At 55.5% G+C, this 70,613-nt stretch overlaps 4 protein-coding genes across 4 annotated transcripts in view; 2 read left to right on the top strand and 2 right to left on the bottom strand.

Annotated features, from left to right (window-relative positions):
- Positions 1 to 6,816: 6,816 nt before the first annotated feature.
- On the top strand, positions 6,817 to 30,537 carry LOC308512465 (putative bifunctional dTTP/UTP pyrophosphatase/methyltransferase protein; the record flags this gene model as incomplete). Its single annotated transcript, XM_081082204.1, has 13 exons — positions 6,817 to 6,909; positions 11,224 to 11,355; positions 14,638 to 14,685; positions 16,144 to 16,208; positions 17,403 to 17,464; positions 18,750 to 18,858; positions 19,222 to 19,576; positions 21,218 to 21,380; positions 24,717 to 24,901; positions 26,066 to 26,198; positions 26,986 to 27,129; positions 28,764 to 28,886; positions 30,240 to 30,537. 13 exons carry the CDS (start codon positions 6,817 to 6,819, stop codon positions 30,458 to 30,460), a joined length of 1,833 nt encoding a protein of 610 aa, XP_080938330.1. The 3' UTR covers positions 30,461 to 30,537.
- A 4,313-nt stretch (positions 30,538 to 34,850) lies between these two features.
- Positions 34,851 to 41,789, top strand: LOC308512464 (ADP/ATP translocase 3). The gene is made up of 4 exons (XM_081082203.1): positions 34,851 to 35,132; positions 38,321 to 38,807; positions 40,304 to 40,444; positions 41,269 to 41,789. Exons 1-4 carry the CDS (start codon positions 35,022 to 35,024, stop codon positions 41,424 to 41,426), a joined length of 897 nt encoding a protein of 298 aa, XP_080938329.1. The 5' UTR covers positions 34,851 to 35,021; the 3' UTR covers positions 41,427 to 41,789.
- A 2,157-nt stretch (positions 41,790 to 43,946) lies between these two features.
- On the bottom strand, positions 43,947 to 60,654 carry LOC308512232 (interleukin-3 receptor subunit alpha-like; the record flags this gene model as incomplete). The annotated part of the gene is made up of 11 exons (XM_081082031.1): positions 43,947 to 44,160; positions 44,343 to 44,424; positions 46,868 to 46,973; positions 48,488 to 48,602; positions 50,156 to 50,182; positions 51,031 to 51,146; positions 52,535 to 52,722; positions 54,194 to 54,326; positions 56,249 to 56,372; positions 57,388 to 57,506; positions 60,585 to 60,654. The coding sequence occupies 11 exons, from the start codon at positions 60,652 to 60,654 to the stop codon at positions 44,086 to 44,088; spliced, it is 1,155 nt and encodes a 384-aa protein (XP_080938157.1). The 3' UTR covers positions 43,947 to 44,085.
- Positions 60,655 to 70,494: 9,840 nt separating this feature from the next.
- Positions 70,495 to 70,613, bottom strand: part of LOC308512231 (granulocyte-macrophage colony-stimulating factor receptor subunit alpha-like) — a gene marked incomplete at both ends in the record, with an annotated part of 12,372 nt that continues 12,253 nt past the window's right edge. Inside the window, one exon of the mRNA XM_081082030.1 lies at positions 70,495 to 70,613. This exon is cut by the window's right edge and continues 55 nt beyond it. Coding sequence (XP_080938156.1) covers positions 70,495 to 70,613 — 119 coding nt within the window.

Here is a 70,613-nt window from a genome sequence, read left to right as displayed (position 1 = left end):
TTTCTTATCTGACCTTTTGCTAAAAATCTTATCTCTGTCTTGCTCTGTGGATCTTCATCTTGTCTAGGTTGATCTGTGTGTGTTTCGTTATAAGAGCTAGTTTGCTGTCTCTGTTCCAAGGTCATTATCCAATTGTTCGACTGTGAAGCTGTCCTATATAATAAAAGCCCACTGACCCAAGGGCAGAGCAACCGGTCGACCGGTCGACCGGTCGCTATGACATTATTTGGCGTTTTCAGAAGAAAGTGCTTTCAAACATTAAAAATTCCTGTTTATCGAGCTCAGAATTTGTGTAGAAAGCCTGTACATGACGAGAATCCTGTTTATATTTACAACTGAGGCTTAATTGGTTGGCGTTTTTTGAATAAAATAGTTTAAATCCTGACAATTCATGTATATACTGCTAAGAAAACTGTCTAATTGGGGTGGTAAAACTCTTGAAATACACAATGATCGTCCCGGGAAAGGATTAGGAATGTGTAAGAAACTCTTGAAATAAAAATAAATAGTCTTACTACATTTACTGCCGTGTTCAAGCACCAAGATTACAGGCAGAAAGCTGTGAAATGACGGGAATACTGATAATATTTACAATTCCGGAGACATTGGGAATTGTAAATATTGTCAGTATTTTGCTACACTCAGTTCAGGAGCTGCCCCCCGCCCCCGGGTTCCAGTGCACTCCCACAGCCGGCTGATCCCCGAAGGCCATGCCCCCCACCCCACTGCACGAATCTGTGCACGGGGCCTCTACTAAGGAAATAACTGAAGGAGATTTTCCTATTTTATGACCTGAGTAAGGATTATGTAGCTTAAGCATGATTGTTTGTGACTAACTACTCACCTAGGTTAAGTGGTTTCACTGAATTATCCCCTTCCCTAGCCCCGTTCATCCCTAACTCCAGGGAGACATCCCCACCTGGGGAAACGACCTTTCTCAGGGAGGTGGCCCTGGTCAGAACCCATAGCGCTAAGAAGGGGAGCAAACATATTAAGAACAAGATGCCATAGACGCCAGGTCCCTTGACACATAGACTGTGCAGATATTTCTTCCCGGCAGCGACTGCGTCAAGCAGCAAGGATGGAGCGGCTTCCTGCATCTCCGCCTTTCTTATTTTTTTAAACGTAGCGCGTGTAAATCGGCGGCCACCTCTCGGATTGGGTTGTTTAGGACTAGGAAGAAGACTGGCAAGCAATGATAGCATTGGCATTTAAATACATAAAATAAACGTCAAAAATATAAATCTTTGTTTTACTGTGGTTGCAAATATCAAGAAATTTCTATACGTCACACAGCACCAGAGTTCAGTTAGGGTTTTTCAAAATGCTGGCACGCCGAGCTCAAAAGGTTGGCCATCACTGTTGTAGAACATGATGCGGAGAGGAATATTTAAACTCATTTTCGTGGCAAGAGATACGACTGCTTTGGAGTTATTAAGTGTTAAATAATTGTTATGATTAGATGAACCATCAATAAAAATTCTTAATATTTCAGGAACAGTTTCGTGTCCAGTGCATTTAAGTTTTCTTGGATATTCATTTATTTCGATGAGCCAATTTAATTTGAAATAAAGCTCATGATTTAACTTTGCGTTGTTAACAGGAACTAGCATTAATTGGATTACGGCTATTGGTCCCTTTACATACTTTGACATAAGCCATTTAACTATGGTTTAGGAGGGAAAATATAAATCATTGACGTTTCATTGTCCTTAGTTTAAGGAAGGCAGGGTTTTCTAGATATAAGAGATTAGAAAAATTCTGGGTCTGTGCATACACTTAATAATAAATTTTAATGACATGGAAGGCATATTATTTCATTTTTTAAAAATATATGTTATTGACTTTTTTACAGAGAGGAAGGGAGAGGGATAGAGAGTTAGAAACATCGATGATGAGAGAGAAACATCGATCGGCCGCCTCCTGCACGCCCCCCACTGGGGATGTGCCCGCAACCCAGGTACATGCCCTTGACCGGAATCGAACCCGGGACCCTTCAGTCTGCAGGCCGACGCTCTATCCACTGAGCCAAACCGGCCACGGCCGAAGGCATATTATTTTAAATAAAGCATTGCTATTAATAAATCAATGAATAAATCATTGCGATTCTCTCTCATCACAATGTTTCTATGTCTGTCTTCCTTTCCCTTCCTCACTGAAATCAATAAAAATCTCTCCATGGTCCTGACCGGTGTGGCTCAATGGATAGAGCGTCGGCCTGCGGACTGAAGGGTCCCGGGTTCGATTCCCGTCAAGGGCATGTACCTGGGTTGCGGGCACATCCCCAGTGGGGGGCTGTGCAGGAGGCAGCTGATCGATGTTTCTCTCTCATCATCGATGTTTCTAACTATCTATCACTCTACCTTCCTCTCCAAAAAAAATCAGTAAAATATATTTTTAAAAATTCTCTCTTTATATAAAAGATTAAGGCACCGTTCGACCGGCAGCTATGACACACACTGACCACCAGGGGGCAGACGCTCAACACACAAGCATGGAAACATGGCACAGACTGACGGATCTCAGAGGGGTGCGTGAAAGGCAGCGGGGTCCCGTGCTGCCCCCCCCCTGCCATTTTTTCTGGGTCCTCACCCCCAAGCAGGTCTGTGGGGGCCACACCTGTGTCACGTAAGGGCTCCTGGACGGATGAACTGAACACCCCCCGTGTTACGTCTGCATGGCCCATGGGGGACCCTAAATACGGAGAAATAGCCCGGCCGGTGTGGCTCAGTGGTTAAGCGTCGACCTTGGAACCAGGTGGTCCAGGGTTCGATTACCGGTCGAGGGCACATGCCTGGGTTGCGGGCTCCATCCCCAGTAGGGGGCGTGCAGGAGGCAGCCGATCCGTGATTCTCTCTCCTCATGGATGTTTCTCTCTCCCTTCCTCTCTGAGATCAACAAACAAATATACTAAAGCCCTAGCTGGTGTTGCTCAGTGGTTAGAGCATCAGCCTGCAGACTGAAGGGTCCCGGGTTCGATTCCTGGTCAGGGGCACCTGCCCGGGTTGCGGGCTCCATCCCCTTGGGGGGGGGGCGTGCAGGAGAGCGGCTGATCCATGATTCCCTCTCATCACGGATGTTTCTCTCTCTCTCTCCCCCTTCCTCTCCCTTCCTCTCTCTGAATTCAACAAAAATATATAAAACAAAAATAAATTTAAGAAATATTTTTAAAAATGTTCTTAGCCCGGCCGGTGTGGCTCAGTGGTTAGTGTCGGCCTTGGAACCAGGAGGTCAGGGTTCGATTCCCGGTCAGGGGCACGTGCCCGGGTTGCGGGCTCCATCCCCAGTGGGGGGCGTGCGGGAGGCGGCCAATCCTTGATTCTCTCTCATCATGGATGTTTCTCTCTCTCTCTCTCCCTCCCTCTCTGAAATCAATCCTCTCTATATAAAAGCCTCATATGCAAAGTGTCCCCACGGGAGTGCGACCAGCCGGGAGCTCGACCGCTCGCTATGATGTGCGCTGGCCACCAGGGCGGCGACGTGGAGCGAAGGAAGGTATTGGCCGGCAGGCGGCAGCTGCGACAGCTCCTATCCGTGCACAAATTTCATGCACTGGGCCTCAGGTAAAAAATATATATATTTAAAAATATGCTTTTATTGATTTTTTTTTTCAGCGAGAGAGAGAAAGGGAGAGGGATAGAGAGTGAAACAGTGAAGAGAGAGAATCGCGGATCGGCTGCCTCCTGCGCGCCCCCTACCGGGGGACGGAGCCCGCAGCCCCAGCCCAACCACTGAGCCACCCCAGCCTGGCATCCCCATGGCAACTTCTGAGTGACACAGCCTGGGCCTCAGCCCAGAACGGGCTTTGGCTTAATGAACGGAGGTTGAGGGGAGAGAGCCTGGGACCCAAACTCTCCACGGAGGTGCGACTTCCTTTGCTCCTCCGATCGCCCCAAAGCCGAACCCTAGAAGGTAACCTCAATTGAGCAAACCGACCCCCCCTTGGCCTCGGAAACCATGAGCCAGCAAGACCCAGACACCCACACCCCCATTCTGGGCATGGGAGTCGCACATCGGGTGAGAAAAAAGAGACGAAAGAAAGAAAGAAAAAAAAAAGGTGTGAATAACCTCAAACCAGCCGGCACACAGGAGTCGGGGCCACAGGGGCTGGGCCGGCAGCCAAGATGCAGAGGGGAGGGTTCGGTTCACCATGGTCCCCCCAACATGGGACACGAGGGTCCCCCGTCCTTGGCTTACACAGACACGCCAGCAGGCACAGGCCGGCATTTCGAAACCGTTATTATGGTTATTATTTTTAATATATTTTTGTTGATTTCAATGATGGGAGAGAATCATGGACCGGCTGCCTCCTGCACGCCCCCTACTGGGGATGGAGCCCGCAACCCCGGGCCTGTGCCCCTGACCGGGAATCGAACCCTGACCTCCTGGCTCCTAGGTCGGCGCTAACCACTGAGCCACACCGGCCGGGCTAAGAACATTTTTTTAAATATTTCTTAAATTTATTTTTGTTTTATATATTTTTGTTGAATTCAGAGAGAGGAAGGGAGAGGAAGAGGGAGAGAAACATCCATGATGAGAGAGAATCATGGACCGGCTGCCTCCTGCACGCCCCCTACTGGGGATGGAGCCCGCAACCCGGGCCTGTGCCCTTGACCGGGAATCGAACCCGGGACCCTGCAGTCCGCAGGCCGATGCTCTATCCACTGGGCCACACCGGCCAGGGCATATTATTATTATTTTAAATTTTTTTTTATTGATTTCAAAGAAGAAGGAGAGAGAGAGAGAGCGAGAGAGAGAAACATCGATGATGAGAGAGAATCATGCATCGGCTGCCTCCTGCACGCCCCCTACTGGGGATCGGGCCCATAACCCGGGCATGTGCCCTTGACCGGGAATTGAACCCGTGACCTCTTGGCTCATAGGCCGACACTAACCACTGAGCCACACCGCCGGGCTAAGAACATTTTTTTAAAGATTTCTTAAATTTATTTTTGTTTCATATATTTTTGTTGAATTCAGAGAGGGGAAGGGAGAGGAAGAGGGAGAGAAACATCCATGATGGGAGAGAATCATGGACCGGCTGCCTCCTGCACGCCCCCCACTGGCCATCGAGCCCGCAACCCGGGCCTGTGGCCTTGACCGGGAATCGAACCCTGACCTCCTGGTTCCTAGGTCGACACTCTCTATATCTATCTATCGATCATCGATCATCGATCAATATCTCTAAACGAGGCTCTGGTTCTGTCCCAGCTACAGGCGGCAAGGTCTGCAGACAGGTTTCCCGGTCACCGCTGGGCGGGCCGGTGCTGCCATCTGGTGGGCAGACTCCGGGGCGGCAGCGAGACACCCTGCCAGTCACCCGGAGGCCCCGCCCCCCGCCCCCTCGGCTCCTCCCCCCCAGGAATGATCATCCCCGATGTCACCCATCATCTGTCCATCCATCCATCCATCCATCCATCCACCTATAGAAATGCTGCCTTCCGTGGCCCCGCCCACCACCGCGCCCCCATGGGGCCCCAACTCCGCGCTCTTGGGGACCCCATCTCGGCGCCCCCGGGATACCCATCGCCACGCCCCTATCGCACCCACGGGGACCCCATCTCCGCGCCCTAAGACCCCCAACTCCACGCCCCCTACCGCGCCCACGGGGACCCCATCTCCGCGGCCCCACCCGCCCTCAGGGACCCCATCTCCGCTCCCCCAACGCGCCCTCAGGGACCCCCATCTCTGCGCCCGATTGCGCCCTCAGGGACCCCATCTCCGCGCCCCCAACGCGCCCTCAGGGACCCCCATCTCCACACCCTATTGCCCCCTCAGGGACCCCTATCTCTGCGCCCGATCCCGCCCTCAGGGACCCCCCACTCCGCGCCCCCACCGCGCCCTTAGGAATCTCCCCATTTCCGTACTCCCATCGGGCCCGCAGGGAACCTCTGCGCATCACAAGGACCCCCATCTCTGCGCCCCGATCGCCCGCGGGGACCCCCCTCTCCGCGCTCCCACCGCGCCCTTAGGGATCCTCCCCCCCATTTCTGTGCCCCCATCGGGTCCGCAGGGAACCTCCCCCGAGTCACAAGGACCCCCCTTCCCTGCGCCCCGACTCATGGCCCACAGGGACCCCGCGATGTGGAAGTCCGGGGGTCGGGGGACCTTTCCCCCGCCCGCGCCCAGCTCGCGTCCAAAGGGCCCCGCGAGGGCGGGGTCAGAGATGAGGGAGGAGCTTCTTTAGAGGCGGGGCCAGGAAGGTATTTGGTTCAGAACAGGGGGCGTGGTCACGGCTGACGTGGGCGGGGCTTTCTGGCCTAGTGCGGTGGGCGGGGTCTGTAAGGGCGGGGCTTCGGCGCGTTCCTGGCCCAGGGTTGCGGAGGGATGGGGTGTGGGCGGGGCCTTGCGTACGTGCCTCTGGTGGGCGGGACCTGCCCAGACGCTGTGCCCCGCAGACCGGCAAGCGGAGATTCGTCAGGGGCGGGGCCTCGGTGGTGTGGGCGTTGCCACGTTCAGAGAGGGCTTTGCGTAGGGGCAGGGCCTGGCGTACGTGCCTCCGGTGGGTGTGGCCGCGTTCAGAGCGGGGGTTTGCGTAGGGGCGGGGCTTGGTGTACGTGCCTCTGGTGGGCGGGGCCTGCCCAGAAGCTGTGCCCCGCAAACCTGCAAGCGGAGATTTGTCAGGGGCGGGGCCTCGGCCGTGTGGGCGTTGCCACGTTCAGAGAGGGGTTTGCGTAGGGGCGGGGCTTGATGTACGTGCCTCCGGTGGGCGGGGCCGCCTTAAAAGCCCCGCGGCGCAGACTCAGAGCCGGCGTTCGGGGCGGCGTCCGGCGTGGGAAGGTGGTGTCCGGGCTGCGCGGCTCGGGGCGGGGCGCCATGGTCCTCTACCCGGTGATCCGGAGGCTGCGCAACAAGCGCGTGGTGCTGGCCAGCGCCTCCCCGCGCCGCCAGGAGATCCTCAGCACCGCGGTGAGCCAAGCGCGGGAGGGGTGGGGCCCGGGGCCCGGGGGCTGCGGCCGGGGACAAGGGACCGGGGACGGGGCCGGGGTCTGTAGGTGAGGCTTGGGGACCGGGAGCCTAGTGCGCGGGGAACCCGGTGACCAAGGAGCCAGGGCGCCAGGGACCAGGGGACTCGGTGACCATGGAACCCAGTGCCCCTGGGGCCTGGTTATGGGAGGGGGTCCAGGGAGCAGGGGGCCCAGGGACCAGGGGGCACAGTGAGCAGGGGGCCCAGGGACCAGGGGGCACAGTGAGCAGGGGGCCCAGGGAGCAGAGGACCCAGTGACCAGGGGACCCAGGGAGCAGGGGACCCAGGGAGCAGGGGGCCCAGGGACCAGGGGACCCAGTGACCAGAGGACCCAGGGAGCAGGGGACCCAGTGACCAGGGGACCCAGGGAGCAGAGGACCCAGTGACCACGGGACCCAGGGAGCAGGCGACCCAGTGACCAGGGGACCCAGGGAGCAGGGGACCCAGTGACCACGGGACCCAGGGAGCAGGCGACCCAGTGACCAGGGGACCCAGGGAGCAGAGGACCCAGTGACCACGGGACCCAGGGAGCAGGGGACCCAGTGACCAGGGGACCCAGGGACCAGGGGACCCAGTGACCAGGGGACCCAGGGAGCAGAGGACCCAGTGACCAGGGGACCCAGGGAGCAGGGGACCCAGTGACCAGGGGACCCAGGGACCAGGGGACCCAGTGACCAGGGGACCCAGGGAGCAGAGGACCCAGTGACCAGGGGACCCAGGGAGCAGAGGACCCAGTGACCACGGGACCCAGTGAGCAGGGGACCCAGGGAGCAGGGGACCCAGGGACCAGGGGACCCAGTGACCAGGGGACCCAGGGAGCAGAGGACCCAGTGACCAGGGGACCCAGGGAGCAGAGGACCCAGTGACCACGGGACCCAGGGAGCAGGCGACCCAGTGACCAGAGGACCCAGTGATCAGGGGGCCCAGGGAGCAGAGGACCCAGGGATCAGGGGGCCCAGGGACCAGGGGACCCAGTGACCAGGGGGCCCAGGGACCAGGGGACCCAGTGACCAGGGGACCCAGGGAGCAGAGGACCCAGTGACCAGGGGACCCAGGGAGCAGGGGACCCAGTGACCAGAGGACCCAGTGACCACGGGACCCAGGGAGCAGGCGACCCAGTGACCAGGGGACCCAGGGAGCAGAGGACCCAGGGAGCAGGGGACCCAGTGACCAGGGGGCCCAGGGAGCAGGGGACCCAGTGACCAGGGGACCCAGGTAGCAGAGGACCCAGGGAGCAGGGGACCCAGTGACCAGGGGGCCCAGGGAGCAGGGGACCCAGTGACCAGGGGACCCAGGGACCAGGGGACCCAGTGACCAGGGGACCCAGGGAGCAGGCGACCCAGGGAGCAGGGGGCCCAGGGAGCAGGGGGATCCAGTGACCAGGGGACCCAGGGAGCAGGCGACCCAGTGACCAGAGGACCCAGGGAGCAGGGGACCCAGGGAGCAGGGGACCCAGGGAGCAGGGGACCCAGGGAGCAGGGGACCCAGGGAGCAGGGGGCCCAGGGAGCAGGGGACCCAGTGACCAGGGGACCCAGGGAGCAGGGGACCCAGGGAGCAGGGGACCCAGGGACCAGGGGGCCCAGGGACCAGGGGACCCAGGGAGCAGGGGACCCAGGGAGCAGGGGACCCAGTGACCAGGGGACCCAGGGAGCAGGGGGCCCAGGGACCAGGGGGTCCAGGGATCAGGGGGCCCAGGGATCAGGGGGCCCAGGGATCAGGGGACCCAGGGATCAGGGGACCCAGTGACCAGGGGGCCCAGGGACCAGGGGACCCAGTGACCAGGGGGCCCAGGGACCAGAGGACCCAGGGATCAGGGGGCCCAGGGACCAGGGGACCCAGGGATCAGGGGACCCAGTGACCAGGGGACCCAGGGATCAGGGGACCCAGTGACCAGGGGACCCAGGGAGCAGGGGGCCCAGGGACCAGGGGACCCAGGGATCAGGGGGCCCAGGGATCAGGGGACCCAGGGACCAGGGGACCCAGTGACCAGGGGGCCCAGGGACCAGAGGACCCAGGGATCAGGGGGCCCAGGGACCAGGGGACCCAGGGATCAGGGGACCCAGTGACCAGGGGGCCCAGGGATCAGGGGACCCAGTGACCAGGGGGCCCAGGGACCACGGGACCCAGGGACCAGGGGACCCATGACCAGGGGACCCAGTGACCAGGAGTCCAGTGACCACGGGACCCAGTGACCAGGGCACCCATGACCAGAGGCCTGGTGACCAGGGGCCTGGTGACGGGCGGGGGCCCAGTGACCAGCACATCTGGTGGCCGGGGCGCCTGGTGACTGGGCCACCTCCTGACCTGGGCCTGGTGCCAGGAGGGGCCAGTGACCCTGTGGCCTAGTGACCGGGAGCCTGTGGGCCGAGCGGCCTGGTGACCGGGGCCCCGTGCCCAGGAGGGTCAGTGACCCCGGAGCCGGTGGCCGGGAGGGAGGGCCAAGGTCTCCGGCCGGGCGACGGGGGTGGGGGGGCGGCTGGAGGCTCCGGGACAGGTGTGAGGTCAGTGTCCCCAGGTGAGTCCTCGGGCCCAGGGCTGCCGTGACCGGGGTTGTGCAGGCCATCCGGCCTCCGGGGTCCCCGTCTGCGGGCGGGGGACGCGGGGGTGTCCATGGCCAGCCTGGAGGTCCGGGGGCCGAGTGCCCACCGGCCGGGGGTGTGGGGGCCGGGTGCCCAGCGGCCGGGGGTGTGGCGGGCGACAGGCCAGGCCGGGTCCCTGTGCCAGGCGGGCGCTCTGCCCGGGGGCTGGCGAGTTTACTTACCCTCGGGGGTCAAGGCCCAGGCTCCCTGCCCTTCTGTGTCCATCGCTGGGGCCCCCCTCCTGCAGGGACCGCCCCCTCGGGGGCAACATTGACAAAGACACATGGGGAGCCCTGGCCGGTGTGGCTCAGTGGGTAGAGCAGTAGACAGAAGGGTCCGGGTTCAATTCCTGCTCAAGGGCACAGGCCCGGGTTGCGGGCTGGATCCCCAGTGTGGGACTTGCAGGGGGCGGCCGATCCAGGATTTTCTCCCATCATGGATGTTTCTCTGTCTCTCCATCTCCCTTCATCTCTGAAATCAATAAAAAAATATATATATTTTTTTAAAAAAAATGTATTTTATTGATTTTTTACAGAGAAGAAGGGAGAGGGACAGAGAGCTAGAAATATCGATGAGAGAAAAACATTGATCGGCTGCCTCCTGCACAGCTCCCACTGGGGATGTGCCCACAATCAAGGCACATGCCCTTGACCGGAATCGAACCTGGGACCCTTGAATCCGCAGGCCGACGCTCTATCCGCTGAGCCAAACCGGTTCGGCTAAAAATATTTTTTTAAAAAATAAAAGACGTAGTTTCCCTTCACACAGCTATTTTTTTGATTTAATTTTATTTATTTAGGTTATTTTTTTTTAATATAATTCTTTATTGTTGAACGTGTTACCTATGTTCCCCCTCTTCCCCCCATTGACTTCTTATTTTATTATTTTACTATTTTTATTTTACGTTATTACTTTTAATTTTTTATTTTATTTTTTTATTCATTTTATAGATTTCATAGAGGAAGGGAGGGGGAGACAGATAGAAACATCCGTGATGAGAGAGAATCATGGACCGGCCGCCTCCTGCACGCCCCCCACTGGGGATCGAGCCCGCCACCCGGGCCTGTGCCCTGGACCGGGAATCGAACCCGGGACCCTTCCGTCCGCAGGCCGGCGCTCTACCCACTGAGCCACACCGGCCAGGGCTCATACAGCCTTTTCGTTTAATTTTTTAATTTATTTGATTATGTTATTTTATTTATTTTATTTATTTTATTTAATGTTCTTATTTTACTTTCTTATTTTATTTGCTTTATTTTATTTTATCTTATTTTATTTGCTTTATTTTACTTTATCTTATTTTATTTTATATCATTTTATTTTATCTTATTTTATATCATTTTATTTTATCTGATTTTATTTTTTTCCTGTTGTATTTTATCTCATTCTGCTGCATTTGTGGCGGGAAGATGTTTCCAGCCGCTCGGCCCCGTGGGGGGGAGGCCGGCCTTGGGGGGCGCCCGGGGCGCCCTTTGACCCCGGTGGCCAGGCTGCCCGGCGGCTGCGTCAGCGCCACCCGTGACGTGACGTCCGTGGGACCGGCCGGACCGGGCCGGACCGGGCAGTGGGTGAAAGTTCAGCCATCGGGCAAAGGCCGCGCGTCTGGGGACCCCCCCCCCCAGCTCTGTCCCAGGCCCTGGCTTCCGCGAACCCCGGCCCCCTCTTCTGCGGTGCAGGGTCTGCGGTTCGAGGTGGTGCCCTCCCGGTTTAAGGAGAAGCTGAACAAAGCCGCCTTCCCCACGCCCTACGCCTACGCCATCGAGACGGCCAAGCAGAAGGCGCTGGACGTGGCCCGGCGGATGCACCAGGCGAGGGGGGAGGGGGATGGGGGAGGGGGATGGGGGGAGGGGGGAGGGGGATGGAGATGGGGGGATGGGGATGGGGGGATGGGGGGGTCTCTGGCCGGGAGGGGGAGGCGGATGCACCAGGCGAGGGGGGAGGGGGATGGGGGGATGGGGGAGGGGGAGGGGGAGGGGGGAGGGAGGGGGAGGAGGATTCAGGCTTTGTTGTATTTGTCATTATTACTGAAATATTTTGGTCAGGAGCATTTTATTTTATTTCTATTAAAAATATATATATATTTTATTTTTTATATATATATATATATATTTTTTTTAACATTTTTTCTCTCTTCAATTGCTTGTTTCATGAGCACTTCCATACCCTTAGCAACATCAGTACTCTTTTTTTTAAAAATATATTCTATTGATTCTTCACAGAGAAGAGAGACGGACAGAGAGTCAGAAACATCGATGAGAGAGAAACATCGATCAGCCGCCTCCTGCACGCCCCCCACTGGGGATGGGCCCGCAACCACGGTCCATGTCCTTGGCCGGAATCGAACCCGGGACCCTTCAGTCCGCAGGCCGACGCTCCATCCACTGAGCCAAACCGGTTCGGCTATTTTTTAATATATTTTATTGATTTTTTACAGAGAGGAAGGGAGAGGGATAGAGAGTTAGAAACATCGATGAGAGAGATCGACCAGCCGCCTCCTGCACATCCCCCACTGGGGATGTGCCCGCAACCCAGGTCCATGCCCTTGGCCAGAATCAAAACAGGGACCCTTCAGTCTGCAGGCCGAAGCTCTATCCACCGAGCCACACCGGTCAGGACTGAAAAAAATATATATATATTTTTTTTATTTTATTTTATTTATTTATTTTTTTAAAATATATTTTATTGATTTTTCACAGAGAGAAAAGGAGAGGGATCGAGAGTCAGAAACATCGATGAGAGAGAAACATTGATCAGCTGCTTCCTGTACACCCCGCACTGGGGATGTGCCCGCAACCCAGGTCCATGCCCTTGACCGGAATCGAACCCGGGACCCTTCAGTCCGCAGGCCGACGCTCTATCCACTGAGCCACACCGGTCAGGGCTAAAAAATATATATATTTTAAATTTATTTTTATTTTTCATAAGATTTTACTTATTTTTTTGTCCATCCTCACCTGAGGATATTTTTCCATTGATTTTTAGGGCGAATGGAAGAGAGAGGGAGAGACGGAGAAACGTCGATGTGAGAGAGAGAGAGACACATCGATCGGTTGCCTCCTGCACGCGCCCCGACCAGGGCCAGGGCCAGGGAGGAGCCTGCAACCGAGGTACGTGCCCGTTGACCGGGAATCGAACCCAGAACCCTTTGGTCTGCAGGCTGGCGCTCTATCCACTGAGCCACACTGGCCGGGGCTAGTATATTTTTATTGATTTCAGAGCGGAAGGGAGAGGGAGAGAGAGAGAGAGAGAAGCATCCATGATGAGAGAGAATCATGGACCGGCCGCCTCCTGCACGCCCCCGACTGGGGATCGAGCCACAACCCTGGCATGTGCCCTTTGCCAGAATCGAACCCGGGACCCTTTGGTCTGCAGGCTGGCGCTCTATCCACTGAGCCACACTGGCTAGGGCTCAATCATTGATCTCTCCCCCTCCCCCCTTTCCGCTCTCTCTACAATCAATAAAATCATACTTTTAAGAGGTAAAATTAAGGCGACATTTACAGTAAAGGATGGCGACAGCTTGTCCGTCGCGTTGTTACTGTACAACATACTGTCGTGATTTACGGTATCACTTACGATAAAGAATTAACACACGTTGTCTGTTACCTTCTTGCTACATCACATGCCATTGTAATTAACCACGTCACATGTGATAAGGCACGAAGATAGGTTATCTATGACTTTATTGCTATATAATGTGCTATCGTAACTCACGGATATCATTTACTGTAAAAATTAATGTAGCCCTGGCTGGTGTGGCTCAGCGGATAGAGCGCCGGCCTGCAGACTGAAGGGTCCGGGTTCGGTTCCCGGTCAGGGCACAGGCCCAGGTTGTGGGCTCGATCCCCAGTAGGGGGCGTGCAGGAGGCAGACGATCCATGATTCTCTCTCACCATGGATATTTCTCTCTCTCTCTCCCTTCCTCTCTGAAATAAATAAAAATACATTTAAAAAAAAAAAGAATGTAGCTCATCTATTACCCGATGTCACGTTATAAGCTACTATTGTAATTAATAGTATCGTTTATATGACCTAGATAATGAATTAGCTTGTTTTACTGTGCAAGAAGCCATGGCAATGAACACGACAGTATCGTTATAGAGAATAGATGGAACACCTGTTTCTCTGTGTCACTATCAACATCCTGTTACAGTGAATATAATCATGTCTTTCACAATATGGAGTTCATGTAGCTTATCGCTGCGTATATAATACTATCCTATTGCAGTTAATAGATAAATGCATTGTAGTTAGTGCTATAGGGACTCGTATAAACGAATGCCTATTTTTATTTATTTATTTATTTATTTATTTATTTATTTTTTATTATTATTTTTTTAAATATATTTTATTGATTTTTTACAGAGAGGAAAGGAGAGAGATAGAGAGTCAGAAACATCGATGAGAGAGAAACATCGACCAGCTGCCTCCTGCACACTCCCCACTGGGGATGTGCCCGCAACCCAGGTACATGCCCTTGACCGGAATCGAACCTGGAACCATTGAGTCCGCAGGCCGACGCTCTATCCACTGAGCCACACCGGTTAGGGCCAAATGCCTATTTTTAAAAAAGATATTTTTATTGATTTCAGAGAGGAAAGAAGAGAGAGAGAGAAACATCCATGATGAGAGGGAATCACAGGTCGGCTGCCTCCTGCACACCCCCGACTGGGGATGGAGCCCGCAACCCGGGCCTGTGCCCTTGACCGGGAATCGAACCCGGGACCCTTCGGTCCGCAGGCCGATGCACTGTCCACTGAGCCACCCCGGCCGGGTGACATGCGTTGTTTTTAAAGCTGAGTTTGGGCCTAGATAGTGTGGCTCAGTGGATAGAGCATCGGCCTGCAGACCAAAGGGTCCCGGGTTCGGTTCCTGATCAAGGCTACAGACCTCGGTGGCAGGCTCCTCCCCTCCCCAGGCCCTGGTTGGGGTGCGTGCAGGAGGCACCCCATCATGTGTCTCTCTCACACGGATGTTTCTCTCTCTGTCTCTCCCTCTCGCTCCCGCTCTGTCTCCAAAAATCCATGGGCAGATCCTCGGGGGAGGGTTAAAAAGCCATGAAAATAAAGCCGGGTTTGTGTTTCTTGCAGAAAGACCTCCGGGCCCCCGACATCGTCATTGGAGCCGACACCATCGTGGTGAGTCCCGCTCCTGGCCGCCCTCCGGGGGGTTGCCCATTCCGGTCACCCAGTCGGGCGCGGGCTGCCCGCCCTCAGGAGCATCTGTCCCAGCCCGTCCTCCCGGCTCCTGGCTCCCGGCTCCCGGCCCCCGGCTGCGTCACATCATCCGATCTCCGGCGTCGTCTGCACGTGGCTTCTCCCTCAGTGGGAGCCTGTGCCCCAATTTCCCTCGTTTTTTTCTTTTTAAATATATATTTTTATTGACTTCAGAGAGGGAGGGAGAGGGAGAGAGACAGAGAAACATCCATGATGAGAGAGAATCATGGACCGGCCGCCTCCTGCTCGCCCCCTACTGGGGATCGAGCCCACAACCCGGGCCTGTGCCCCGACCGGGAATCGAACCCTGACCTCCTGGTTCCTAGGTTTGGGCTCAACCACTGAGCCACCTTGGCTGGGCTCACCTTGAATTTTATTTATTTATTTATTTATTTATATATTTTTATATTTTATTGATTTTTTACAGAGAGGAAGGGAGAGAGATAGAGAGCCAGAAACATCGATGAGAGAGAAACATCGATCAGCCGCCTTCTGCACATCTCCTACTGGGGATGTGCCCGCAACCCAGGTACATGCCCTTGACCGGAATCGAACCTGGGACCCCTCAGTCCGCAGGCCGACGCTCTATCCACTGAGCCAAACCGGTTTCGGCTATTTATTTTTTATTAATCCTCACCTGAGCATAGTTTCCCATTGATTTTATTTTATTTTATTTATTTAATTTAATTTATTTTATTTTACTTATTATTTTATTTATTTTTTTAATTTAATTTTATTCTATTTTATTTTATTTATTTTATTTTACTTATTATTTTATTTATTTATTTTTTTAATTTAATTTTATTCTATTTTATTTTATTTATTTTATTTTATCCTATTTTATTTATTTATCTTTTTATTTTATTTTATTTATTTATTTTATTTTATCCTATTTGATTTATTTATCTTATTATTTTATTTTATTTTATTTTATTTTATTTTATTTTTTTCCCCATTGATTTTTAGAGAGAGAGAGAGAGACAGAGAGAAACATCGACGTGAGAGAAACACACCGATGGGTCGCCTCCTGCGCAGGGTCTGACCAGGGCCCGGGCCGGGGAGGAGCCTGCCACCGAGGTCCGTGCCCCTCGACCGGAATCGAACCCGGGAACCTTCGGTCCGCAGGCCGACGCTCTAGCCACTGAGCCACACCGGCCGGGGCTCCGTTGGTTTTCAGAGAGAGCGGGAGAAAAGGCAAAAGAGGGGCACACGCATGGGTTGCCCCGACCGGGAATCGAACCGTGACCTGCTGGGTCCTAGATCGATGCTCAAGCAACTGAGCACCTGGAATTCTAACGGGAACGGGCAGCCGGGGGCCAGGGCCGCGGCACAGGCCCGCTCGGGGCTGGACACGCCCGTCGCCCTCCCTTTGTCTTGCAGACGCTGCAGGGGCTGATCTTGGAGAAGCCGGTGGACAAGCAGGATGCCTACAGCATGCTCTCCAGGTGGGCCCACGGCGACCGCCTCCCGGGGACCAGCCCGCAGCCCACGGGGCCAGGGACCGGGGAGGGGCCGGGGCCCTTGCGGGTCCCTCGGAGGCCGGACCCTGCACCCTGGAGCTTAGCCGTGTTCGTTCCCCCAAATGGGGCTGGAGCCGGGGTCCACGTGTCCATGACCTTCATCTCCGGTCCCGCCTCCCTCCCTCCCTCCCTCCCCAGGGCCGCCTCCCCCTGACCCACTGGTCCACAGCCCAGCTCAGATCCCAGGGGAGCAGACGGACACTCAGAGATAGCCAGCTCAGGCCCTGGCCGGTGTGGTTCAGTGGGTAGAGCCTAGGCCTGCGGACTGAAGGGTCCCGGGTTCGATTCTGGTCAAGGGCATGGACCTGGGTTGCAGGCACATCCCCAGTGGGGGGCGTGCAGGAGGCAGCCGATCGATGTTTCTCTCTCATCGATGTTTCTAACTCTCTATCCCTCTCCCTTCTTCTCTGTAAAAAATCAATAAAATACATTTTTTTAAAAAAAGAAAAAATTAAAAAAAAGAAAAAAAAGGAATAGCCTGCTCAGGGCTGCCCCCCATCTGGGTCCCTCTTGCATGCCCCCCCACCCCCGTTCTGCTGATGTTGGGGTCCATGTGCTCCCTGCTCTCGGGGACCAGTGACCCCACACCTGTGTCCCCCCTGAACCCATCTGTCTCTCCCTTTTTTTTTCAGTATCCTTTACTATTTTTATTTTTTTATTTTATTTTATTTTTATTTTTTAAATATATGATTGTTGATTTCAGAGAGGAAGGGAGAGGGAGGGAGAGAGAGAAACATCCATGATGAGAGAGAATCAGGGACCGGCTGCCTCCTGCACGCCCCCTACTGGGGATGTGCCCGCAACCAAGGTACATGCCCTTGACTGGAATCGAACCCGGGACCCTTCAGTCCACAGGCCGATGCTCTATCCACTGAGCCACACCAGCTTGATTTTTTTTTTTTTTCGTAGAGAGAATGGAGAGGGAGAGGGAGAGACAGAGAGAGGGAAACATTGATGCGAGAGAGACACATCGATTGGTTGCCTCCTGCACGCGCCCGGCCTGAGACCGGGGATCAAGCCCGCAACCCGGGTCCACGCTCTGGACCGGAATCGAACCCGGGACCCTGCAGTCCGAGGCCCGGCGCTCCACCCACTGAGCCACCCGGTCGTGTCTTGCAGGTTGAACGGGAAGGAACACAGTGTGTTCACAGGCGTCACCATCATCCAGTGCTCCTGCCGAGGTACCGCCGGCTCCACCCCTCCCCAGGCTCACGGCGGCCGGGCCTGGGGACCCTCGGGGACCAGGGCCCGGGGGGACGGGGGGGGGGGGCAGCTCGGGCACGACTCCCACCACGGCCCTGGGATCCCTGGATCTCAGACTTCCTGCCTCTCCCAGCGCCTGGGGCTCCAGGCCTCCCCGGCTGGTGGCCGCCTCCCTCCCTCCCGCCTCCCCTGTGTCTGCATCTCCTCCTCTGTGTCCGACAAGGACCCTGTCCCTGGAGGGGGGCCCCCCCTGACCCAGCACGGCCTCGTCTCCGACCCTTCACCCCGTCCCCTCTGCAAAGACCCCGTTCCCAAAGGAGGTCCACTCACAGCTCCGGGTAGACGGGGAATTCTGGGGGGACATCATACGCGCCTGGATCGTGGCTCTGGGGGGCTCTCCTACGGAGGGGGACCCCCACCGGCAGCCACTGCGGCCGATCTCTTCTCACCCCACAGCCGAGGGCTGTTGGCCCCGGAAATGCCCCTCCACGAATTGTCACAGCAAAACACGGGCCCGTCTCGTCCGCTGTGCCTGCCGGCTGCAGCTCTGTCGCCTCTCGGCTCATTTTGTTTGTGTGTTTCCCCTAATTTCCTTCGTTTTTGTTTTTTGTTTTTTTTTTTATTTTTAAATATATTTCTTTTATTGATGTCAGAGAGGAAGAGAGAGGGAGAGAGAGGTGGAAACATCCACGATGAGAGAGAATCAATGATCGGCTGCCTCCTGCACGGCCCCAGGGGGGATGGAGCCCGCAACCCAGGCAGGTGCCCTCGGCCGGAATTGAACCTGGGACCCTTCAGTCCCCAGGCTGATGCTCTATCCACTGAGCCACACCAACTAGGGCTCTTTGTTTTTTGAAAAAAAAAAAAAAAATACAAATTTTTTTATTGATTACAGAGAGGAAGGGAGAGGGAGACAGAAACATCCACAATGAGAGAGAATCGTGGACCGGCCGCCTCCTTCACGCCCCCTACACTGGGGGTGGAGCCCGCAACCCGGGCCTGTGCCCTTGACCGGGAATCGAACCCAGGACCTCCTGGTTCATCGGTCGAGGCTCAGCCCCAGAGCCCTGACGGCGGGGCTGTTTGCTCTAATTTTCTTTTAATCTTTCCCTCTACGTCGAACCTTTTCCTCCGCATTCATGACCTACATCTGAGCCGCACGCATCGCTGGGGCGACGCCCCCCCCCGCCCCCCCAGAGGCGGCGACACAAATGGGGACGCAGAGGCGACACGTGTCCGACCGCGGGCCTCTTGTCCCCGCAGACAGCCGGCTGGACATGGAGATCTCGGAATTCCACGAGGAGACGCTGGTGAAGTTCTCGCAGCTGTCGGAGGAGCTGCTGTGGGATTACATCCACAGCGGGGAGCCCATGTGAGTGTCCCCGCCAGGGCCGGGCCGGGGGCTGCCTTCACTCCCCAGGGCCCAGGCTCAGGGAGAGTCCACACCCACCTGCCTTTTATTCTTTTTGTTTTAAAAAAATTTTTTTTTTTTTTTTAGTATTTTTTTATTGATTTCAGAGAGGAAGGGAGAGAGAGAAACATCCATGATGAGAGAGAATCATGGATCGGCCGCCTCCTGCACGCCCCCTACTGGGGATCGAGTCTGCAACCCGGGCCTGTGCCCTGACCGGGAATCAAACCCTGACCCCCTGGTTCCTAGGTTGAAGCTCAACCACTGAGCCACACCGGCCGGGCCCCTGCCCTGTGTCTTATCATCCCTCCCGCCCCCCCTCAGGGACAAGGCTGGCGGTTACGGGATCCAGGCGCTGGGCGGGATGCTGGTGGAGTACGTCCACGGAGACTTCCTCAACGTCGTGGGCTTCCCCCTGAACCACTTCTGCAAGAAGCTGGCGGAGCTGTACCTCACGCAGCCCAACGAGGACCTGCCGCCCGCCGAGCACGACTCCATCCCCGCCGTCGACACCTTCGAGAGCCTCAGCGACGCGGAGGGCCGCGGCCAGGGCGGGGCCCAGGGGCAGGCCGACCGGCCGCGGGCTCTGGGCCGGAAGAACTCGGTTCCCAGCAGGATGGTGGACAGCCTGCCCCCGACGCCCCTCCTGGAACTCCTGGACGGCTTCAAAGCATCCAAGGTACCTCCACGGCCACCCGGGGCGGCCGAGACGGAGGACCACACACGACGCTTCACAGCAGAGATTCCTCCTGTCGATCCTGGAGACGGGGTGTCCCAGGGCCCTGCTCCCTCCTGTCCATCCTGGAGACCGGGTGTCCCCGGGCCCTGCTCCCTCCTGTCAATCCTGGAGACCGGGTGTCCCAGGGCCCTGCTCCCTCCTGTCCATCCTGGAGACCAGGTGTCCCCGGGCCCTGCTCCCTCCTGTCGATCCTGGAGACCGGGTGTCCCCAGGGCCCTGCTCCCTCCTGTTGATCCTGGAGACCGGGTGTCCCAGGGCCCTGCTCCCTCCTGTCGATCCTGGAGACCGGGTGTCCCAGGGCCCTGCTCCCTCCTGTTGATCCTGGAGACCGGGTGTCCCAGGGCCCTGCTCCCTCCTGTCGATCCTGGAGACCGGGTGTCCCAGGGCCCTGCTCCCTCCTGTCGATCCTGGAGACCGGGTGTCCCAGGGCCCTGCTCCCTCCTGTCCATCCTGGAGACCGGGTGTCCCAGGGCCCTGCCCCCTCCTGTCGATCCTGGAGACCACACCAGCCGGGCTCACTCATTTGCTCTAATCTTGAGCAAACCTTGTACCAGCTGTAGCCTAAATCCTCTCTTTTATGACTGGATGGATGGATGGATAGTTGAAGGTATAGACAGATAGGGAGATGGATGGGTAGGTAGGTAGAAATAGTGGGTGGATGGATGGATGGATGGATAATTAAAGGTATGGATGGATGGATGGAGGATCGATGCATGGAGGATAATTAAAGGTGTGCATGGATGGAAGGATGGATGGGTAGGTAGATGGATAAATGGATGGATGGATGGGTGGATGGATAGATAATTAAAGGTGTGCATGGATGGATGGATGATGAATGGATAATTAAAGGTGTAGATGGATGGATGGATGGATAAATAGGTGGATGATTGGCTAGATGGGTACATGGATGGACGGATAGATAGGTGGATGATTGGCTAGATGGGTACATGGATGGACGGATAGATAGGTGGATGGTTGGATGGTTGGATGGATAATTAAAGGTGAAGATGGTTGGATGGATGAATGGATGATGGATGGATAATTAAAGGTGTAGATGGATGAATGGATGATGGATGGATAATTAAAGGTGTAGATGGATTGATGGATGGATAAATAGTTGGATGATTAGACAGATGGGTACATGGATGGACGAATAGATAGGTAGATGGATGGATGGATAATTAAAGATGAAGATGGATGGATGGGTGATGGATGGGTGGATGGGTGGATGGATGGATAATTAAAGGTGTAGATGGATGGATGGATGGATGGATGGATAAATAGGTAGATGATTGGACAGATGGGTACATGGATGACGAATAGATAGGTAGATGGATGGATGGATGGATAGGTAGATGGATAGATAGGTAGATGGATGGATGGATCGGTAGATGGAGGATGGATGGATAAGTGAAGGTGTAGATGGATGGATGGGTGGGAAGGTAGGTAGGTGGAAATGCTGGGTGGATCGATGACTTCCCTCACTTTGACAGCCTTGCCCTCCGCCTTCGGGCCTGTGGGAGGGAAACATACCCGATAAGTCACACATCGAGCCTGACGGTCCCGGTTTTCCACGAACAGGCCCTGTTCACCGCCTGCAAGATGAAGGTGTTTGATCTATTGCAAGACGAAGCGCCCCTGGGTGCCGCGGAGATCGCCCAGAGAATCGAGGCCTCCGAGGGCGGGACCGGGCGGCTGCTGGACGTGTGCGCGGCCCTGGGGTTGCTGGAGAAGACGGAGGGAGGTGAGGGACTGGGGGGTGTTTTGCCGAGACTCTCGGGAGGCGGGAGCCAGTCACTGAGTGAAGGGGAGACCCGACTGGCTGTCCCTGTGCCCTGGGAGCATGGCCGCTTCCTGGAGGGTGAGAGACAGGGATGGATGAAAGGAAGGACGTGTGTGTGTGTGTGTGTGTGTGTGTGTGTGTGTGTGTGTGCATGCACACGTGTGTGAGAAGAATGACTCTTATGGGTCTGGTCTCACAGGGGCTGTATCGGTCGGGGTTCTCCAGAGAAACAACCAATAGGATATATGTGTGTGCACAACATGGATGCTTATTTATTTAGACAGACGGACAGATGACATGGAGGGGTGGAGAGATGACAGATAGTTGATAGATAGATAGATAGATAGATAGATAGGGGAGAGATCGATATTGATAACAGAGAGATGATACATAGATGATAAAAGTGAACAGATAGATGATACATAGATAGATGACAGAAGATAGGGATAATGGATGGAAAAATGGATAAATAGGTGGGTGGGTGGATGCCTGGATGGATAGATGGATGGATGGATGGATGGATGGATAGTGGGAGGGGTAGATGGATGGATAGATGGATGGGTGGATAGATAGATAGTAGATGACAGGTGAGATAAAAGGGTGGATGAGTGGGTGGGCGGATGGTAGATGACAGATGAAAAAATGGATGGATAGAAGGTGGATGGATGGATAGATGGATGGATGGATAATTAAAGGCATAGATGGATGGATGGAGAGATGGTTAGGTAGGTGAGTAGAAATAGTGAGTGGGTAGATGGATAGATACATAGTAGATGACAGATAAGATAAATGGATGGATGGATGGATAGATAGGTAGGTGGATAGGTGGGTTGATAGATAATTAAAGGTGTAGATGGATGGATGGATGGATGGAGAGATGGATACATAGGTACGTAGAAATAGTGGGTGGGTAGATGGATAGATACATAATAAATGACAGATGAGAAAAATGGATGGATGGGTGGATGGATAGTAGATGACAGATGAGAAAAATGGATGGGTGGATAGTTGAAAGCGTAGATAAATGGGTTGATGGATGGGTAGATAGGTAGGTAGAAATAGTCGGTAGATAGATGGATTAATAGTGACAAATGAGATGGATGGATGGATTGATGGATAGTAGATAACAGATGAGATAAATGGCTGGATGATAGATAAATGGATAGTAGATGACAGATGAGATAAATGGCTGGATGATAGATGAATGGATAGTAGATGACAGATGAGATAAATGGATGGATGGATGGATACATAGTAGATAACAGATGAGATAAAAGGATCGATGATAGATGGATGAATGGGTAGTAGATGACAGATGAGATAAATGGATGAATGTATGGATAGTAGATGACAGATGAGATAAAAGGATCGATGATAGATGGATGAATGGGTAGTAGATGACAGATGAGATAAATGGATGGATGGATGAACGGACAGTAGATGACAGATGAGATAAATGGATGGATGGATAGATGGATAGTAGATGACAGATGAGATAAATGGATGGATGGATGGATGGATGGGCAGTAGATGACAGATGAGATAAATGGATGGATGGATGGATGGATGGGCAGTAGATGACAGATGAGATAAACGGATGGATGGATAGTAGATGACAGATGAGATAAATGGATGGATGGATGAACAGACAGTAGATGACAGATGAGATAAATGGATGGATGGATAGATGGATAGTAGATGACAGATGAGATAAATGGATGGATGGATGGATGGATGGACAGTAGATGACAGATGAGATAAACGGATGGATGGATAGTAGATGACAGATGAGATAAATGGATGGATGGATGAACGGACAGTAGATGACAGATGAGATAAATGGATGAATGGATGGATAGGTAGGTGGATGGGTGGGTTGATAGATAATTAAAGGTGTAGATGGATGGATGGATGGATGGAGAGATGGATACATTGGTAGGTAGAAATGGTGGGTAGATGGATAGATACATAATAAATGACAGATGAGAAAAATGGATGAATGGATGGATAGAAGACAGATGAGATAAATGGATGGATGGATGGATGGTTGGTAGATGACAGACGAGAAAAATGGATGGGTGAATAGTTGAAAGCGTAGATAAGTGGGTTGATGGATGGGTAGATAGGTAGGTAGAAATAGTAGGTAGATAGATGGATTAATAGTGACAAATGAGATGGATGGATGGGTTGATGGCTAGTAGATAACAGATGAGATAAATGGATGGATGGATGGATGGATGGATGGACAGACAGTAGATGACAGATGAGATAGATGGATGGATGGACGGACAGTAGATGACAGATGAGATAAATGGATGGATGGATGGACGGACAGTAGATGACAGATGAGATAAATGGATGGATGGATGGACGGACAGTAGATGACAGATGAGATAAATGGATGGATGGATGGATGGACGGACAGACGGTAGATGACAGATGAGATATAAATGGATGGATGGATGGACGGACAGACGGACAGTAGATGACAGATGAGATATAAATGGATGGATGGATGGACGGACAGTATATGACAGATATAAATAAGTGGATGGAGGGATGGATGGACGGATGGACAGTAGATGACAGATGAGATAAATGGATGGATGGATGGACGGACGGACAGTAGATGACAGATGAGATATAAATGGATGGATGGATGGACGGACGGATGGTAGATGACAGATATAAATAAATGGATGGAGGGATGGATGGACGGACGGACAGTAGATGACAGATGAGATAAATGGACGGATGGACAGTAGATGACAGATGAGATATAAATAAATGGATGGATGGACGGATGGACGGACAGTAGATGACAGATGAGATACAAATAAATGGATGGACAGAGGACGGATAGATGACAGATGAGATAAATAAATGGATGGAGGGATGGATGGATGGACGGACGGACAGTAGATGACAGATGAGATAAATGGATGGATGGACTGACAGTAGATGACAGATGAGATAAATGGATGGATGGACGGACGGACAGTAGATGACAGATGAGATATAAATGGATGGATGGACGGACAGTAGATGACAGATGAGATATAAATGGATGGATGGATGGACGGATGGACGGACAGTAGATGACAGATGAGATATAAATAAATGGGTGGAGGGATGGTGGGGGAGGGTGGGAGGATGGGAACGTGTTTGCTGGGTTGACCTGAACTCTCGGGCGCGGTCTCTGAGCAGGGGGCTCAGGATGGTGCCTGGGAAGTAGGAAGGGGGGGGGGGGCGACGTCCCCAGGCCGGGAGAGGCAGCCAGGACCCCTGTCCCTTCAGGGTACAGCAACTCCCAGCTGGCCAGCCTGTACCTGCCCTCGGGCGGCAAGTACTCCCTGCACCCCCTCATCGTCTACCAGGACGAGCACACCTGGGACTTCTTCACGGACCTGGAGTCCGCCGTCCGCGAGGGGACCAGCCGGCACCGCGGGGCCCAGGGGAGGACGGTGGACAGCCTGTTCCAGGTACCCCGGCGGGCCTTCCTCTCCCCGCACTGGCCGCCCCGAGGGCTAGTGTTGGGGGGCCCTGGGGCTCGGGTGCTGGCTGGGCCCGGCTCCAGGCGTTGGTGGGTGCCCGGCCCCGGAAGGAGGATCCCTCGGGAAGGGGCGCGGCAGATCGGGCACCATGGTTCCTGCGAGCAGTTCCCTTATCGGGACCCCACATTTCCAAGCCCCTCGTGCCCCCCCAGCCCCCCAGCCCCTCGGTCCAGGGAGCCTCGTTGGGGGTGCCGTGCAGGACAGGATGGCTGTGTGTGCCGTGGGGGCCGTCCCGGTGAGGGCCGCGGTGTGCGGCCGCACGGACAGGACGGGGCTCCGGGGGGCGCGGCTGTTCCCAGCCGGGTTTGCGAGGCCGGAGCGCACGGGGGTCCGTCGGGTTCTGAGGGAGGGTGATGGAGCGCGCGGCTAGGCCGCCTGTGGGGCAGAGGGACAGACAGACGGGCAGACAGACAGGGACAGAGACAGAGAGAGGGCCAGACAGACACACAGAGAGGGACAGACAGACACAGAAAGAAATTCACCGAGGGACACAGACAGATACAAGGGGACAGACAGAGGGACAGACAGAGGGACCCTGAGCAGAGGCTGAGGCTGGGGGAGCGCTCAGAACACGCCCTGTGAGGCCCAAGGGGGAGACAGACAGACGGACAGGGAGGGAGGGAGGCTGAGAATGGAAACGCAAAGCTGCCCTGAGCGCCCCCAGAGGTGCTGGTGAGGTGGTGGGGGGCTGTCCCTCCATCCTGGCTGTGAGGAGAGTCTGCCCCCCCCCCCACACACTGCCCCAGGCCTTGGTGACGCTCGGGGGTGTTACCAGGCAGATTTGAATGGACTTGCCCTCTCCCCGGGACCACGACCCCAAAGCCAGGCTGAGCCCCTCCTCCCAGCCCAGCGCCCCACCCCGCGAGCCCCCAGGCCCCCAGCTCCGGGGACATCGGGGCCAGGCCAGGTGGGGGTGCCTGCGTCCCCACAGCGGAAAGGAGGAGGGAGGTGACAGCCCCACAGCTCTGCCTAAGGGTTTTCCCTGCGCCCGCCCCCCCCCCCCCGCCCCACACCCCCTCCCCCGTCACCTGCACGCCCGCACCCACACCTCCCGTCGCCCGCACGCCCCGGCTGAGACCCTGCTCCGCTCAGGACTGCTTCTACCAGAGCCAGGACCGGAGGCTGCAGTTCCTGAGGGCCATGCACAGCCTCAGCAAGCTGACCGCCCGCCAGGTGGCCACGGCCTTCGACCTGTCCCGGTTCACCTCCGCCTGCGACCTGGGAGGTGGGTCCGCCCCCCCGGGAACCGGGCCCGCAGCCGGCCAGGCCCCGGCCTTCGCTTCCTTCCTTCCGTTGGTTCTGAACCTGTTCGTATGGGTCTCAGAGAGGAAGGGAGAGGGAGAGAGAGAGAGAAACACCCATGATGAGAGAGAACCATGGACCGGCCGCCTCCTGCACGCCCCCCACTGGGGATCGAGCCCGCAATCCGGGCCTGTGCCCTTGACCCGGACTCGAACCCGGGACCCCTGGTTCCTAGGAGCCACCCGGCTGGCTGGGCGGGGGGGAGGGGGGTGTGTCATGGGATTGGGGTCCCAAGACGACTCCTGAGCGGCCACCTTACATTCTCTCTTTTTTTGAGCATTTTTATGAGTTTATTTGACCCAAACTGACAACACAGGCTGGGGGGCAAGGCCTCCATGGCCCGCCCCCCCCCTTCCATTTTCCCCTCCTCTGCACACACCCCGTTCGGTGGCCCAGAGGGGCTGCTGTGGCACCGGCCATCGCGTCTGCGTCCCCCGGCAGGGAGGGGAAGGGCAGGTGACGGCCCCCATGGCTCTGCCCTGAGGATTCCCCCGGGCGCCGTGCCCGCCCCCACCCCGCACCCGGGTCACTCGCCAGCCTGCATTGCTTTTTCCGCCGCTCACGGCGCCGGCCCCGACTCACGGTTAGAGCCTTGGTTCTGCCGAGGCCGGACTGAGGAGCCTCACCGCGGGTGCTGGTGCCAGGACGGTCGGTCGGTGATGGAGCGTGTGTGTGCGTGTGTGTGCGTGTGTGTGCGTGTCCACCCACAGGCTGCACGGGAACCCTCGCCCAGGAGCTCGCCCGGGCGTACCCCGGCCTGAAGGTGACCGTGTTTGACCTTCCGGAGGTCATCGAGGACGTCTCGGGGTTCCAGCCCGACCGCGCACGGGCTCCGCGGGTCAGCTTCGTGCCAGGTAAGGTCCCGCGGCCTCACGTCGGCTCAGCCCTGGGCCGACCGCGGGCACCGAGTGTGTCTGTGTGTGTCTGTGTGTGTGTGTGTGTCTCTGAGTGTGTGCAGCTGTGTCTGTGTGTCTGCAGGGCGTGTGCGTGCTGCCTGTGTCTCTCTGAGCATGTGGCGTGCGCACCTCCGTCTGTACATGGTCCCTCCGTGTCCTAGAGCGATGGGTCCCATGACCCCCTCAGGTGCCACAATCCTCGGAGCTCGGGTCCCTCATGTAAAGTGCCTTCGCGTTTGCACAGAACGCCCACACCCTCCTCCCGTGGACTGGAAAACAATGCTATGCTGTGCAGGCAGCCTTCCTGGCCCGACCGCGTGGCTACAATGTAACACTTGCTAATTCCGTGGCCGACCACATGGTAACAATGTAACACTTGCTAATTCCGTGGCCGACCGCATGGCAACAATGTAACACTTGCTAATTCCGTGGCCGACCGCATGGCAACAATGTAACACTTGCTAATTCCGTGGACGACCGCATGGCAACAATGTAACACTTGCTAATTTGTGGACGACCGCATGGCAACAATGTAACAATTGCTAATTCCGTGGCCGACCGTGTGATAACAATGCAACACTTGCTAATTCCGTGGCCGACTGCATGGCTACAATGTAACACTTGCTAATTTGTGGCCGACCGCATGGCAACAATGTAACACTTGCTAATTCCGTGTCCGCCCGCATGGCTACAATGTAACACTTGCTAATTCCGTGGCCGACCACATGGCAACAATGTAACACTCGCTAATTCCGTGGCCGACCGCGTGGTAACAATGTAACACTTGCTAATTCCGTGGCCAACCACGTGGCAACAATGTAACACTCGCTAATTCCGTGGCCGACCACGTGGTAACAATGTAACACTTGCTAATTCCGTGGCCGACCACGTGGTAACAATGTAACACTTGCTAATCCCGTGGCCGACTGCATGGTAACAATGTAACACTTGCTGAAACCATGGCCGACCGCATGGCTACAATGTAACACTTGCTCACACTGTGGCCTGACCGCATGGTAACAATGTAACACTTGCTGACGCCGTGGCAGCTGTGTAACTTTTTCAAATAGGTTTTCTGGGTATTGGTTTTGTCCGGCCGGGAAAACCACACAAAACCACGCAACTGGGGCACCTTAAAATCCACATTCGTCCTCTCCGCCCTGGAGACCAGGCGTCTGAGGTCCAGGGGTCCCAGGGCTGATCCCTCTGGAGGCTCCAAGGAGGGTGCCCCCTGCATCCCCCAGCTCCTGGGGCTCCAGGCCTCCCCGGGCTGGTGGCCGCCTCCCTCCCGCCTCCGCCTCCCTCTGTCTCCACGTGGCTGCTCCTCTGTGTCTGCGTCTCCTCTTCTGTGTCTCACGAGGACCCTGTCCCTGGAGGGAGGACCCCCCGACCCAGGACGGCCTCGTCTCTGAGCTTCACCCCATCCCGTCTGCAATGGCGCTGGTTCTGTTCCCAGGTCCAGGGTTAGGACGTGGACACGGCTTTTGGGGGCGGCAAACCCCACTAGAAGCAGCCCCCCTTTTGCATCTAGGTTCCCAGGGTGGTGCCTGGGTCCCTGACGGACTGGTCCCTGCATTTTGTCTTGAAACCAGGCGACTTTTTCCAAGACAGCCTCCCGGAGGCCGACCTGTACATCCTTTCCAGAATCCTCCGCGATTGGCCGGATGACAAGGCCCACGCGTTGCTGAGCCGGATCTCGGGCAGCTGCAAACCAGGTGAGACTGGGTCCCACAGTTTCTTTTCTTAAAACCGTTGTCTTCTCTTTTTTTAAAATATATTTTTATTGATTTCGGAGAGGAAGGGAGAGGGAGAGAGAGAAACATCCGTGATGAGAGAGAATCATGGACCGGCCGCCTCCTGCACGCCCCCCACTGGGGATGGAGCCCGCAACCCGGGCCTGTGCCCTTGACCGGGAGTCGAACCCTGACCTCCCGGTTCCTAGGTCGACGCTCACCACTGAGCCACACACACTGCTCAGAGCTCTCACTGACTCCCCACATCCTCAGAGCACGGGGGGCAGACAGACACGCACACGTGCACACACTCGCACAGAGAAACACACACGTACATTCGCTGCTCAGAGTCGTCATACCGAGTCCCCACCCTCGTCAGTGCACAGGAGGCAGACACACACACACGTGCGCACACACTTATACACACACACACTACTTCTTGGAGCCTTCCACCAGGTCCCTCCATCATCGGTGCTCAGGAGGCACACACAGACACTCTCACACTCACTGGCACACACACTCACTGATACACACTCGCCCACACGCGCGCACACACACTCTCGCACACACACACGCACACATACACACTCGCACACACACAACACGCACACACACTCACACGCACACACTTGCACACATACGCACACACGCTCACACATACACATACGCACACACTTGCACACACACTCACACGCACACACACACATACACACTCGCGCGCACACACTCTCGCACACATACGCACACACACTCGCACATACACTCACACACACGCACACATACGCACATACGCACACTCGCACCCACTGCACTCCTCGGAGCTGGCGCTCGCCTCCCCCCCAGCTCACCCTCCTGTGCCCCGTGCGGGGCGGGTGCTCACCTGCTCCCAGCAGCTGGGGCCCAGGTTTCCCGCCCCCCCCCCCCCCATGAGGCTCACGGAGGCTCCTCCCTACAGTGGGAATCCCTGTTCCCCACACGGTGAGCCCCCTCGGGGAGCCCGTACAGGAACCCGTGGAGGGAGGACCAGGCACCCCCCACGCCCTGCTCCTGGGATTTCTGCCTCTTCACCCCCCATTTCTCTCTGTCTTCCTGCTCACTGTGTCTGTCCGTCCCTCGGTCTCTGCCTCTCTTGTCTGCCTCTCCCTCCCTCCCTCCCTCCCTCCCTCCGTCTCCTGGTCCCCAGCCCGGCCAGCACTGTCCGCAGCCTGTCCCCTATGCTTCTAACCTCGGTCCCCATCAGCATGGACACCCCCCCCCAGGACCTCCACACCCCCAGCCCCCCCACCCCCACCCCCGCGCTGGGCCAGGACCCCAGCGGCTGCTCTTGTGCCGCAGGCGGCTGCCTGCTGGTGGCAGAGACGGTGCTGGACGAGCAGAAGCGGGCGGCGCGGCCGGGGCTGCTGCAGTCGCTGGACCTGCTGGTGCAGTCGTGGGGCCAGGAGCGCAGCCTGGGCGAGTACGGGCGCCTGCTGCAGGCCCACGGCTTCGAGATCGTGGGGGCCGCGCGCACGGGGACCATCGTGGACGTCATCCTGGCCACGCGCACCGCGCCCTGAGCCCCCCCAGCCTGCCCTCAGCCCCACCCAGCCTGCCCTCAGGCCCCCCAGCCTGCCCTGAGCCCCCCAGCCTGCCCTGAGCCCCCCAGCCTGCCCTCAGCCCCACCCAGCCTGCCCTCAGGCCCACCCAGCCTGCCCTCAGCCCCACCCAGCCTGCCCTCAGGCCCCCCAGCCTGCCCTGAGCCCCCCAGCCTGCCCTCAGCCCCCCAGCCTGCCCTCAGCCCCCCCCAGCCTGCCCTCAGCCCCCCAGCCTGCCCTCAGCCCCCCAGCCTGCCCTTAGCTCCCCCAACCTGCCCTGAGTTCCCCCAGCCTGCCCTGAGCCCCCCAGGCTGCCCTTAGCCCCCCCCAGCCTGCCCTGAGCCCCCCAGGCTGCCCTTAGCCCCCCCAGCCTGCCCTGAGCCCCCCAGGCTGCCCTTAGTGCCCCCCCCAGCCTGCCCTGAGTTCCCCCCAGCCTGCCCTGAGCCCCCCAGGCTGCCCTTAGCCCCCCAGGCTGCCCTTAGCCCGCCCCCCTAGCCTGCCCTGAGTTCCCCAGCCTGCCCTGAGTTCCCCCAGCCTGCCCTCAGCCCCCCCAGCCTGCCCTGAGCCCCCCAGCCTGCCCTCAGCCCCCCAGCCTGCCCTGAGTTCCCCAACCTGCCCATCACAGGCACAGGCTCCCGGAGGGACAGGACGTAGACAGAAGGGGTGGTGAGCTCCGCGTGGGGCTGGACACCCAGTGGCTGCACCGGGAGAGGCCAGCCCAGCCCAGGTCCCTCCCTCCACCGTCCCAGCCCTGACCTCTGACCTCTGCCCTGACCTCGCCCGGCAGGTGGCCACCTGCCCCGGGTGCCCCTCAGCGGGTGCCGCCTCCTCGCTGCCCTGGCCACCAGCCCCCTTCTCTCCTCTCCGGCCGGGGTTCCGTGTCCCTGCGAGGCCACAGCCTCTCGTTTGGCAGGCGCCCAAGGGGGACGGGCTCTGATTGGCAGGCCTCCCCCGAGGAGATTTTCCATCGGTTTTTATGAAGAGCGTGGAGGGCGAGGGAGACACACACAGAGAAACGCCCACGGGAGAGAGACCCGTCCATGGGCCGCCTCGGGGATGCAGCCTCGGCCGGCATCGAGCCCGGGACCCTCCGTCCCCAGGCGGCGCTGTGACCACTGAGCCACACGGGCCAGGGCTGACCCGGCACCGTCAAAGCTCGGAGCGCGGGCGGGCGGGTGGAGGTCTCGTTTGGGTCACGTTCCCCCTTTCACCGACAAGGTTCCCCAGACGCCCCAGTGGGAGGCTCGGGCCCGTGCTGTGTTCCAGGCTGAGTGTCTGGTTTCTGAAAAGGGCCGGTGAGTGGAAACAGAGAAATGCCCGTCACAGATGGGACGGGGAGGGGAGGGGAGGGGAGGGGAGGGCGCGAGGCAGCCAGGATGCCGGGACTGGACGAGCCCAGCGGTAGCGTTGCATTCCTCTTTAAAAGTTAAACAGTTCCCTTAAAAAATACATTTATTAATTTATTGATTTCAGAGAGGAAGGGAGAGGGGGAGAGAGAGAGAGAAACAGCCACGAGGAGACATAATATCATGGATCGTCCCCTCCTGGGCATCGAGCCCACATCCTGGCCATAAACCGTTGTTTTGTGTTTTTTTGTGTTTTTTTTTTAAATGTCGTTACCCACAGATTTCTAGACGGAAGCCTCGGGAACTTCTATTAATAGTTACCTCTGGCCCTGGCTGGTGTGGCTCAGTGGATAGAGCGTCGGCCTGCGGACCTAAGGGTCCCGGGTTCGATTCCGGCCAAGGGCACGTGCCCGGGTTGCGGGCGCGATCTCTCCCCCAGTGGGGGCCGTGCAGGAGGCAGCCGGTCCATGATTCTCTCTCATCGTTGATGTTTCTATCTCCCTCTCCCTTCCTCTCTGAAAGCAATAAAAAATATATTAAAAAAGGAATATTGTTTTTAAAAAAGATGTAAGTTACCAAAAAAAAAGACCAACTGAATGCACACACATCCCTGTGTGTCTCAGGCCAATAAGTGTGACCGGTGGTTTTATGCAGATATATCCGTTATTATTGGGAAAATTCCGGACTTTCAGGGAGGGAGCCGTACCTTCGAACAGGCCCCCTGCGGCTTTTGATATCTTCCTCGGGCGTCCCAGCCGAAACCAGCAGATTGTTAAACATATAATTGTCCGTGCAAGAATGTATTTTATATAGAATTTGTAAATTGTTTCACAAATAAAGGTATATGTGTATATATACATACAGAGAGAGACGTATGTGATTTCTATACCATAGACGTAATTTTTTTTTGTTGTAAATCCTAGCCGAGGGTATGTTTCCATTGACTTTCAGAGGGAGTGGAAGGGAGAGACACAGAGAAACATCAGTGATGAGGGAGAATCATGGGCCGGCTGCCTCCTGCACGCCCCCCACTGAGGATGGAGCCTGCAACCCGGGCATGAGCCCTGAGCGGGAATCGAACCCGGGACCTCCTGGTTCCTAGGTCGATGCTCAACCCCTGAGCTGTGCCGGCCTGGCCAGTGTCTGCGGTTTTTACCTGCAAGTTGGGACACACACACACACACACACACACAGGGGAAGGAAATGAGAAAGTGAGAGGGAAGGGAAAAAAAGAGAGAAAATACCTTTGCGTTTGAGTCGCTACCAAGCAGCTGTTCTGGGCCTGGGCGCCGAGGTGGACCCGTCTGCAGATTCGCCGAGTGCCAGCAGGCGGGCCGTGTGCCGTTCAGCTGGAAGTTAACGAAACACCCAGCGTTTCACACAGGAGGGTCTCTGGGGCTCCCCCTGGGGTGGGGGCGGGAGATGAGCAGGTGAGTGTGTGAGTGAACACGTGAGTGTGTGAGTGAGCAGGTGAGTGTGTGAGTGAGCAGGTGAGTGTGTGAGTGAGCAGGTGAGTGTGAGTGAGCAGGTGAATGGATGGGTGAGTGAGCAGGTGTGTGTGAGCAGGTGAGTGTGTGAGTGAGCAGGTGAGTGTGTGAGTGAGCAGGTGAGTGTGTGAGTGAGCAGGTGAGTGTGAGTGAGCAGGTGAATGGATGGGTGAGTGAGCAGGTGAGTGTGTGTGAGCAGGTGAGTGTGTGAGTGTGCAGGTGAGTGTGAGTGAGCAGGTGAATGGATGGGTGAGTGAGCAGGTGAGTGTGTGTGAGCAGGTGAGTGTGTGAGTGCAGGTGAGTGTGAGTGAGCAGGTGAATGGATGGGTGAGTGAGCAGGTGAGTGTGAGTGAGCAGGTGTGTGTGAGCAGGTGAGTGTGTGTGAGCAGGTGAGTGTGTGAGTGTGCAGGTGAGTGTGAGTGAGCAGGTGAATGGATGGGTGAGTGAGCAGGTGAGTGTGTGTGAGCAGGTGAGTGTGTGAGTGTGCAGGTGAGTGTGAGTGAGCAGGTGAATGGATGGGTGAGTGAACAGGTGAGTGGATGTGAGAGGTGAATGGATGGGTGAGTGAGCAGGTGAATGAATGGGTGAGTGAGCAGGTGAATGAATGGGTGAGTGAGCAGGTGAATGAATGGGTGAGTGAACAGGTGAGTGGATGTGAGAGGTGAATGGATGGGTGAGTGGGCAGGTGAATGGATGTGAGAGTGAGGTGAGTGTGTGAGTGAGCAGGTGAGTGTGTGAGTGAGCAGCTGAATGAATGGATGAATGGGCAGGTGAGTGGATGTGAGAGGTGAAATAGGAATGAGCAGCTGAATGTGTGCCGACAGGAGTGAGATGAGCAGCCCCGGGGCCTCCGGACCCCCTGGAGGAGGGGACCCCAAGCCGGCTGGGCCCTGGGAGGAAGGGACCTTAGCAGCCCGCAGGCGCAAGGGGCCACCCCCGCCCCAGAACCTCCCCCCAAGTCCCTGCACCGTCACCAGGGGTCACGAGGTCAGGGACCCCTCCAGCTGCGCAGGGTCCTGCAGGCCACGCAGATGGACACGGGACCCCGCCCCGCCGGCGTCTCAGGGGCAGGAGGCGAGCGGGGCCTGCAGAGCCGGGCCACGGGGGGCGGGGGTGGGGGCCTGGGGGGGTGGGGGTGGGGGGGTTCGCACTGTACGGGCCGGGGCAGCGCTGGCTCTGAACCCCGCGATCGCACGACCTTCCCGGGCTCCCGGCTGCAAAGGGGTCCTCCTCGGACACGCTCGACCCTCCCCGCCCCGCCGCCTCCGGTCCGGGGTGGCCAGCGCAGCACGTGACCTTGACAAGGTCACGGCGGCCTCCGAACGCCCCCACCCGCGGGACGCACAGCGCATGGGCGTGCCCCCACTTCCCGGCATCCCCCGGGGCGCGGCGCGAGAGACGTCGCCGGCGCAGCCAATGAGCGCGGCGCCAGGGGACGTGGGGCGGGGCCTGGCGCGGCTGCCGGAAACCCTCGGGGGCGCGGGTCCCTGGAGGGGGCGTGGCCGCGGCGGGCGCGGCGGCCAATAGGACGGGCGCGCGGGGGCGCGGGGCGGGGCGTCCGGGCGCCTTAGCGGCTGCGCGCTGCGTGCCCCGTCCTTTCGGTCCCGGCGGCGGCTGCAGCGCTGAGCGAGCGGCGCCCACACTCCCGGCTCCCGTCCGCGCCTCCGCTCCGCTCTCTCCGCGCCCCCGGCCCCCCGCGCCGCCGCCGCCATGACGGAACAGGCCATCTCCTTCGCCAAGGACTTCCTGGCCGGAGGCGTCGCCGCCGCCATCTCCAAGACGGCCGTGGCCCCCATCGAGCGGGTCAAGCTGCTGTTGCAGGTATGGGGGGGCGCGGTGTGCGCATGCGTGAACTCGGGGGGAGTTTCGGGGGGCTGCAGGCCAGCTCGGGGCCGCGTGCACCGGGGCCCGGCGGGCGGGAGGGCGCCGGAAGTGCGAGGCCGGCACCCCGCTTTGTCCAGGCCGCTGCAGACTTCCGGGAGGTGGGGGGGGTGGGGGAGCGGGGCGCATGCGCAGAGGCGGGGCTGCAGCGCGCTGGGCCGTTTTGCAGGCGGGTGAGCCCTGCACGGGGCCGCGGCGTGGACCGGGGAGGTCCCCCCGCCCGCGGGTCCCCTTGGCCGGACTTGGATGCCGTCCACGGTCCGTGCGGTTTTCAGCGGCGGCCACAGGGTTGCAGGCGGTGGTGCAATTGTTGCAAATGGGAACGCGCCCCGGGGTGATCGCTGGCAACCTTGTTGCAGCGAGTGCGTCAGGGTGGCGCGCGGGGCGGGACCTGGGAGACCGGGGTGAGGCTGCGGAATTGCACGGGGAAGGCGGGTTTGCCAGCTCATCGCTATGCACCTGTGCATAACCCGCGGGCACAGGCTATAGGGCGGGGCCTGGGCCAGGGGGGGGGGGCGCTCCTGGAGGGGAGGGTAAAATGGGGACATCTGTAGAAGTTGCAACAATAAAGATGTCATTTAAAAAAAAAAAAATTATATATATTTTAAATATATTTTGCCCTGGCCGGTTGTTGCTCAGTGGGTAGAGCGTCGGCCGGCAGACTGAAGGGTCCCGGGTTCGATTCCTGGTCCTGGGCATGTGCCCTGGGTTGCGGGCACATCTCCTGTAGGGGGCGTGCAGGAGGCAGCTGATCGATGTTTCTGACTTTCTATCCTTCTCCCTTCCTCTCTAAAAAATCAATAAAGTATATATATATATATATATTTTAAATATATTTTATTGATTTTTTACAGAGAGGAAGGGAGAGAGATAGAGAGTTAGAAACATCGATGAGAGAGAAACATCGATCAGCCGCCTCCTGCACATCTCCTACTGGGGATGTGCCCGCAACCCAGGGCACATGCCCCTGACCGGAATCGAACCCGGGACCTTTCAGTCTGCAGGCTGACGCTCTATCCACTGAGCCAAACCGGTTTCGGCAATAAAATATATATTAAAAAAAAAATAAAGATGTCATTTTTTAATTTTTATTTTTTTTAAATACACGTTTATTGACTTCAGAGAGGAAGGGAGAGGGAGAATGAGATAGAAACACCAATGACGACAGAGGATCACCCATCGGGTGCCTCCTGCACGCCCCACACTGGGGATGGAGCCTGCAACCCGGCCATGTGCCCTTGACCGGGAATCGAACCCGGGACCCTTCAGTCCGCAGGCTGGCGCTCTACCCACTGAGCCACACCAGCTGGGGCAAGATTTCATTTAAAAAAACAAGACAAGACAAGGGCCTCTGGCCCATTGAGGCACCATGTGGGGACCTGGAGAGTGTGATACCGGGTGATATAAGCCGGTCAGAGACAGACACGTACCCCATGATCTGACTCCTACGGGGAAGCTAATGAACAACATAAACTGATGAGCAAAATAGATGCGGAGACGGAGAACCATCGCACACATTGCAGAATCTCAGAGGGAAGGCGGGGACGGGTGGGTGGGTGGGTGGGAAGAGGTTAGCCACAGGCCTTGTAGGTATGCATAGATGCGAGGCCCATGGACACAGACAATGGGGGGTGCAGGTCTGGGGTGCAGAGCAGGGAGAGCTGGAGGGGGCCAATGGGGGGGAAGGGAGATATATGTAATAGTTTCAGCAGCTTTGGGGTTTTTTTAAAATATATTTTTATTGATTTCAGAGAGAGGGAGAGAGAAACATAGATCGGCCGCCTCCTGCACGCCCCCCACTGGGGATCAAGCCCACAACCCGGGCATGTCCGCTTGACCAGGAACCGAACCCGGGACCCTTCAGTCCGCAGGCCGACGCTCGATCCACTGAGCTAAACAGGCTATTTTTGTTTTTAAATATATATTTTATTGACTTCAGAAAGGAAGGGAAAGACATCAACGATGAGAGAGAATCATGGACCGGCTGCCTCCTGCATGCCCCCCACTGGGGATCGAGCCCACAACCCGGGCCTGTGTCCTGACGGGGAATCGAACCCTGACCTCCTGGTTCATAGGTTGAGTGTTGACCTACGAACCAGTTCGATTCCTGGTCAAGGGCACAGGCCCGGGTTGTGGGCTCGATCCCCAGTCGGGGGCGTGCAGGAGGCAGCCGGTCCATGATTCTCTCTCATCATGAATGTGTCTATCTCTCCCCTCTCCCTTCCTCTCTGAAATCAATAAAGAAATATATATAATAAAAAGAAGAAAACGCACATTGTTGGTGGATTTTATTTTAAAAAAAAATATGTATTTTTTATTAGGTATATTTTTATTGATTTCAGAGAGGAAGCGAGAGATAGAAACATCCATGATGAGCCCTGACTGGTTTTGCCCAGTGGCTAGAGCGTCAGCCTGCGGACTGAAGGGTCCCGGGTTCGATTCCAGTCAAGGGCATGCACCTTGGTTCCGGTCACATCCCCAGTGGGGGGGGGCGTGCAGGAGGCAGCTGATCGATGTTTCTCTCATCGATGCTTCTAACTCTCTATCTCTCTCCCTTCCTCTCTGTAAAAAATCAATAAAATATATTTAAATAAAAGAAACATCCGTGATGAGAGTGAATCATGCATCGGCTGCCTCCTGCACGCCCGTTACTGGGGATGCAGCCCGCAATCCTGGGCATGTGCCCTTGCCCAGAATCGAACCCGGGACCCTCCATTCTGCAGGCTTACGCTCTACCCACTGAGCCACACCAGCTCGGGCTAAATATATGTATATATCTTTTTAATGTATTTTTTAGTATATTTTATTGATTTTTTACAGAGAGGAAGGGAGAGGGATAGAAAGTCAGAAACATCGATCAGCTGCCTCCTGCACACTCCCTCTGGGGATGTGCCCGCAACCCAGGTCCATGCCCTTGACCGGAATCGAACCTGAGACCCTTGAGTCTGCAGGCCGACGCTCTATCCACTGAGCCACACCGGACAGGGCTAAATAATATATTTTTTTAAAAAGTCAGAAGGTGGAAGGCTGTGGGCACCGGTTGGCTTTCTGGGGACCCCTTTCGTTGGCTTGTATCGGGTCCTGCTGTGAGGACCCCTGCATGACCCCCCTCTCCGCCCGCCCCCCAGGTGCAGCATGCCAGCCAGCAGATCACGGCCGACAAGCAGTACAAGGGCATCATGGACTGCATCGTGCGCATCCCCAAGGAGCAGGGCGTGCTGTCCTTCTGGCGGGGCAACATGGCCAACGTGATCCGCTACTTCCCCACCCAGGCCCTCAACTTCGCCTTCAAGGATAAGTACAAGCAGGTGTTCCTGGGGGGTGTGGACAAGCACACCCAGTTCTGGAGGTACTTCGCCGGCAACCTGGCCTCGGGCGGGGCCGCCGGGGCCACCTCCCTCTGCTTCGTGTACCCCCTGGATTTCGCCCGGACCCGGCTGGCGGCCGACGTGGGCAAGTCGGGGGCCGAGCGCCAGTTCAAGGGGCTGGGCGACTGCCTGGTGCAGATCACCAAGTCGGACGGCATCCGGGGCATGTACCAGGGGTTCAACGTCTCCGTGCAGGGCATCATCATCTACCGGGCGGCCTACTTCGGGGTGTACGACACGGCCAAAGGTGGGTGTGGCCGGGGCTGGGGGACAGGGGGGCTTGGTTGGCAATGGACAGGCGGGTCCTGAAATCCGGGGGTGGGCAGGGCTGCTTTCCCCTTGGTGTGTCGGCGGCCGTGATGTCAGAGGGGAAGGGAGAGGGGGGAGAGAGAGAAACATCCATGAAGAGAGAGAATCATGCATCGGCCGCCTCCTGCACGCCCCCCACTGGGGATGGAGCCCGCAACCCGGCATGTGCCCTTGTCTGGATTCGAACCCAGGACCCTTCAGTCCGCAGGCCGACGCTCTATCCACTGAGCCACACCGGCTAGGACCTCAGCACCTCTTCTTACAAGGACCTCGGTCCTATGAGATCACGGCTCACCCTAGTGACCCCATTTTACCGTCACCACTTTTTTTTTTTTTTTAAATATATTTTATTGATTTTTTACAGAGAGGAAGGGAGAGAGATAGAGAGTTAGAAACATCGATGAGAGAGAAACATCGATCAGCTGCCTCCTGCACGCCCCCCACTGGGGATGTGCCCCCAACCCGGGTCCATGCCCTTGACCGGAATGGAACCCGGGACCCTTCTAAGACCCTGTCTGCAGCTCAGCCAGCGAGGCTCAGTGGAACCAGGAGGTCGGGGTTCGATTCCCGGCCAAGGGCACAGGCCCGGGTTGGGGGCTCCACCCCCAGTGGGGGGCGTGCGGGAGGCAGCTGGTCAGTGATTCTCATCACTGATGTGTGTGTCTCTTCCTTCCTCGCTCCGAACAAAGTACATCCATACAGATCGTGGTTTGTTTGTTTGCGTGTTTTGAATTCTCACCTGAGGATATTTTTTCCATTGATTTTGAGAAGGAGAATGACCGAGAGAGACGTCGATGAGAGAGAAACCTATCGATGGGTCGCCTCCTGTACGTGCCATTGACCGGAGTCGAACCCAGGACCCTCGGTCCGCAGGCTGACGCTCTTTGCTCTGAGCCAAGCCAGCTGGGACAACAAAAATATCTTCTTTTTTTTTTTTTTAATTGATCTCAGAGAGGAAGGGAGAGGGAGAGAGAGAGAGAGAGAAACATCCATGACGAGAGAGCATCATGGACCAGCCGCCTCCTGCACGCCCCCTACTGGGGATCGAGCCTGCAACCCAGGCATGTGCCCTTGACGGGGAATCGAACCCGGGACCCTTCGGTCCGCAGGCCGGCGCTCTATCCACTGAGCCACACCAGCCAGGGCTCACCACCGTATTAAGGTCCTGTTTGCAAACACAGTCTCGTTCTGGGGTCCTGGCCTGTGAGAGCTGCAGGGTGGATTTTGGGGAACACGGTTTAGGCCCTGAAAAGGAAGCCGTCCTGAGGGTCAGGGCCGGGGCCTGCTGGCGCCTCTGCAAGGGAACAGCCCGAACGTGTGGCCTGTCCGATCCCGGGGCTCGCCCGCCCCCTGGATGGCAGCGCTGGTGCTGGGGGCTGCGTGGGGCGGGGGGGCCGGGAGGGGGGCCGGGCCTGACCGCGCTGTGACCCCCAGGCATGCTCCCCGACCCCAAGAACACCCACATCTTCATCAGCTGGATGATCGCCCAGTCGGTGACGGCTGTGGCCGGCGTGGTCTCCTACCCCTTCGACACCGTGCGGCGACGGATGATGATGCAGTCGGGGCGCAAAGGAGGTGCCGAGCCCGGGTTCTGGGCGTGGGGGGGGGCTGGGCGGCGGGGAGGGAGGAAGCCCACAGGTTCACCCCGAGAGTCGGAGCCACCCCTGGGCCCCGCCCGAGCGCCCGGGAGGGGGTTTGTCCTGGCTTCCTGGGGCGGCCTGGTCCCGGGCGCCTGCCCTTCTCCTCTCACCTCCTCTGTGTGGGGGGGGGGGTGGGGGGGGGGTTATAGGGGGGAGCACGCACCGTGGTGGGGGAAGCCAGCTGGGCCTATTTCTCTGTTTTGTTTCGTTTTTTAATTTATTTATTATTTTTTAAAAAAATATTTTTATTGATTTCAGAGAGGAAGAGAGAGGGAGAGAAACATCGATGATGAGAGAGAATCATGGACCGGCCGCCTCCTGCACGCCCCCCACTGGGGATGTGCCCGCCACCTGGGCCTGTGCCCTGACCGGGAATCGAACCCGGGACCCTTCAGTCCGCAGGCCGGCGCTCTACCCACTGAGCCACACCGGCCAGGCCTGTGTGGTGCTTAATTATTATTTTATATATTCACTAGGGGCTCGGCCCTCGCAGCTCCGGCTTCATCCGGAAGGTCGTCCGGCTGTCCGATCTAATTACCATATTAGGCTTTTATTATTACTGATATTTTTTTATTGATCTCAGAGAGGAAGGGGGAGAGAGAGATAATCAATGATGAGAGAGAACCGTTGACCGGCTGCCTCCCACACGCCCCCCCACCCCCCCCACACCGGGCTGGGGCTGCACCTGCGACCCGGGGCCCCCTCGGCGCCCTGTCCCAGGCCCGTCCTCACGCGCCCGTCCCCCCCGTCCCCCCGCAGCCGACATCATGTACACGGGCACCATCGACTGCTGGCGCAAGATCTTCCAGGACGAGGGCGGCAAGGCCTTCTTCAAGGGCGCCTGGTCCAACGTCCTGCGGGGCATGGGCGGGGCCTTCGTGCTGGTCCTGTACGACGAGCTGAAGAAGGTCATCTAGGCGCCCGCCCGCCGGACCCGGACCCGGACCCGGACCCGGACCCGGCCCCTCACGGTCACGGACCACTGACCTTCCGGAAATTCCACGCCCCGCGGCCAGATCACGGTAGCGCCCGCGGGACCTAGGACCAGACCCTTCCTCCGATCATGACCACTGACCCCCACTCCACGCCTCGACGGGGAGGGCGCCCCGGCCCCGGGGTCCCCGGCAGGCCCCCCCCCCCTCGCAGGCCGCGTGTGTAGCGTTTATTTAAAGGAAATCGTGCGCCATCTGTGCTTCCGCCGTCCTCTGCACAGCCGAGCATCCGCGAACCCCTTCTGTCGGGCGTTCCGCCGGCAATTAAACCCAGACACGGAGACCCGCTTCCTGTGCTTCTCATTATTATTATTCCTGTTATTATCATTATTATTATTATTATTCCTAGAGGCTCGGTGCCCGCTCGCAGCCCCTGCTTCGTCCGGAAGGTTGTCCAGACATTCGTTCGGCCGTTCGGTCTAATGAGCACATTAGCTCTTAGTTACATAGGATGATTATCTCATTTTAATTTATTAATCTTCACCGAAGGATATATTTCCATGGGTTTTTACAGAGAGTGGAACGGAGGGAGAGAGAAACATTGATTGGTCGCCTCCCACAGGGACAGGGATCGAGCCTGCAACCGAGGAACGTGCCCTTGGCTGGACTCGAACCCGGGACCCTTCCGTCTGCTCTACCCACTGAGCCGTACAGCCAGGGTTCAGGTGATTTTGTTTGGATCCATTGGCCTCGAGGGGTGGGGGCAGTGGCCGTTCAGGAACCATCACAAGGGGGCCCCTGACTGCACTTGGGGGGTGAGGATGGGGGAGCAGGTAAATGGGGGAGACCCTGTGGCCCCCACAAACGGGCGTTTCGCACCTGAAGTTCCCTCCGGGAGCCCTGGGTCCCCTCCACCTTCCCTGGAGTCACTGGACCCTTCATTGTTCCCACCAAGGAGCCGGGAATGGCCCCCCCGCTGCCCACCTCCCGCCCACACCTGTGGGGGCTGCCCCAGAACCCACTGCAGAGGGCAGGCAGGGCTGGTCTCCCCTCAGCTGGACGTGGGGTTCGGGCCGCCTCTGGGCTTGTTCCTTGGGGACTGGGGTACCGGATCCATCGTGGATCGGCCGCCTCCTGCACGCCCCCTCCTGGGCATCGAGCCCTCAACCCGGGCCTGTGCCCTTGACCGGGAATCGAACCCGGGACCCTTCCGTCCGCAGGCCGACCCTCTACCCACTGAGCCACACCTGCTGGGGCCAGAGCGCATCTTGAGGTCCCCAGCGCCTCCCCCCTCCCCCCACAGGGGTGCAAACTCACATTCTCCCCCACAGGGGGGGTGACATTCGAGGTCACCTTCCCCCCCTCCTCCCCTGGGTGCAAACCCACATTCTCCCAAACAGGGGGGGTGACATTCGAGGTCACCTTCCCAGCAGCTTCTCCCAAGGTCACCTGCCTCCTGCCGGCTGAAGGTTCAGGACGGGGCGTGGCGGCCGCTGCCACACCCCTGTGGGCCCTGCCCACTGGGCACAGCAGCCGGCTCCTGCCCACGGCCACGCCCTCGCGGAGGCGTCACTTGGCTCTGGGTCCCCCCTGCCCTACCTGGACGCCTGCCCGGGGCGGGGCTCTGAGCCGAGGCCGGTTCCAGCCCTGCCCGCTCTCACCTGCCGGCCAGGTGGGCCCTCCCGGCCGCGGTCAGTTAGTCCAGCAACTTGAGATCAGCTCTGCCCTTGGCCCCAAGGACACTCTGCCAATGGGAGGCCGGTTGCACCTGCTCCCCCCCGCCCCCCCCCCCACACACACGTTACCCGGGAAGCCGGGCACTGGACAAGGTTAGGAATTCCAGGCCACTTCCTGGCTAAATGCACCAGGTACCTGTTTTTTCCTTTTTAAAATATATTTTGATTTTTTGCAGAGAGGAAGGGAGAGGCATAGAAACATCGTTGAGAGAAACATCCATCAGCTGCCTCCTGCACACCCCCCACTGGGAATGTGCCCGCAACCCAGGTCCATGCCCTTGACCGGAATCGAACCCGGGACCCTTCAGTCCGCAGGCCGACGCTCTATCCACTGAGCACACTGGCCAGGGCCCCTTTTTTTTTAATACATTTTTATTGATTTCAGAGAGCGAGGAGGAGAGAGAGAAACATCAACGATGGGAGAGAATCAAAGGGCACAGGCCCGGGTTGTAGGCTCCATCCCCAGTCGGGGGCGTGCAGGAGGCAGCCGGTCCATGATTCTCTCTCCTCATGGATGTCTCTCTCTCTCTCTCTCTCTCTCTCTCTCTCTCTCTCTCTCTCTTTCTCTCTCTCCCTCTCTCTCTGAAATACATAAAAATATCTTTAACGAGGAGAAGAAAGTACATAATACGCTTGCAAGACAGAAGTCCGACGGGGAGGAGATAGGACTCTGATTTCAGAAGCTGGGGGCGGAGTGGGTGTGGGGGACAGGACGCCCCAGCAGCCTTGAGGTGAGGGGTGGGAGCTGTGCGTGTGCAGGGGCCGGAGAGCGAGTTGAAAAAGCGCTTTATTTAGCTTCCTTTCCAGTGAACATCGCAGGTGGGCGTCCCCGCCCCGGTACACACATCCCCGCCTCCGGGAGCCGCCAGGCTGTGGGGGCACCTGGCCAGCCATGACCTCATCCGGGCTCACGTCTCCCTTAAAACCTGCAGTTCAGCCACCGGACACTCCTCCTGGGTGGGTCGGCCGGCCTCCCAGGTAAACTGTGGGGTGAGGAGGTCCGGGTGGGGCACGGGGCCGGGCCAGGGGGCAGGGGGACGGGTTCTGGGCTCCCTGTCCGGTCTGCTTGCCGGCTACCCTTGTGGTCACCCCCCTTCCTGCTGCCAGGGCGGGACTGTGGCCACCTCCGCCCCAGGGGCACCCGGGGGCGGACACCTGGACGTACCATCTTCTCGTTGTGCAGGCCACCCCCGATGGGGTCCTTCAGGTGCGGGATGGGCGGGAAGAGGGTCTCCAGCACCGAGTACCTGAGAGAGAGTCACCTGAGCAGGGCCTGGTGCGGCCTGTATCCATCCATCATCCACCCGCCCATCATCCATCCGCCCATCATCCATCCGCCCATCTGTCCACTTATCCATCCATCCACGCACCCATCCATCCATCCATCCGCTCATCCATCCATCCATCCACCTATCCATCCATCCATCCATCCATCCATCCACCCATCTGTCCACTTATCCATCCACCCATCCATCCATCCATCCATCCACCCATCATCCATCCACCCATCCATCCATCCATCCACCCATCATCCATCCACCCATCTGTCCACTTATCCATCCATCCATCCACCCACCCATCCATCCATCCATCCATCCATCCACCCATCCATACATCCACCCATCATCCATCCACCCATCCATCCACCCACCCATCCATCCATCCACCCATCGTCCATCCACCCATCCATCCATCCACCCATCATCCATCCACCCATCTGTCCACTTATCCATCCATCCATCCACCCACCCATCTGTCCACTTATCCATCCACCCATCTATCCATCCATCCACCCACCCATCCATCCATCTACCCATCCATCCATCCATCCATCCATCCATCCATCCATCCATCCATTCATCCACCCATCTATCCATCCATCCGTTCATCCATCCACCCATCCACCCATCCATCCATCCATCCATCCACCCACCCATCTGTCCACTTATCCATCCATCCATCCACCCACCCATCCATCCACCCATCCGTCCACCCATCTGTCCACTTATCCATCCATCCATCCATCCATCCATCTGTCCACTTATCCATCCATCCATCCACCCACCCATCCACCCATCCACCCATCCATCCATCCATCCATCTACCCATCCATCCATCCATCCATCCATCCATCCATCCATCCATCCATCCACCCACCCACCCATCCATCCATCCACCCATCCATCCATCCACCCACCCATCCATCCATCCATCCATCCATCCATCCATCCATCCATCCACCCACCCACCCACCCATTCACCCATCCATTCATCCATCCATTCATCCATCCATCCATCCATCCACCCATCCATCCATCCATCTACCCATCTGTCCACTTATCCATCCATCCATCCACCCATCCATCCATCCATCCACCTATCCATCCATCCATCCTCCATGCCAGCGATGCAGGTTACCGGGGAGTTATAGGGACCCCCCCCCCTTCATTCTCCCCACCCCAGTTGAGCCATCCTATTCTTAGGAGTGCTGGTATCCGCACCTCCAAAGGGGAGCCCGTGCCCTAGCCAGTGTTGCTCAGTGGATAGCGCCTCAGCCTGCGGACTGAAGGGTCCTGGGTTCAATTCCCAGTCAAGGGCACGTACCTGGCTTGCAGGCTCCTCCCTACCAAGTCCTGGTCGGGGCGTGTGCAGGAGGCAACCCATGGATGTGTCTCTCTCACATCAAAGTTTCTCTCTTTTGTGTTTTTGTTTTGTTTTATTTTGTTTTTTTTACTCTCGGCCTTTCCCTCTCCCACTCTCTGCAAAAATCAATAGAAAAAATGGCCTCAGCACAGACCAGGCTGCGTCCACCTTGGAGATGCAGCTAGAGATGCCTGTCACCATGGCAGCCTCCCCCTCCCTTGTCACCATGGCAACCTCCCCCCTCCCAACAGCGTCTACCGGAAGTCCGTGGTCCCCTACCCTGGGACTATGTCCCCTCCTCTGGGAGACTTGGGGGGTAGCCAGGAGAGAGACCTGGCGGGCGGGAGGGACCCCGAGGCTGGGGCGGGGTCAGGGCGGGGCTCGCGGAGTCTGGACAAGGTTTCAAGGAGCTAAATTGGGGGGTGGTGGCGAGGGGCATTGGGGACACGCAAAGGAGCCGGGCTGTAGCCTCCACGCACCGATCTGTTTGGGGGTCCGGATAGGGAAGGCAGGGGTCCCCCGGATACAGCCTTGGGGATCAGGCATCCAGGGGGGGTCCCCCAGGCGGCAGGGACCTCATAGATGGGCGCAGCCGGGGTCAAGTTTTCCAAAATCCCCCTCGGGCCTGGCCGGTGTGGCTCAGTGGATAGAGCGCCGGCCTGCGGACCGAAGGGTCCCGGGTTCGATTCCGGTCCCGGGCACGGACCTCGGTGGCAGGCTCCTCCCCGGTCCGGGCCCTGGTCGGGGCGCGCGCAGGAGGCAACCCATCGATGTGTCTCTCTCACATGGACGTTTCTGTCTTTCCCTCTCTCCCTCCCACTCTCTCTAAAAATCAAAGGGAAAAATATCCTCCGGTGAGGATTTTAAAAAAATAATAATAATAAAATAAAAAGAAAGAAAGAAAGAAACCCGGGTGGGGGGCTGCAGGCTGTGTGCGGGGACCCGCGAGCGCGCGCCCGGGCATCCAAGACGCGCGCGCGCGCCGGGCGGGGTGGGTGGGGCGCACCGGGAGTGGTGCGCTCCTGGCAACCAGGACTCCAGACTCACCTTCGGCAGAGGAAGACGGCGGTTCCCACGGTGAGCAGCGTCGCCAGCGCAATAAGGGAGGAGATCAGCCAGACGTGGGAAAGCGCGCCCGCCCCCGGGTCACACACTGCAGGGTGGAGCACAGGGGACGCCTCGCACCGGCCCAGGGGTGGGGGTGGAGGTGGGGAAGCGCCTGGGAAGGCGGTTTCAAGTACCCCCCGGGCATTTCCCTTAGGTCCCAGGTCCAGGTTGGGGCTCAGTCCAAGTGAGGACAGCGGCCACCTGCGCGCCCGGGCGCGCGGGAACCTCTCCAACGGGTGCGCGCGCCCATCGCCGGGACCCCCATGCGCCCCACCACGCAGGGACACTTGGAGCCGCACCCACATTCAACCACACACAGCGCGCTCTGGCCTGGGCAGTCCTCAGGGACCCCGGGCAGAGCCGCCTGGGTTTTCGCTTGGAGACGCGCGCCCGCCTCCTGGTCACACACTAGGGGAGGCACAAGGGACCCCTCGCGCCGGCCCTGGGGGAAGGGTGTCTGGGAAGGCGGTTTCAAGTATCCCCCGGGCATTTCCCTGAACTCCCAGGTCCAGTTTGGGGCTCAATCCAGTGGGGACAGCGGCCATCTGCGCGCCCGGGCGCCCGGGAACCTCTCCAACGGGCGCGCGCCCATCGCCGGGACCCCCATGCGCCCCACCACGCAGGGACACTTGGAGTCACACCCACATACAAGCACACACAGCGCGCTCTGGTCTGGCCGGTCCTCAGGGACCCGGGAAAGAGCCTGGGTTTTCGCTTGGAGACGCGCGCCTGCCTCCTGGTCACACACTCAGGATAGGAGGTGGAGGGGACCCTTGGACCGGCCCTTGGGGGTCTAGGATGGCGGCTTTACGCAGCCCCCGGGCATTTCCCAAAACCCAAAGTCAGAGTTGGGGCGCGTCCCATGGGGACCTTGGCCACCTGCGCGCCCGGACGCGCGGGAATCTCTCCAACGGGCGCGCGCCCATCGCCGGGACCCCGCTGCGCCCCACCACGCAGGGACACTCGGAGCTGCACCCACGTACAACCACACACAGCGCGCTCTGGTCTGGCCAGTCCTCAGGGACCGGGGGCAGCACCAGGATTTTCAAAGACTTGGCACGTGTGTCGCCTGCAGAGGAGTCAGCCACGGCCAGAGGGGAGGGGACGCGCCCTGGGGTGGCCTGGGCCGGGCGAGTATGGATTTTTCTCATTCATTTTTATTTTTATTTTTTTTTTAAAAAAAGACTGCATAAAAGCCCGGCCAGCTTGGCTCAGGGCTTGAGCTTCGACCTATGAACCAGGAGGTCACGGGTTCGATTCCCGTCAAGGCCACAGGCCCGGGTTGGTGCACTCCATCCATCCCCAGTTGGGGGCGAGCGGGAGGCAGCCGGTCCATGATTCTCTCTCATCATGGATGTTTCTCTCTCTGTCTCCCTTTCTGAAAAAAAGAGGGAAGGGGTGGTGGTAGGGTGACGCCCCTCTATCTGGAAGGCAGACACCCCAGGAGCTTTCAGACTGGGGGGTGGGGGTGGGCGAGTCTGTTTCCTGGAGGAAGGCCAGTGCCCAAAGCCTTCATTCAACACTCGCCCAGGAGGGAGACAGAAAGGGTGCCCTGCTCACCGAAACGCTGGGGGGCGCTCCACTGGCCGACCAGGTCGGGGGAGGAGGTCCGAGCTCGGATTTTCACCATGAAGGTTCCGGGGTTGGTCAGCCTGAAGGACTTATCTTCCTCGACCTATGATGCAAGGAAAACCAGCAAGAAAAGGCCTAGCCCGTGTTGAAAAGGCTCAGTGGTTGAGCGTCAACCTAGGAACCAGGCGGTCACGGGTTCGATTCCCGGTCAAGGGCACAGGCCCGGGTTGCGGGCTCCATCCCCAGTAGGGGGCGTGCAGGAGGCGGCCAGTCCATGATTCTCCCTCATCATGGATGTTTCTCTCTCTCCCTCTCCCTTCCTCGCTGAAATCCATAAAAAAATACATTTAAAAAAAATATAGATTTTTTAAATGGTCTAATTCCTGGCAGGTAAATGATTCCTGAAAGCCATGGTGGCAGGGGCCGAGGCAGAGGTGGTTAGGGGTGATCAGGCTGGCAGGGGAGGGCAGTTAAGGGGCGATCAGGGCGGCAGGCAGGCGAGCAGTTAGGAGCCGGTACATCAATGGATCAATACATCTATGTATCAATTTACATAGGTTATTATGTATCCCCCATTGCTGATCATTATCTATCTATCTATCTATCTATCTATCTATCTATCTATCTGTATATAGATAGATAGATAGATAGATAGATATGCTAGAGGCCTGGTGCATGAAATTCGTGCACAGGGCCAGGGTGTCCCCCAACGCAGCCTGCACCCTATGTATTGATACATAGGTGTTGACTTTGGGGGTGTTCTGCCCTGAGCCCCGCAGTGTGGAATGCTGTCCTCCCCAAAAGCGATGTGGCCCCAGGAACCTGGGAACAGGACCTCGTTTGGGAACAGGGCCTTTGCGGACGGGATGGGGTGAAGGCTCGGAGACGAGGCCGTCCTGGCTCGGGGGTGGGGGGGGGCCTCCCTCCAGGGACAGGGTCCTCGTCAGACACCAAAGAGGAGACGCAGACCCAGAGGAGAAGCCACACAGTGACGTCGGAGAGAGAGAGAGAGAGAGAGAGAGAGAGAGAGAGAGAGAGAGAGAGAGGAGAGAGAGAGAATGAGAACGAGAAGGAGAGAGCAAAAGAGAAAGAATCCTATAGCATAAAAACCTAATATGCAAATAGACCCAACCACGGAAGGACCGGTTGCTATGACACGCACTGACCACCAGGGGGCAGACGCTCAATGCGGGAGCTGCCTCCAGCCCCCAGGCCCCAGGCCGGCCAAGGCGGGTACCGGTGGGGACCCCCCACCCCTGATTGCCTGCCAGTCACCCCGCAGATCGGCCCTGATTGCCGGCCAGGCCTAAGGATCCTACCCGTGCATGGATTTCGTGCACCGGGGCCTCTAGAGAGAAAATAAGAGAATGAGAGAGAGAGAGAGAGAGAGAGAGAGAGAGAGAGAGAGAGAGGTCACAGCTAATGGATGTTTGGCAAATGCATGGTCAGCCGTGTGGAATGACGCGGGTTAGAGCTCACGGTCTGTGACTTTCCCCCCAAGTTCCCTGCCCGGCCCAGCTTAAGGAATTGGGGGGGGGGCGTTGGGGTGCCCCTCTGTGGGTGGCCCCAGGCGGACAGCAGCCTCTCTGAGCTGCCCCTCAGGCACCCCGCTCCCCCTGTCTTCCCCATGGACATTTCCAAGAGGGGTGCGCTTACCGTCAGCGTCAACGGCGAGTCGGCGCCCTGCAAGACACAAGCCAACAGCCCTGGGTCGGGGGGTGCCCCTGAGAGGGTCCGAGAGGGTGGACGTTCACAGAAACGGAGTGTGAAACGGCCAGCGATGCCCGGCCGGTGTGGTTCAGTGGTTGAGGCTCGACCTACGAGAGCCAGGAGGTCCCGGGTTCGATTCCCGGTTAAGGGCACTTGCCCGTGTTATGCGATCGGCCCCCAGTAGGGGGCGTGCGGGAGGCGGCCGACCCATGATTCTTGCTCATCATGGATGTTTCTCTCTCCCTCTCCCTTCCTCTCTGAAATTAATAAAAAATATATTTTTAAAAAATAATAAATATAAATATATTTTTAAAAAAATAAATAATATAAAAATAAAATAATAAAAATAAATATAAAAAATAAATAATAAATATAAACATTGCATATAAAATAGAAACGGATGGCCAGTTAAAAAAAACACGACATGTCAATAGATGAGGAGGATAAACCATAAAGAGAACACATCAATCATGAATATAAATGGATAAGGGAGTATACGATGATGAATCTCGCAGGATAAATAATGTATGTAAAACAACATACAAATATAACAAGTAGGAAGTCGGTTATAAAAATGATCAGCCATGACCCCGGCCGGTGTGGCTCGGTGGATAGAGCGTCCACCTGCAGATGGAAGAAGGGTCCTGGGTTCGAGTCCCTGTCAAGGGCACCTGCCCCTGTAATGCGCTCAATCCCCAGTAGGGGGCGTGCGGGAGGCGGCCGACCCATGATTCTCGCTCATCATGGATGTTTCTCTCTCTCTCTCTCCCTTCCTCTCTGAAATCCATAAAAATACATTTTCAAAGGACGGAAGGATTTACCTGTTGTATTTCGAGCTCGTAGTCAAAATATTTGTGCAAGTGGCTGGACATGTCCCATTCCAGGAGCGCGAGGGATTTGTTGCACCAGGCGCTGATGTGGGGTGCGATCAACTTCTCTGTTGGAGAAAAAAAGGAAAAAAAGAAAAAAAAGAAAAAAAAAGCTCAGATCAGTGAAACAACTAAAAAAAAAAATATCTATATTTTTTCCCAGCCCAGTAGGGGGCGTGCAGGAGGCGGCCGATCCATGATTCTCTCTTGTCCTTAGTATATCTAAAGCGTGTCCCAAAATTCACGCAAGAAGTCATTTTGATAGAAAACACAGGTTTATCATTAAAAATCGTACATTTTTTATTGATTCGCAAAGGACACAGTCTAGGGTTGTGTATGCAATAGCACATCAGGTCCATGGCCTCCACGGCTCTCCTGGCACAGACGCAGGATAAACAATGTATGTGAAACAACAGACAGAGGTAACAAGTAGGTAGTTGGGTATACAAATGATCAGTCATGGCCCTGGCCAGTGTGGCTCAGTGGATAGAGCGTCGGCCTGCGGACGGAAGGGTCCCGGGTTCGATTCCCGGTCAAGGGCACAGGCCCAGGTTGCGGGCTCGATCCCCAGTAGGGGGCGTGCAGGAGGCGGCCGATCCGTGATTCTCTCTCATCCTTAGTATTTCTCATTTCTCCTGGAGGCCACTTACTTGATATCCTATTCCATACATAACCCTAGACTGTATCCTTTATGAACCAATAAAAAATTTACAATTTTTAATGATAAACCTGTGTTTTCTACCAAAATTACTTCTTGCGTGAATTTTGGGACACCCTTTATCTCCCTTTCCTATTCATTCCTCTCTAAAACCAATTAAAAATATATATATATATATATATATATTTTAAATATATTTTATTGATTTTTTACAGAGAGGAAGGGAGAGGGATAGAGAGTTAGAAACATCGATGAGAGAGAAACATCGATCAGCTGCCTCCTGCACGCCCCCCACCGGGGATGTGCCCGCAACCCTGGTCCATGCCCTCGACCGGGAATCAAACCCGGGACCCTTCTGTCCGCAGGCCGACGCTCTACCCACTGAGCCACACCGGCCAGGGCTTGCAGGGTAAATTTTTAGGTAGAAAGTTTTGTATGGTTTTTGAATGACGTCATAAATATCCAAATGGCTTTGGGCCGAAAAAAATAATTCACCTGCATTTCGACCTCAGGACAGAATGCTTACAAGCCTGCTTGGTGCCCGGCCAGTGTGGCTCAGTGGTTAGAGCGTCGCCCTAGGAGCCAGGAGGTCAGGGTTCGATTCCCGGTCAATTGCACAGGCCCGGGTTTTGGGCTCGATCCCCAGTAGGGGGCGTGCAGGAGGCGGCCGGTCCATGATTCTCTCTCATCATGGATGTCTCTCTCTCTCCATCCCTCTCCCTTCCTCTCTGAGATCATTTTTTAAAAAAAAAATGCATCTATGAAAAAAAGAAGTTTCCGGGACCCTCAACCACTCACCGATCTTGGACAAATCGGAGAATAATTCGGAGCAGGGAATCGCGTCCCGGTGGCTGGTGCCCGTCACCCAGAACTGGTAGAACAGGTGTTGTTTTGGGTCGAAAAAGGCAGAGATGTTGTCAAACCGGCACGCGGTGTGTTTGCCCTCCGTCGTCAGGTACCTGGGACACGCCCACCTCTGGGCGGTGCTGCATGAAGGGGGCGTGGTTAAGAATGGCCTAACCCCTCCCAGAAGTCGCTAAGCCCCGCCCAGAAGTCCCTAGACCCACCCAGAAGCCCTTAGTCCCCCCCAGAAGTCCTTAGTCCCGCCCAGAAGCTTTAGCCCCGCCCAGAAGCCCTTAGACCCGCCCAGAAGCCCTTAGTCCCCCCCAGAAGTCCTTAGTCCCGCCCAGAAGCTTTAGCCCCGCCCAGAAGTCCTTAGACCCGCCCAGAAGCCCTTAGACCCGCCCAGAAGTCCTTAGTCCCACCCAGAAGTCCTTAGTCCCGCCCAGAAGTCCTTAGTCCCACCCAGAAGTCCTTAGTCCCGCCCAGAAGCTTTAGCCCCGCCCAGAAGCCCTTAGACCCGCCCAGAAGCCCTTAGACCCGCCCAGAAGTCCTTAGTCCCACCCAGAAGTCCTTAGTCCCGCCCAGAAGTCCTTAGTCCCGCCAGAAGCCCTTAGTCCCGCCCAGAAGTCCTTAGTCCCGCCCAGAAGTCCTTAGTCCCGCCCAGAAGCCCTTAGCCCCGCCCAGAAGTCCTTAGCCCCGCCCAGAAGTCCTTAGCCCCGCCCAGAAGTCCTTAGTCCCGCCCAGAAGCCCTTAGTCCCGCCCAGAAGTCCTTAGTCCCGCCCAGAAGCCCTTAGTCCCGCCCAGAAGTCATTAGACCCGCCCAGAAGCCCTTAGCCCCACCCAGAAGCCCTTAGCCCCTCCCAGAAGCCCTTAGTCCCACCCAGAAGCCCTTAGCCCCGCCCAGAAGCCCTTAGACCCGCCTAGAAGCCCTTAGTCCCGCCCAGAAGTCCTTAGTCCCGCCCAGAAGTCCTTAGTCCCGCCCAGAAGCCCTTAGTCCCACCCAGAAGTCCTTAGTCCCGCCCAGAAGCCCTTAGTCCCGCACAGAAGTCCTTAGTCCCGCCCAGACGTCCTTAGTCCCGCCCAGAAGTCCTTAGTCCCGCCCAGAAGCCCTTAGTCCCGCCCAGAAGCCCTTAGTCCCACCCAGACGTCCTTAGTCCCGCCCAGACGTCCTTAGTCCCGCCCAGAAGTCCTTAGTCCCGCCCAGAAGCCCTTAGTCCCGCCCAGAAGTCCTTAGTCCCGCCCAGAAGCCCTTAGTCCCGCCCAGAAGTCCTTAGTCCCGCCCAGAAGTCCTTAGTCCCGCCCAGAAGCCCTTAGTCCCACCCAGAAGTCCTTAGCCCCTCCCAGAAGCCCTAAGCCACGCCCAGAAGACACACAGCCACGCCCTTGAGACAAAGCCATGCCCAGTAAACCTTAGCTCCGTCCAGGAGACCCTAGCCACGCCCAGGAGACTGAAGCCACGCCCATGAGACCCTAGCCAATTCCAGGAGGCCGTGGCCCCGCCCAGGAGGCTCTGGCCCCACCCAGGAGACCCAAGCCACGCCCAGGAGACCCCAGCCCCGCCCAGGAGATCCTAGCCCCCCCAGAAGGACCCAGCCCCGCCCAAGGCCCCCCTACCTGGTGTGCTCCAGGTGGAAATAATATTGGACGTCGCTGGGGGCCGCCCTGCCCACCGCCCACCTGCAGGTCAGGGCGTCCTTGTCATGGACCTCGCAGGCCAGGCCCTCAGCAGCTGCGGCGGGGTTCCCTTCTACACGTACGAAGACGAGAGCAAAACAAACAAACAAAAAAAAGCAAAGAAAATTACAAAAAAAAGGCAAAGAAAATTCTTTCCACCAACTCCAAAGAAGATCAATGAAAAAATGCAAAAATTCCAAAAAAAAAAAATGCAAGGGAGAAAGCCGAAAAATAGAAAAATCACAAAAATATGCAATGAAAATGGCCAAAAAAATGCAAAAATTACAGAAAAAAAATGCAAGGGAGAAAGCCGAAAAATACAAAAATTACAAAAACATGCAAGGAAAATAGTCAAAAATAAAAAATGCAAAAATTACAAAACAATGCAAGGAAGAAAACCGACAAATGCAAAGATTACCAAAAGTTGCAAAGAAGATGCAAAAAAAAAAAAAATTGCAACAGAGAAAGCTGAAAAATACAAAAATTACAAAAAAATGCCAGAAAAATAGCCCCAAAAAATGCAAAAATTACAAAAAAATACTGCAAGGAAGAGAGCTGAAAAATGCAAAGATTACCAAAAGATGCCAAGAAGATCAGAAGAAGAAGAAGAAAAAAAACGCAAGGGAGTTGGCCAAAAAATGCAAAAATTCCCAAAAATTTCAAAGATTACCAAAATAATAATAAAAAAAAAGGCAGGAAGATCACCATAAATGTAAGGAAGAAAAAAATAAAAACAACAAAAAAAACCCCACGCACACGCTCACACACACACTCACACTCACACCCACCCCCCCACACACACACCAAGTTCCTTTTGCCTTGGCTGGTGTGGCTCAGTGGTCAGAGCATCACCCTGCACCCCAAAGGGTCGCAGGTTCAATTCCCACTCAAGGGCTACTGCGGGTCGAGCCCACAACCCGGGCGTGTGCCCTTGACCGGAAATCGAACCCGTGACCTCCTGGTTCCTAGGTTGATGCTTAACCACTGAGCCACACCGGCCGGGCTCAAAGTAATGATTTTTGAGATTCAGACGACCAATTCATGATTAAAAGCAAAAAATATATATAGTGTCCCAAAATTCACGCAAGAAGTAATTTTGATAGAAAATACAGGTTTATCATTAAAAACTGTAAATTTTTCATTGACTCATAAAGGACACAGTCTAGGGTTTATGGATGGAATAGCCCATCGGGTCCATGGCCTCCCCAGCGCTGCTGGCACAGATGCAAAGCCGCGGTCTCCATTGGTCTTCCTGGTCCCTGCTCCTGGGCCATCATTGGTCCTTGGTGATGCTTATCGAATCGAAGGGATTGACATCCAAGGGCAACAGATATTAGAATCCGATTCAATCAACCGAGTCCAATCAGGCTTTTATTTGTTGTTATTGTTGTTGTTAATGCTCACGCAGAATTCAAATCTTGCGTGAATTTTGGGACACTATCTATCTATCTATCTATCTATCTATCTATCTATCTATCTCTACCTACCTATCTATCATATCTATATCTATCTATCTATCTATCTATCTATCTATCTATCTATCATCTATCTATCTACATATCTATCTATCATATCTATCTATCTATTTATCTATCTATGTATCTATCTATCTATCATCTATATCTATCTATCTATCTATCATCTCTATCTATCTGTCTATCTACCTATCATCTATCTATCATCTATATCTATCTATCATCTATCAATCTATCATCTATCCATCTATCATCTATCCTACCTATGTATCTATGTATCTATGTATCTATTATCTATCTATCTATCTATCTATCTATCTATCTATCTATCTATCTATCTACATATTTATCTATCATCTATCTCTATCTATCTATCTATCATCTATCTATCTATCTGTCTATCTATCTATCATCTATCTATCTATCATCTATCTATCTATCTATCTATCATCTATCATCTATCATCATCATCATCTATCTATCTATCTATTTATCAATATATACAGCATTTAGCCCTCACCTTGCTTGGGATACTCAATCCATGTGGAGTACGGCTCACCGTCGATCACGGCGACCTTGACCGTGTAGTTCGTCCGCGTGCATTTAGGGAGCAGGTAGAACTGGCAGAAAAGGTTGTTTTCGGCCTGAGTGAGACGGAGGAATGCCCCGTTTAGAGATACTCATCATATTTAACCTTGATTTTTTGTGTGTGTTTCATACTTTTACTGAGTTCAGAGGGGAAAGGACAGATAGACAGGAATCATCCCTCCTATCTACATTATAAAAGGCCAGTGACTGTAACGCGTAACGACCAAACGTCGGGTCACCAGGCTGTGCGTGGGGCACCTCTCGGGCCCTTCCCCCTCCCCCACTGGGGCGCCGGCAGCGTCCACAGAGCGTGTGAGGTGTTACAGGGCAACGGACAGGGCCCTGAAGCCAGGCTCGGCCTAGGGGACCCTACACGGGCACAATTCAATCATGCATTGAGCCTCTAGTACTAGTATAATAAAAGCCTAATATCCTAGGTGTCCGACCGTCTGTTCGACCACCCGACCAGTCGCTATGATGCACACTGACCACCAGGGGGCAGAAGCTCCGACCGGTAGATCAGCTTGCTGTTGGGGTCTGGGCGAGACGGGTTGGACACGCCCTGGATTCCTCTTGCGGCCCCTCCCCTGCCGCAATCGTGCAACGGTGGGGTCCCTCGGCCTGGCCTACGCCCTCTCGCCATCCGGGACCCCTCGGGGGGATGTCAGAGAGCCGGTTTCTGCCCAATCCTGCAGGCCAGGGAAAGGGACCCCACTGGTGCACGAATTTGTGCACCGGGCATCTAGTCAAAGATAAGAAGGAATCATGGACCGGCTGCCTCCTGCCCGCCCCCTACTGGGCATCAAGCCCGCAACCCGGGCACATGCCCTGACCTCCTGGTTCATCGGCCGATGCTCAATTGCTGAGCCAAACAGGCTGGGCCGAGCGGTACCATCTTAGACATTTTACAGACGACCCACTCTGAGCCTGGTGCCCGTAAATGCCTCGCCCCGCAGCCCTCAGGCCTGGGTGCGCCCCAAGATGGGCTCAGGCTGCACGTTTGGCTGGTTCTCTGGTCAGGGGAAGACTTGGAAGCGTCTGGTGAGCTACGTCCAGGGGAACGGCTTTTACCTTTGGGTTGAAAGTGGGACCTTCGACGCATTCTATGCTGGAGACGTTGCCACGGAGATCCCAGGTCAGCCTCTTCGTCCTGGGCTCCATCCTGACGTTCGTAATCGGCGGGTTTGGATCTGAAGGGTGGAGGGTTAGGAGAGAGACGGGGATGCTAAAACCCGCCCCCTGACGGGAAACTCCATTCTCTCACGGACTTAGGCGATACTGTGGAAACGTGGAGTTATTTTTTTAAAAAAAATGTCCTATAGAATAAAAGCCTAATATGCTAAGTGTCCGGTCGGCCGGTCGGCCATTCAACCAATCAAAGCGTAATATGCTAATGATATGCTAAGGCGGCTCGACCGCTCGCTATGACGCGCACTGACCACCAGGGGGCAGACAACTGGTCGCCATTATGTGCACTGACCACCAGGGGGAATAGAGTTGACCAGTCGCTATGACGTGCACTGACCACCAGGGGGCAGACAGTTAACTGGACAACCAGTCGCTATGATGTGCACTGACCACCAGGGGGCAGACAGTCAACTGGACAACCAGTCGCTATGACGTGCACTGACCACCAGGGCGCAGACAGTCAACTGGACAACCAGTTGCTATGATGTGCACTGACCACCAGGGGGCAGACAGTCGACCAGTCGCTATGACATGCACTGACCACCAGGGGGCAGACAGTCGACCAGTCGCTATGATGTGCACTGACCACCAGGGGGCAGACAGTCGACCAGTCGCTATGACATGCACTGACCACCAGGGGGCAGACAGTCGACCAGTCGCTATGACGTGCACTGACCACCAGGGGGCAGGCGGTCCCACCAGTAGGTGAGCTTGCTGCTGGGGTCCAGCCGATCGGGACTGAACAAGACGGGCCGGACATGCCCTGGAGCCCTACCACGGTCCCTCCCCGGCCCCGATCGAGCACCCGTGGGGTCCCTCGGCCTGGCCTGCGCCCTCTTGCAATCCGGGCTGAGGGACTCCACCCCAGAGCACACAATTTGTGCACCGGGCCTCTAGTATATATATATATATATATACCTGGCTCATTTGGCTCAGTGGATAGAGCCTTGACCTGTGGACTAAAGGGTCCCAGGTTCGATTCCCGGTCAAGAGCATGGACCTGGGTTGCAGGCACATCCCCAGTGGGGGGCGTGCAGGAGGCAGCCGATCGATGTTTCTCTCTCATCAATGTGTCTGACTCTCTCTCCCTCTCCCTTCCTGTCTGTAAAAAATCAATAAAATATATTTTTAAAAAAATACCCCCAAAAACTTAAGGAAAAGAAAAAAAAAAACCCAAAAAGCAGCAAACACTTAAAGAACCCTTGACTCCATTTGTCTTCATCTTTGCTTGCTGACTGTATTATAAAATTCTAGCAGAAGCAAATTTTGAACAAAACGTATCATGTTAAAATAGAGAGGGGCTCCCTTCCCCCAAAATCTCCCACAAAATCATCATTTTTGCGGCAAGAACGGACGTCTTTCGCGAGACTATCGTCGCCCATAAAAGCAGACTTAGAACTAGGCTCCGCTTTGCAGATTTAGGGCGACAAAATCTGAGCAAACTTCATGAAATTGTCAAACCTGTAAAAAAAATCAGGCAGATCCATGCCAGCAGTGGCCGATTTTAGAACTGCTAGGGGTTCAACAGGGAAGGTAAAGGCGTCCCCCCCTCCCCGCCGTCCCCCCGCTTTGGAGGCAGAGAAACCACCGGCAAAAGGTTATGAAATGTTGTGGTTGACTATCTCCGCTCACCCCACCCCGGCTGGTGCAACCAGGCCCCGAGCGGACGTGGGTGGCCTGTTCAGGATGAACATATTCTCCTTTCTTCTAAGATATTCAGACGACAAAATCCCCTCCGCCCCAGCCCCCCAAGTGTCCGGAAAAAAAAAAAAAAGCCTATACACAGAGCTCCTTTATTTGTTTTTTTTTTATTATTATTATTTTTAAAAAGCATATTTTATTGATTATTTACAGAGAGGAAGGGAGAGGGACAGAGAGTTAGAAACATCAGTGATGAGAGAGAAACATCGATCGGCCGCCTCCTGCACCCACCCCTTACTGGGGATGTGCCCGTAACAAAGGTACATGCCCTTGACCGGGAATCGAACCCGGGACCCTTCGGTCCGCAGGCCGGCGCGCTATCCACTGAGCCACACCGGCTAGGGCTGTTGTTATTAATTTTTAAATCCTCACCCGAGGATATTTTCCCATTGATTTTTAAAAAATATATATATTTTTATGGATTTCAGAGAGGAAGGGAGAGGAAAAGAGAGAAACATCCATGAGCAGAGAGAATCATGGATCGGCCGCCTCCTGCACGCCCCCTACTGGGGATGGAGCCCGCAACCCGGGCATGGGCCCTTGACCGGGAATCGAACCCGGGACCCCCTGGTTCCTAGGTCGACGCCCAACCACTGAGCCACACTGGCCAGACTCCATCATGTCTTATAGCTGCACTAGAGGCCCGGTGCACGAATTCGTGCACCAGTGGGGTCCCTCGGCCTGGCCTGTGGGATCGAGCCGAAACCGGCTCTTCGACGTCCTCCAAGGGGTCCCGGGTTGCGAGAGGGTTCCAGGGCGTGTCCGCCCGTCTCACTCAGCCCTGATCAGCCAGACCCCAGCAGCAAGCTCACCTACCGGTCATAGCGTCTGCCCCCTGGTGGTCAGTGCACGTCATAGCGACTGGTCGACCCGTCGACTGTCTGCCCCCTGGTGGTCAGTGCACGTCATAGCGACTGGTCGACCGGTCGACTGTCTGCCCCCTGGTGGTCAGTGCACGTCATAGCAAGTGGTTGAGTGGCCTTAGCATATCATTAGCATATGACGCTTTGATTGGTTGGCCGACCGGACACTTAGCATATTAGGCTTTTATTATATAAAACTAGTGGCCCGGTGCATGAAATTCGTGCACTGGGGGTGTGGGTTGTCCCCCAGCCCGGCCTGCACCCTCTCCCAATACGGGCTGCTGGCTCCTAACCCCTCACCTGCCTGCCTGCCAGCCGATCGCCCCTAACCACCCCGCCTGCCGGCCTGCTCGCCCCCAACTGCCACCCCCCTGCCACCCTCATGGACCCCAAGATCTCCCGGTCTAATTAGCATATGACCCTTTTATTCATCTCGATGTGACTCTATGGCGTTCGCGAGGCCACCGGTTTCCTCCCAACGCAAAGCACCTGCCCAGCCCAGGTTGGGCGGCCTACCTTGGTCCCTGTGCAGCAGAAGGGAGACGGGGGGCGCCAGGAGCAGGGCGGCGAGCCAGAGCGAGGCCATGGTGAGGGCGACGGGCTGGGGTTGATTTTTCTTTGTTCGATGGCATTGAAATATATACAATAAATATCAAAAATATAAGCCTTTGATTGACTCTGGTTGCAAAGATCAAACAAGAGTTAAGTGAGGGTTCTTCAAAATGCCGGCACGCCCGAGCTCAAAAGGTTCGCCGTCGCTGGCCTAGGCCCTGGAGGGACCCAGGGGTGCGTGTTTGCCTGCACGCGTGTACCTGTGGGTTTGCAGGCGTGTGCGTGCATGTGCCTCCATGTGTATGCACGTGCATTCGGCATCTCTGTGCGTCTATGCACGTGTGTGCATGTGTCTGGCAGTGAGCACACGTGTGCATGGGTGCCTGTCTCTATTCTCGCGTGCACCTGCGTGTGTATAAAAAGGCGTGTGCAGCCCTGACCGGTTTGGCTCAGTGGCTAGCGCGTCGGCCTGCAGACTCAAGGGTCCCGGGTTCGATTCCGGCCAAGGGCATGGACCTGGGTTGCGGGCACATCCCCAGTAGGGGGCGTGTGCAGGAGGCAGCTGATCGATGTTTCTCTCTCATCGATGTTTCTAACTCTCTATTCCTCTCTGTAAAAAATCAATAAAATATATTAAAAAAAGGTGTGCACACAGCTGTCTGCATGCATGCAGGCACGGTGCATGTGCACGCCTATACGTCTGCATGCGTGTATTCCTCATGTGCCTGTGTGTGCCTGCATGTGCACGCACACACATGTGCCATGCATGCACACACACAGTTGCACGCACACCCGTGTCTGCGTGTGGGCACACATGTGTGCGCATGCATGCATGTGCCGGCTGCTACATCCGTGCATATGTGCCTCACGTGCCACATGTGTACACACATGTATGCGCCTGCCTGTGTGCTCATGTGTCTGCATGGCATGCCCAGGCGGCGGGGCTGGTTTGCAGGCACGTTTGCACATGTCAACGTTTGCTTGTGTGTGCACAGCTACGCACACGTGTGTGCCTGTGCACGCGTGTCTGTCCGTGTGTGTGTATAAGGCAGCCCTGGGGTTTCCGCCTCCCTCACGGCTCCCAACCCCCCTGCAGACACCCGGACACCACGCGCCGGGAAAATCGCCAGGAGACGCCGAGATGACAACGCCCTGGAAGGAAGTCTAATTAAGGGCGAGCCATCAGGGCGGACGGCACTTCCTGGAGGGACCCAGTTACTGTAACCGGACCCCGCGTTGTGCCAACGTCCCAGGCAAGACCGTAACCCGGGGTCCCCTGAGTCCCCCTCTGTCCTTGGATGGGGGGCCACCCTGTCCCAGGAGGACCTGGTCTCAGACCCCCCCATGGGCTCCTCACCCTGACTCCTCCTTTTGCAAACATCTATTATTTATATTTTTAAAAAATATATTTTTAATTGATTTCAGGGAGGAAGGGAGAGGGAGAGAGAGAGCGAGAGAGAGAGAGAAACATCCATGATGAGAGAGAATCCTGGACCCGCCGCCTCCTGCACCCCCCCGACTGGGGATGGAGCCCAGAACTTGGGCATGTGCCCTCGACGGGGATTCGAACCCAGGACCCTTCAGTCCACAGGCCGGCGCTCCATCCCCTGAGCCGAACCGGCTGGGGCTACATCTATTTTTTTTTAAAATTATTTTTACTTATTTATCGACTGATTTATTTGGTTAACCGTCACCGGAAAATACTTTTCTATCGATTTTTAGAGAGAGCGTGGAAGGGAGGGGAAGGGAAGAGAGAGAGAGAGAGAGAGAGAAACATCGATGTGAGAGAGACGCATCCATGGGCCTCCTCCTGCACGCCCCCCGACCAGGGCCCTTGATCTGGATTCGAACCCGGGACCCTTCTGGTCCGCAGGCCGGCGCTCTACCCACTGAGCCACACCGGCCGAGGCTGCAAACCTCTGTATCGCTTTGGGCTCGGACCCTTTTCCAGGAGAGGAGAGTTGGGGGGTCTGTGAGAGGAATACAGACAAGCTGGTCCCCAAACGCATGGAAACCCCTTGCTCTCTGAGTGCCATGCGTGCGCCCTGATAATCGCTCCAACAATTATTATTATTAATTAAGATCTTGATCGGACCGGCCGGTGTGGCTCAGGGGTTGCGCATCGATCAATGAACCGGGAGCTCAGGGTTCGATTCCCGGTCAAGGGCACAGGCCCGGGGTTGCGGGCTCCATCCCCAGCGTGGGGCGGGCAGGAGGCGGCTGGTCCATGATTCTCTCTCCTCATGGATGTTTCTCTCTCTCTCTCCCTCTTCCTCTCTCTAAAAGCAATGAAAATATATTTTAAAAAAAGAATAAAATCTTATGCCCGGGTCGTGGGTTCGATCCCCAGCGTGGGGTGTGCAGGAAGCAGCCGGTCCATGATCCACTCTCCTCATGGATGTCTTTCTCTCTCTCTCTCTCTCTCTCTCTCTCTCTCTCTCTCTCTCTCTCTCTCTCTCCCTTCCTCTCTCTAAAAGCAATGAAAATATATTTTAAAAAAAGAATAAAATCTTATGCCCGGGTTGTGGGTTCGATCCCCAGCGTGGGGCGTGCAGGAAGCAGCCGGTCCATGATTCTCTCTCCTCATGGATGTCTCTCTCTCTCTCTCTCTCTCTCTCTCTCTCTCTCTCTCTCTCTCTCTCCCTCTCCCTTCCTCTCTCTAAAAGCAATGAAAATATATTTTAAAAAAGAATAAAATCTTATGCCCGGGTCGTGGGTTCGATCCCCAGCGTGGGGCGTGCCGGAGGCGGCCGGTCCCTGATCCACTCTCCTCATGGATGTCTCTCTCTCCCTTCCTCTCTCTCTGAAATGAATAAAAATATATATATATTGAAAAAATAACTAAATCTTGGGCATTTGCCACTGGGGACACGTCCTTGAATCCCGTGGGCGTGGCCCCCGGACACCCCGTCCCCCGCGAACCCCGCACCTGCGTCTTACCTGGTGCGCCCAGGGCGCAGCGCGCGCAGATCCAAGTCCCCGCGCCGGCTGCTCCCCAGGCGGCCTCGGGGTCCCCCTCCAGGCCCTCCCTCCGCCCCCCACTTCTGCCTCCGGCTGCCCAGAGCCGAAGAGAAACCCCAATGTTTGTTTTTGTGCCCAATTCAGCCTTTTTTATAGCCTCGGTCTGGGGCCCCGCCCCTCGCGTCCTAATCGCTCCCCAGGACCTGGTGCGCGCTCCCCTCCCCACCCCGGCACCCCCCGCGCGTCCTCAGAAAATCGGGGTGTTTCCTTGAAATGCACCCCCCTCTCACCTCCACCCTCTTTCTCAACAGATCGGTGGCTTGTTCTCCTTTGTCTTAAAAAAAGGTTCCTGTTTAAAAAAGAAAAAAATAAAGATAAATGTAATCTGGGTTCAAAGAGACATCCGCGGTGTGGCCAGGGCGCGCGCACGGGGGCAGCTGGGGTCAAGTTCAACCCGCGGGGCGGCCCGCAGCTTCCCTTCCAGCCGGACTCGGATGCTTTTCCCTCCGCCCCTCCCCGTCCTTCCGACCGACCGACCGACCGACCGTCACAGGTCACCGCTGCCTGGGCTCAGCCTCGCCCCCCCAATTCCCCCCACAACCCCTGCCCCCCACAATCTCCCTTCCCCGCCAGGCTTCTGGCACCTGGGGCCCGGGCTGGCTTCCCTGCCCCCACACCCTGCTGTGTCCGGAAGGACGCCCAGAAGGACGCCCGGTCAAATTAGCATATTCACTTTTTTAAAAAAATTTCCTTGCCACCGTTGAAGTTTTATTGTTACACATCAATATCCAGTAAAACAAACTTCTCATCGCTACGGAGAGCCCAGCACCGTCTGGTGAGCAGAGAACCTATCGAGAGCTTGCAGGCCGGTGGCAATGAACGTTTTATTATTATTATAGATTTTTTGTTGTGTTTTTTCTTTTAATTTTTTTTTATTTTTAAACAAGACTGTTGTTGCCGGTGTAATTACGTGAAGGTGGAACAAGGCGATTTGTCCATGTATTAAATTTTTTTTAATCCTCACTGCAGGATATATATATATATATATATATATATATATATATATATATAAATATTTAAATATATTTAAATATATATTTAAATAAATATTTAAAAATATTTAAATATATAAATATTTAAATATATAAATATTTAAAAATATTTAAATATATAAATATTTAAAAATATTTAAAAATATTTAAAAATATTTAAATATATAAATATTTAAAAATATTTAAATATATAAATATTTAAAAATATTTAAATATATAAATATTTAAAAATATTTAAATGCATAAATCTTTAAAAATATTTAAATAAATCTTATTGATTTTTCACAGAGAGGAAAGGAGAGGGATAGAGAGATAGAAACATCGATGAGAGAGAAACATCGATCAGCCGCCTCCTGCACGCCCCCCTACTGGGGATGTGCCCGCAACCCAGGCACATGCCCTTGCCCGGGAATCGAACCCGGGACCCTTCAGTCCACAGGCCGACGCTCTACCTACTGAGCCACACCGGTCAGGGCTCCTTTGATATTTAGAGACCCAGGAGCCCTGGCCGGTGTGGCTCAGTGGGTAGAGCGCCCGGCTGCGGACTGAAGGGTCCCGGGTTCGATTCCCGGTCAAGGGCAGGTGCAGGAGGCAGCCGGTCCATGATTCTCTCTCCTCGTGGATGCTTCTCTCTCTCTATCTCTCTCTCCCTTCCTCTCTGACATCAATTAAAACATATATTTAAAAAAGGGAACATGGGGCGAACCCCCCGGGGTTGGGGGGGGAGGGTGGGGGAGGGAGGGAGGGGGTCCGAAAGCCCAGGTTGCAGGTGGCAAAGGGGGGCGCCCAGTTCAGGGGCCACCCATAGGGGGGACAGAGGAACAGAAAATGGGGAACCGGGAGGGGAGCGGGCAAGGCCAGGGCCCCCCCAGCCAGGCGCACCTGCACCCACAGCCCCAGGGGTGGGGACCCACTCAGGGCTCAGCCGGGGGGGAGGGGGGCCGGGGGTAGAGCCTTGAATGCCTTCCTGCCCCAATTCTGGGGGCTCTGGCCACCAGGGATCCCAAAGGTCACCCCAAGGTCACGCACCCCAGAATCCTCCCAGCCCCTAACGGCCCCCCCCCCACACACAGAGGTCTTCACCCCCCTATTGCCTGTGCCCGTGACCGGGAATCGAACCCGGGACCCTTCCGTCCGCAGGCCGGCGCTCTACCCACTGAGCCACACCGGCCAGGGCTGTGTATAGATTCTTTCATTTATCTCTTCTCATCCCCCAGACATCCAGGTATGTCAGTCTGTTCGATGCTTCTGTATCTCTAGATCTATTTTTTTTTAATATTTAAAAATATATATGTTTTATGTTTAAATATATTTTATTGATTTTTTTACAGAGAGGAAGGGAGAGGGATAGAGAGTCAGAAACATCGATGAGAGAGAAACATCGATCAGCTGCCTCCTGCACATCTCCTACTGGGGATGTGCCCGCAACCCAGGTCCGTGCCCTTGACCGGGAATCGAACCCAGGACCCTTCAGTCCACAGGCTGATGCTCTATCCACTGAGCCACCCCGGCCAGGGCTCTGGGTCTATTTTGCTCATCAGTTTATTTGGTTCATGGAGCTTCCAGGTCGGGGGGAGATGACGGGACATGAGTCTCTCTCTGACCGGCTTGTGTCTCTCAGCATCATGGTCTCCAGGCCCCTCCGGGCCGTCTCAAAGGGGAAGAGACCCCACCTTTTTCAGGGCTGCGTAGTATTCCACGGAGTCGGTGCATCACGGCTGTCTTATCCGCTCGTCTGCTGATGGGCACTTGGGCGGTTTCCAGATCTTAGCGCTTGTAAACCAGAGGCCGGTGCACAAAATTCGTGCACTCGGGTGGGGGGGTGTCCCTCAGCCCGGCCTGCACCCTTTCGCAGCCAGGGAGCCCTCCGTGAGCCCGGCTTCTGGCTGAGCAGGGCTGCCCCTGTGGGAGTGCACTGACCTCCAGGGGGCAGCTCCTGCATTGAGCGTCTGCCCCCCGGTGGCCAGTGCGCGTCATAGCGACTGGTCGATAAATCGACTGTCTGCCCCTGGTGGTCAGTGCACGTCATAGCGACTGGTCGACCCGTCGACTGTCTGCCCCTGGTGGTCAGTGCACGTCATAGCGACTGGTCGACCCGTCGACTGTCTGCCCCCTGGTGGTCAGTGCACGTCACAGCTACTGGTCGACCCGTCGACTGTCTGCCCCTGGTGGTCAGTGCACGTCATAGCGACTGGCTGACCCTTCAACTGTCTGCCCCTGGTGGTCAGTGCACGTCACAGCGACTGGTCGACTGTCTGCCCCCTGGTGGTCAGTGCACGTCATAACAACTGGTCGACTGTCTGCCCCCTGGTGGTCAGTGCACGTCACAGCGACTGGTCGACTGTCTGCCCCCTGGTGGTCAGTGCACGTCATAGCGACTGGTCGACCCATCGACTGTCTGCCCCCTGGTGGTCAGTGCACGTCATAGCGACTGGTCGACCCATCGACTGTCTGCCCCCTGGTGGTCAGTGCACGTCACAGCGACTGGTCGACCGGTCGACTGTCTGCCCCCTGGTGGTCAGTGCACGTCACAGCGACTGGTCGACCGGTCGACTGTCTGCCCCCTGGTGGTCAGTGCACGTCACAGCGACTGGTCGACCATTTGTCTGTCTGCCCCCTGGTGGTCAGTGCACGTCACAGCCAGTGTTTGAGCATCCCTAGCATCTCATTAGCATATTACGCTCTGATTGGTTGAACGGACGACGGGACACCTATCATTTTAGGCTTTTATTACAGAGGTTGCCTGCCTACAAGTCCTTTGGTGGCTCTCAAACGCACCCCCTGCCCCCGCCACCTTCCCTGTTATTTGTCTCTGGATCGATTCTGGTTCATCAAATTATATTGATCCCTTGCATGTTTTTAAAATATATTTTTATTGATTACAGAGAGGAAGAGAGAGAGAGAGAGAAACATCCATGATGAGAGAGAATCATGGACCGGCCGCCTCCTGCACGCCCCCTACTGGGGATGTGCCTGCAACCCGGGCCTGTGCCCTCGACCGGGAATCGAACCCGGGACCCTTCAGTCCGCAGGCCGACGCTCTACCCACTGAGCCACACTGGCCGGCCCGGGTTGTGATACTTTAGGTCACATCCTGCACGTCCCTCACACACACTCCCCTCCTGGGGGCCGGGTTCGAGCACCCAGCCCCCCTCCTTCTTTGCCTGCATTTTCAGGAGAAATTGATCTTTTTTTTATTTTTTCCGTTCCGACGCGGCCACCACCCAAGCTGTGGTGTGCGGAGCTCACCCAGGGGCGTGACGGCCCCGAACCCGCTGGGGTTGCCACACGGGGTGAGGGCTGCGGGTCTCGGGCCCCAGCTGGCCCCAGCGATACCGGGGAACGGGTCCTATGTTCAGGGCTCGGTTCGAGGAAATGAAAATCTTTCGAAAGAGCTTCCTGCTGCTTTTTTATCTGCCCTGTGCCGGCCCCGCCCGGGGGGAGGCGGGGAAGCTAAAACTCTGTCTTATCAGCAGGTCTTCGCGTCTTTTCTCGCTTCCTTTTTTCAATTTTTTCTTTTATTTCTTTTCTTTTTTGTTAATCCTCACCTGAGGATATATTTCTCCATGATATAATATATATATATATATACATATATATATATATATATATAGAGAGAGAGAGAGAGAGAGAGAGAGAGAAATATATAGATATATAGACATATAGACATATAGACATATAGACATATAGATATATAGATATATAGACATATAGACATATAGACATATGGACATATAGACATATAGACAAATAGGTATATAGACATATAGACATATAGACATATAGACATATAGACATATAGATATATAGATATATAGATATATAGATATATAGATATATATAGACATATAGACATATAGATATATAGATATATAGACATATAGACATATAGATATATAGATATATAAAGACATATAGACATATAGACATATAGATATATAGACATATAGATATATAGATATATAGATATATATAGACATATGGACATATAGACATATAGACATATGGACATATAGACATATAGACAAATAGGTATATAGACATATAGACATATAGACATATAGACATATAGATATATAGATATATAGATATATAGATATATATAGACATATAGACATATAGATATATAGATATATAGACATATAGACATATAGATATATAGATATATAAAGACATATAGACATATAGACATATAGATATATAGACATATAGACATATAGATATATAGATATATAGATATATATAGACATATGGACATATAGACATATAGACATATGGACATATAGACATATAGACATATAGATATATAGGTATATAGATATATAGATATATAGATATATAGACATATAGACATATAGACATATAGACAAATAGGTATATAGACATATAGACATATAGACATATAGACATATAGACATATGGATATATAGATATATAGATATTTAGACATACAGATATATAGACATATAGATATATAGATATATAGGCATATAGACATATAGACATATGGATATATAGATATATAGATATATAGATATATAGACATATAGACATATAGATATATAGACATATAGACATATAGACAGACATATAGGTATATAGATATATAGATATATAGACATATAGATATATAGACATATAGACATATAGACAGACATATAGGTATATAGATATATAGATATATAGATATATAGATATATAGGTATATAGACATATAGATATATATATATAGATATACAGACATATAGACATATAGACATAGATATATAGATATATAGATATATAAATATAGATATGTATTTATTGATTTCAGAGAGGAAGGGAGAGGGAGAGAGAAACATCAAGATGAGAGAGAATCATGGAACGTCTGCCTCCTGCATGCCCCTTACTGGGGATGTGCCCGCAACCAAGGTACATGCCCTTGACGGGGAATCGAACCCAGGACCCTTCACTCTGCAGGCCGACGCTCTATCCACTGAGCCACACCGGTCAGGGCTGGGTGTGTTTATTTCCACGGCAACAAAGGGCTTTTGGGAAAACGTCACGAATACGCACGTGAGGAGAACATAAAGTTTCCTGAGGTTTGGCAATGACCACCCCTGGCCTTCCTCCGTCGAATTCTCAGGGGTTCGTGCATATAAACACGTGTGCGCATGTGTTCGAACGCATGCTTGCACACACAATGCACACGCACGGGCGTCCACAATGCCCACATAGTCACGCATACCCCCGCATGCACACACAGTATGCACACACTCATGCACATGCATGCTCATACAGAACAGGTGTGCATAACACACAAAACCCACACCCACACAAATGTTTCTGCACGCACAGCACAAGCGAACCTGTGGACACAACACACACATACAGCACATGACCCTGCCCATGTGCACAGGTGCATACATGCGTGCACACACATGCACATGCTCTCACACAACACGTGATCATAGCACATAACACAATGCACGTACAGCACGCGTGCACCTGCACAATGTTTCTGCACACACCACACATGAACATGTGTACACAACACACATGACCACACATGATCCTGCACGTGTGCACATGGGCATATAGCATGCATACCTGCAATGCTTTGCACCCACATGCATGCATGCTTGCAATGCTTTGCACACACATGCATGCATGCTTGCAATGCTTTGCACACACATGCATGCATGTCTGCCCATGCCTTGCACACACGTGCATGCACATCTGCACATGCTTTGCAAACGTGTGCATGCATGCCTGCACACACACACGCCTGCACGCACACACACACACACACACACAGAAGCTGGTTGAACAGGCCGCGGGCCCAGTGGGATGGGGTGACCTCTCTCTCCCCGCCGGGAACCTCACACGTCGAGGGGACGACGCTCAGGACCGATGCCCGCAGCGCTGAGGTGCTGGGGCCACGCCAGGCCCACGGGGTCCCCCTGTCCGCTCTCCAGGGGCCGCACCTCCTCCACCGACA

Source organism: Myotis nattereri, assembly GCF_964212035.1.
Source record: "Myotis nattereri genome assembly, chromosome: Y".
NCBI lineage: Eukaryota > Metazoa > Chordata > Mammalia > Chiroptera > Vespertilionidae > Myotis > Myotis nattereri.
Note: the sequence above shows the minus strand (reverse complement) of the source record. Positions and strands in the feature narration are given on the sequence as shown.

Bases quoted from the DNA above. Each gene is read 5' to 3' on its own strand.
- LOC308512464 (XM_081082203.1), top strand. From the start codon at position 35,022: ATGACGGAACAGGCCATCTCCTTCGCCAAGGACTTCCTGGCCGGAGGC. The intron at 35,133-38,320 runs GTATGGGGGGGC...CCCGCCCCCCAG, and splicing joins GGGTCAAGCTGCTGTTGCAG to GTGCAGCATGCCAGCCAGCA. The intron at 40,445-41,268 runs GTGCCGAGCCCG...GTCCCCCCGCAG, and splicing joins GCAGTCGGGGCGCAAAGGAG to CCGACATCATGTACACGGGC.